This window comes from Schistocerca gregaria, unplaced genomic scaffold (genome assembly GCF_023897955.1).
Source record: "Schistocerca gregaria isolate iqSchGreg1 unplaced genomic scaffold, iqSchGreg1.2 ptg000256l, whole genome shotgun sequence".
Classification (NCBI taxonomy): domain Eukaryota; kingdom Metazoa; phylum Arthropoda; class Insecta; order Orthoptera; family Acrididae; genus Schistocerca; species Schistocerca gregaria.
The window spans coordinates 3,968,621-4,040,709 of record NW_026061762.1 but is presented as its reverse complement, the minus strand read 5'-3'; positions in this window follow the sequence as shown (position 1 = coordinate 4,040,709).

The following is a 72,089-nucleotide window of genomic DNA, read 5'->3' as shown; positions in this document are numbered from 1 at the left end:
ACTGAAGAAGCTTCTAAGTTGAAGCAATAGCCAGTAAGAAGTAGTACAATTGAAGTTTTAGTTGTCGATTATTCACTTTTTAGCCGGCTTTGTTGGCTTGGACATGACCTAGGACCATAAGATTTTGCATGGAAGGAGGACTAACAGCCGCGTTGCACGGGAGAATGTGAAAAGTGTTCATATGTAGTAAAAACCTGAGAAATCCGTCCGTTTTCGTCATTTGTTATCGAATCGACTTAAAGCCAGATCGTCACATTGGCCGCTTTTCTCTCTGAGACGGTTACATTTATCGTCTGCAAAGCTATGTCGCGTGCTGCGGTATGCGGAGACACTAAAAGCACCATAGTAGAACACAGAAGAAACTTCAAAGTTGAAGTAATAGCCAGTAAGAAGTAGTACAATTCAAGTTTTAGTTGTCGATTATTCACTTTTTAGCCGGCTTTGGTGGCTTAAACATGACCTAGGACCATAAGATTTTGCATGAAAGGAGGACTAGCAGACGCGTTGCACGGGAGAATGTGAAAAGTGTTCATATGTAGTAAAAACCTGAGAAATCCGTCCGTTTTCGTCATTTGTTATCGAATCGACTTTAAGCCACATAGTCACATTGGCCGCTCTACTCTCTGAAACGGTTACATTTATCGTCTGCAAAGCTATGTCGCGTGCTGCAGAATGCGGAAACACTAAAAGCACCATAGTAGAACACAGAAGAAGCTTCTAAGTTGAAGTAATAGCCAGTAAGAAGTAGTACAATTGAAGTTTTAGTTGTCGATTATTCACTTTTTAGCCGGCTTTGGTGGCTTGGACATGAGGTGGAACCATAAAATTTTGCATGAAAGGAAGACTAGCAGCCACGTTGCACCGGAGAATGTGAAAAGTGTTCATATGTAGTAAAAACCTGAGAAATTCGTCCGTTCTCGTCATTTGTTATCGAATCGTCTTAAACCTTATCGTCACATTGGCCGCATTTCTCTCTGAGACGGTTACATTTATCGTCTGCAAAGCTATGTCGCGTGCTGCGGGATGCGGAGACACTAAAAGCACCATAGTAGAACACTGAAGAAGCTTCTAAGTTGAAGCAATAGCCAGTAAGAAGTAGTACAATTCAAGTTTTAGTTGTCGATTATTCACTTTTTAGCCGGCTTTGGTGGCTTGGACATGACCTAGGACCATAAGATTTTGCATGAAAGGAGGACTAACAGCCGCGTTGCACGGGAGAATGTGAAAAGTGTTCATATGTAGTAAAAACCTGAGAAATCAGTCCGTTTTCGTCATTTGTTATCGAATCGTCTTAAAGCCAGATCGTCACATTGGCAGCATTTCTCTCTGAGACGGTTACATTTATCGTCTGCAAAGCTATGTCGCGTGCTGCGGGATGCGGAGACACTAAAAGCACCATAGTAGAACACTGAAGAAGCTTCTAAGTTGAAGCAATAGCCAGTAAGAAGTAGTACAATTGAAGTTTTAGTTGTCGATTATTCACTTTTTAGCCGGCTTTGGTGGCTTGGACATGACCTAGGACCATACGATTTTGCATGAAAGGAGGACTAACAGCCGCGTTGCACGGGAGAATGTGAAAAGTGTTCATATGTAGTAAAAACCTGAGAAATCCGTCCGTTTTCGTCATTTGTTATCGAATCGTCTTAAAGCCAGATCGTCACATTGGCCGCATTTCTCTCTGAGACGGTTACATTTATCGTCTGCGAAGCTATGTCGCGTGCTGCGGGATGCGGAGACACTAAAAGCACCATAGTAGAACACAGAAGAAGCTTCTAAATTGAAGTAATAGCCAGTAAGAAGTAATACAATTCAAGTTGTAGTTGTCGATTATTCACATTTTAGCCGGCTTTGGTGGCTTGGACATGACCTAGGACCTTAAGATTTTGCATGAAAGAAGGACTAGCAGCCGCGTTGCACGGGAGAATGTGAAAAGTGTTCATATGTAGTAAAAACCTGGGAAATCCGTCCGTTTTCGTCATTTGTTATCGAATCGACTTAAAGCCAGATCGTCACATTGGCCGCTCTTCTCTCTGAAACGGTTACATTTATCGTCTACAAAGCTATGTCGCGTGCTGCGTTATGCGGAAACACTAAAAGCACCATAGTAGAACACTGAAGATGCTTCTATGTTGAAGTAATAGCCAGTAAGAAGTAGTACAAATGAAGTTTTAGTTGTCGATTATTCACTTTTTAGCCGGCTTTGGTTGCTTGGACATGAGGTGGAACCATAAAATTTTGCATGAAAGGAAGACTAGCAGCCACGTTGCACCGGAGAATGCGAAAAGTGTTCATATGTAGTAAAAACCTGAGAAATCCGTCCGTTTTCGTCATTTGTTATCGAATCGTCTTAAAGCCAGATCGTCACATTGGCCGCATTTCTCTCTGAGACGGTTACATTTATCGTCTGCAAAGCTATGTCGCGTGCTGCGGGATGCGGAGACACTAAAAGCACCATAGTAGAACACTGAAGAAGCTTCTAAGTTGAAGCAATAGCCAGTAAGAAGTAGTACAATTGAAGTTTTAGTTGTCGATTATTCACTTTTTAGCCGGCTTTGGTGGCTTGGACATGACCTAGGACCATAAGATTTTGCATGAAAGGAGGACTAACAGCCGCGTTGCACGGGAGAATGTGAAAAGTGTTCATATGTAGTAAAAACCTGAGAAATCCGTCCGTTTTCGTCATTTGTTATCGAATCGACTTAAAGCCAGATCGTCACATTGGCCGCTTTTCTCTCTGAGACGGTTACATTTATCGTCTGCAAAGCTATGTCGCGTGCTGCGGTATGCGGAGACACTAAAAGCACCATAGTAGAACACAGAAGAAACTTCAAAGTTGAAGTAATAGCCAGTAAGAAGTAGTACAATTCAAGTTTTAGTTGTCGATTATTCACTTTTTAGCCGGCTTTGGTGGCTTGGACATGACCTAGGACCATAAGATTTTGCATGAAAGGAGGACTAGCAGACGCGTTGCACGGGAGAATGTGAAAAGTGTTCATATGTAGTAAAAACCTGAGAAATCCGTCCGTTTTCGTCATTTGTTATCGAATCGACTTTAAGCCACATAGTCACATTGGCCGCTCTACTCTCTGAAACGGTTACATTTATCGTCTGCAAAGCTATGTCGCGTGCTGCAGTATGCGGAAACACTAAAAGCACCATAGTAGAACACAGAAGAAGCTTCTAAGTTGAAGTAATAGCCAGTAAGAAGTAGTACAATTGAAGTTTTAGTTGTCGATTATTCACTTATTAGCCGGCTTTGGTGGCTTGGACATGAGGTGGAACCATAAAATTTTGCATGAAAGGAAGACTAGCAGCCACGTTGCACCGGAGAATGTGAAAAGTGTTCATATGTAGTAAAAACCTGAGAAATCCGTCCGTTTTCGTCATTTGTTATCGAATCGTCTTAAAGCCAGATCGTCACATTGGCCGCATTTCTCTCTGAGACGGTTACATTTATCGTCTGCAAAGCTATGTCGCGTGCTGCGGGATGCGGAGACGCTAAAAGCACCATAGTAGAACACTGAAGAAGCTTCTAAGTTGAAGCAATAGCCAGTAAGAAGTAGTACAATTGAAGTTTTAGTTGTCGATTATTCACTTTTTAGCCGGCTTTGGTGGCTTGGACATGACCTAGGACCATAAGATTTTGCATGAAAGGAGGACTAACAGCCGCGTTGCACGGGAGAATGTAAAAAGTGTTCATATGTAGTAAAAACCTGAGAAATCCGTCCGTTTTCGTCATTTGTTATCGAATCGACTTTAAGCCACATAGTCACATTGGCCGCTCTACTCTCTGAAACGGTTACATTTATCGTCTGCAAAGCTATGTCGCGTGCTGCAGTATGCGGAAACACTAAAAGCACCATAGTAGAACACAGAAGAAGCTTCTAAGTTGAAGTAATAGCCAGTAAGAAGTAGTACAATTGAAGTTTTAGTTGTCGATTATTCACTTTTTAGCCGGCTTTGGTGGCTTGGACATGAGGTGGAACCATAAAATTTTGCATGAAAGGAAGACTAGCAGCCACGTTGCAGCGGAGAATGTGAAAAGTGTTCATATGTAGTAAAAACCTGAGAAATCCGTCCGTTTTCGTCATTTGTTATCGAATCGTCTTAAAGCCAGATCGTCACATTGGCCGCATTTCTCTCTGAGACGGTTACATTTATCGTCTGCAAAGCTATGTCGCGTGCTGCGGGATGCGGAGACACTAAAAGCACCATAGTAGAACACTGAAGAAGCTTCTAAGTTGAAGCAATAGCCAGTAAGAAGTAGTACAATTGAAGTTTTAGTTGTCGATTATTCACTTTTTAGCCGGCTTTGTTGGCTTGGACATGACCTAGGACCATAAGATTTTGCATGGAAGGAGGACTAACAGCCGCGTTGCACGGGAGAATGTGAAAAGTGTTCATATGTAGTAAAAACCTGAGAAATCCGTCCGTTTTCGTCATTTGTTATCGAATCGACTTAAAGCCAGATCGTCACATTGGCCGCTTTTCTCTCTGAGACGGTTACATTTATCGTCTGCAAAGCTATGTCGCGTGCTGCGGTATGCGGAGACACTAAAAGCACCATAGTAGAACACAGAAGAAACTTCAAAGTTGAAGTAATAGCCAGTAAGAAGTAGTACAATTCAAGTTTTAGTTGTCGATTATTCACTTTTTAGCCGGCTTTGGTGGCTTAAGCATGACCTAGGGCCATAAGATTTTGCATGAAAGGAGGACTAGCAGACGCGTTGCACGGGAGAATGTGAAAAATGTTCATTTGTAGTAAAAACCTGAGAAATCCGTCCGTTTTCGTCATTTGTTATCGAATCGACTTTAAGCCACATAGTCACATTGGCCGCTCTACTCTCTGAAACGGTTACATTTATCGTCTGCAAAGCTATGTCGCGTGCTGCAGAATGCGGAAACACTAAAAGCACCATAGTAGAACACAGAAGAAGCTTCTAAGTTGAAGTAATAGCCAGTAAGAAGTAGTACAATTGAAGTTTTAGTTGTCGATTATTCACTTTTTAGCCGGCTTTGGTGGCTTGGACATGAGGTGGAACCATAAAATTTTGCATGAAAGGAAGACTAGCAGCCACGTTGCACCGGAGAATGTGAAAAGTGTTCATATGTAGTAAAAACCTGAGAAATCCGTCCGTTCTCGTCATTTGTTATCGAATCGTCTTAAACCTTATCGTCACATTGGCCGCATTTCTCTCTGAGACGGTTACATTTATCGTCTGCAAAGCTATGTCGCGTGCTGCGGGATGCGGAGACACTAAAAGCACCATAGTAGAACACTGAAGAAGCTTCTAAGTTGAAGCAATAGCCAGTAAGAAGTAGTACAATTGAAGTTTTAGTTGTCGATTATTCACTTTTTAGCCGGCTTTGGTGGCTTGGACATGACCTAGGACCATAAGATTTTGCATGAAAGGAGGACTAACAGCCGCGTTGCACGGGAGAATGTGAAAAGTGTTCATATGTAGTAAAAACCTGAGAAATCAGTCCGTTTTCGTCATTTGTTATCGAATCGTCTTAAAGCCAGATCGTCACATTGGCAGCATTTCTCTCTGAGACGGTTACATTTATCGTCTGCAAAGCTATGTCGCGTGCTGCGGGATGCGGAGACACTAAAAGCACCATAGTAGAACACTGAAGAAGCTTCTAAGTTGAAGCAATAGCCAGTAAGAAGTAGTACAATTGAAGTTTTAGTTGTCGATTATTCACTTTTTAGCCGGCTTTGGTGGCTTGGACATGACCTAGGACCATACGTTTTTGCATGAAAGGAGGACTAACAGCCGCGTTGCACGGGAGAATGTGAAAAGTGTTCATATGTAGTAAAAACCTGAGAAATCCGTCCGTTTTCGTCATTTGTTATCGAATCGTCTTAAAGCCAGATCGTCACATTGGCCGCATTTCTCTCTGAGACGGTTACATTTATCGTCTGCGAAGCTATGTCGCGTGCTGCGGGATGCGGAGACACTAAAAGCACCATAGTAGAACACAGAAGAAGCTTCTAAATTGAAGTAATAGCCAGTAAGAAGTAATACAATTCAAGTTGTAGTTGTCGATTATTCACATTTTAGCCGGCTTTGGTGGCTTGGACATGACCTAGGACCTTAAGATTTTGCATGAAAGAAGGACTAGCAGCCGCGTTGCACGGGAGAATGTGAAAAGTGTTCATATGTAGTAAAAACCTGGGAAATCCGTCCGTTTTCGTCATTTGTTATCGAATCGACTTAAAGCCAGATCGTCACATTGGCCGCTCTTCTCTCTGAAACGGTTACATTTATCGTCTACAAAGCTATGTCGCGTGCTGCGTTATGCGGAAACACTAAAAGCACCATAGTAGAACACTGAAGATGCTTCTATGTTGAAGTAATAGCCAGTAAGAAGTAGTACAAATGAAGTTTTAGTTGTCGATTATTCACTTTTTAGCCGGCTTTGGTTGCTTGGACATGAGGTGGAACCATAAAATTTTGCATGAAAGGAAGACTAGCAGCCACGTTGCACCGGAGAATGCGAAAAGTGTTCATATGTAGTAAAAACCTGAGAAATCCGTCCGTTTTCGTCATTTGTTATCGAATCGTCTTAAAGCCAGATCGTCACATTGGCTGCTTTTCTTTCTGAGACGGTTACATTTATCGTCTGCAAAGCTATGTCGCGTGCTGCGGGATGCGGAGACACTAAAAGCACCATAGTAGAACACTGAAGAAGCTTCTAAGTTGAAGCAATAGCCAGTAAGAAGTAGTACAATTGAAGTTTTAGTTGTCGATTATTCACTTTTTAGCCGGCTTTGGTGGCTTGGACATGACCTAGGACCATAAGATTATGCATGAAAGGAGGACTAACAGCCGCGTTGCACGGGAGAATGTGAAAAGTGTTCATATGTAGTAAAAACCTGAGAAATCCGTCCGTTTTCGTCATTTGTTATCGAATCGTCTTAAAGCCAGATCATCACATTGGCCGCTTTTCTCTCTGAGACGGTTACATTTATCGTCTGCAAAGCTATGTCGCGTGCTGCGGTATGCGGAGACACTAAAAGCACCATAGTAGAACACTGAAGAAGCTTCTAAGTTGAAGCAATAGCCAGTAAGAAGTAGTACAATTGAAGTTTTAGTTGTCGATTATTCACATTTTAGCCGGCTTTGGTGGCTTGGACATGACCTAGGTCCATACGATTTTGCATGAAAGGAGGACTAACAGCCGCGTTGCAGCGGAGAATGTGAAAAGTGTTCATATGTAGTAAAAACCTGAGAAATCCGTCCGTTTTCGTCATTTGTTATCGAATCGTCTTAAAGCCAGATCGTCACATTGGCCGCATTTCTCTCTGAGACGGTTACATTTATCGTCTGCAAAGCTATGTCGCGTGCTGCGGGATGCGGAGACACTAAAAGCACCATAGTAGAACACTGAAGAAGCTTCTAAGTTGAAGCAATAGCCAGTAAGAAGTAGTACAATTGAAGTTTTAGTTGTCGATTATTCACTTTTTAGCCGGCTTTGGTGGCTTGGACATGACCTAGGACCATAAGATTTTGCATGAAAGGAGGACTAACAGCCGCGTTGCACGGGAGAATGTGAAAAGTGTTCATATGTAGTAAAAACCTGAGAAATCCGTCCGTTTTCGTCATTTGTTATCGAATCGACTTAAAGCCAGATCGTCACATTGGCCGCTTTTCTCTCTGAGACGGTTACATTTATCGTCTGCAAAGCTATGTCGCGTGCTGCGGTATGCGGAGACACTAAAAGCACCATAGTAGAACACAGAAGAAACTTCAAAGTTGAAGTAATAGCCAGTAAGAAGTAGTACAATTCAAGTTTTAGTTGTCGATTATTCACTTTTTAGCCGGCTTTGGTGGCTTGGACATGACCTAGGACCATAAGATTTTGCATGAAAGGAGGACTAGCAGACGCGTTGCACGGGAGAATGTGAAAAGTGTTCATATGTAGTAAAAACCTGAGAAATCCGTCCGTTTTCGTCATTTGTTATCGAATCGACTTTAAGCCACATAGTCACATTGGCCGCTCTACTCTCTGAAACGGTTACATTTATCGTCTGCAAAGCTATGTCGCGTGCTGCAGTATGCGGAAACACTAAAAGCACCATAGTAGAACACAGAAGAAGCTTCTAAGTTGAAGTAATAGCCAGTAAGAAGTAGTACAATTGAAGTTTTAGTTGTCGATTATTCACTTTTTAGCCGGCTTTGGTGGCTTGGACATGAGGTAGAACCATAAAATTTTGCATGAAAGGAAGACTAGCAGCCACGTTGCAGCGGAGAATGTGAAAAGTGTTCATATGTAGTAAAAACCTGAGAAATCCGTCCGTTTTCGTCATTTGTTATCCAATCGTCTTAAAGCCAGATCGTCACATTGGCCGCATTTCTCTCTGAGACGGTTACATTTATCGTCTGCAAAGCTATGTCGCGTGCTGCGGGATGCGGAGACACTAAAAGCACCATAGTAGAACACTGAAGAAGCTTCTAAGTTGAAGCAATAGCCAGTAAGAAGTAGTACAATTGAAGTTTTAGTTGTCGATTATTCACTTTTTAGCCGGCTTTGGTGGCTTGGACATGACCTAGGACCATAAGATTTTGCATGAAAGGAGGACTAACAGCCGCGTTGCACGGGAGAATGTGAAAAGTGTTCATATGTAGTAAAAACCTGAGAAATCCGTCCGTTTTCGTCATTTGTTATCGAATCGTCTTAAAGCCAATTCATCACATTGGCCGCATTTCTCTCTGAGACGGTTACATTTATCGTCTGCAAAGCTAAGTCGCGTGCTGCGGGATGCGGAGACACTAAAAGCACCATAGTACAACACTGAAGAAGCTTCTAAGTTGAAGCAATAGCCAGTAAGAAGTAGTACAATTGAAGTTTTAGTTGTCGATTATTCACTTTTTAGCCGGCTTTGGTGGCTTGGACATGACCTAGGACCATACGATTTTGCATGAAAGGAGGACTAACAGCCGCGTTGCACGGGAGAATGTGAAAAGTGTTCATATGTATTAAAAACCTGAGAAATCCGTCCGTTTTCGTCATTTGTTATCGAATCGTCTTAAAGCCAGATCGTCACATTGGCCGCTTTTCTCTCTGAGACGGTTACATTTATCTTCTGCAAAGCTATGTCGCGTGCTGCGGTATGCGGAGACACTAAAAGCACCATAGTAGAACACTGAAGAAGCTTCTAAGTTGAAGCAATAGCCAGTAAGAAGTAGTACAATTGAAGTTTTAGTTGCCGATTATTCACTTTTTAGCCGGCTTTGTTGGCTTGGACATGACCTAGGACCTTAAGATTTTGCATGAAAGGAGGACTAACAGCCGCGTTGCACGGGAGAATGTGAAAAGTGTTCATATGTAGTAAAAACCTGAGAAATCCGTCCGTTTTCGTCATTTGTTATCGAATCGACTTAAAGCCACATAGTCACATTGGCCGCTCTACTCTCTGAAACGGTTACATTTATCGTCTGCAAAGCTATGTCGCGTGCTGCAGTATGCGGAAACACTAAAAGCACCATAGTAGAACACAGAAGAAGCTTCTAAGTTGAAGTAATAGCCAGTAAGAAGTAGTACAATTGAAGTTTTAGTTGTCGATTATTCACTTTTTAGCCGTCTTTGGTGGCTTGGACATGACCTGGGACCATAAGATTTTACATGAAAGGAGGACTGGCAGCCGCGTTGCACGGGAGAATGTGAAAAGTGTTCATATGTAGTAAAGACCTGATAAATCCGTCCGTTGTCGTCATTTGTTATCGAATCGACTTAAAGGCAGATCGTCACATTGGCCGCTTTTCACTCTGAGACGGTTACATTTATCGTCTGCAACGCTATGTCGCGTGCTGCGGTATGCGGAGACACTAAAAGCACCATAGTAGAACACAGAAGAAGCTTCTAAGTTGAAGTAATAGCCAGTAAGAAGTAATACAATTCAAGTTTTAGTTGTCGATTATTCACATTTTAGCCGGCTTTGGTGGCTTGGACATGACCTAGGACCATAAGATTTTGCGTGAAAGGAGGACTAACAGCCGCGTTGCACGGGAGAATGTGAAAAGTGTTCATATGTAGTAAAAACCTGAGAAATCCGTCCGTTTTCGTCATTTGTTATCGAATCGACTTAAAGCTAGATCGTCACATTGGCCGCTTTTCTCTCTGAGACGGTTACATTTATCGTCTCCAAAGCTATGTCGCGTGCTGCGGTATGCGGAGACACTAAAAGCACCTTAGTAGAACACTGAAGAAGCTTCTAAGTTGAAGCAATAGCCAGTAAGAAGTAGTACAATTGAAGTTTTAGTTGTCGATTATTCACTTTTTAGCCGGCTTTGGTGGCTTGGACATGAGGTGGATCCATAAAATTTTGCATGAAAGGAAGACTAGCAGCCACGTTGCAGCGGAGAATGTGAAAAGTTTTCATATGTAGTAAAAACCTGAGAAATCCGTCCGTTTTCGTCATTTGTTATCCAATCGTCTTAAAGCCAGATCGTCACATTGGCCGCATTTCTCTCTGAGACGGTTACATTTATCGTCAGCAAAGCTATGTCGCGTGCTGCGGGATGCGGAGACACTAAAAGCACCATAGTAGAACACTGAAGAAGCTTCTAAGTTGAAGCAGTAGCCAGTAAGAAGTAGTACAATTGAAGTTTTAGTTGTCGATTATTCACTTTTTAGCCGGCTTTGGTGGCTTGGACATGACCTAGGACCATACGATTTTGCATGAAAGGAGGACTAACAGCCGCGTTGCACGGGAGAATGTGAAAAGTGTTCATATGTATTAAAAACCTGAGAAATCCGTCCGTTTTCGTCATTTGTTATCGAATCGTCTTAAAGCCAGATCGTCACATTGGCCGCTTTTCTCTCTGAGACGGTTACATTTATCGTCTGCAAAGCTATGTCGCGTGCTGCGGTATGCGGAGACACTAAAAGCACCATAGTAGAACACTGAAGAAGCTTCTAAGTTGAAGCAATAGCCAGTAAGAAGTAGTACAATTGAAGTTTTAGTTGTCGATTATTCACTTTTTAGCCGGCTTTGTTGGCTTGGACATGACCTAGGAGCATACGATTTTGCATGAAAGGAGGACTAACAGCCGCGTTGCACGGGATAATGTGAAAAGTGTTCATATGTAGTAAAAACCTGAGAAATCCGTCCGTTTTCGTCATTTGTTATCGAATCGACTTAAAGCCACATAGTCACATTGGCCGCTCTACTCTCTGAAACGGTTACATTTATCGTCTGCAAAGCTATGTCGCGTGCTGCAGTATGCGGAAACACTAAAAGCACCATAGTACAACACAGAAGAAGTTTCTAAGTTGAAGTAATAGCCAGTAAGAAGTAGTACAATTGAAGTTTTAGTTGTAGATTATTCACTTTTTAGCCGTCTTTGGTGGCTTGGACATGACCTGGGACCATAAGATTTTACATTAAACGAGGACTGGCAGCCGCGTTGCACGGGAGAATGTGAAAAGTGTTCATATGTAGTAAAAACCTGATAAATCCGTCCGTTGTCGTCATTTGTTATCGAATCGACTTAAAAGCAGATCGTCACATTGGCCGCTTTTCACTCTGAGACGGTTACATTTATCGTCTGCAACGCTATGTCGCGTGCTGCGGTATGCGGAGACACTAAAAGCACCATAGTAGAACACAGAAGAAGCTTCTAAGTTGAAGTAATAGCCAGTAAGAAGTAATACAATTCAAGTTTTAGTTGTCGATTATTCACATTTTAGCCGGCTTTGGTGGCTTGGACATGACCTAGGACCTTAAGATTTTGCATGAAAATAGGACTAGCAGCCGCGTTGCACGGGAGAATGTGAAAAGTGTTCATATGTAGTAAAAACCTGAGAAATCCGTCCGTTTTCGTCATTTGTTATCGAATCGACTTAAAGCCAGATCGTCACATTGGCCGCTCTTCTCTCTGAAACGATTACATTTATCGTCTACAAAGCTATGTCGCGTGCTGCATTATGCGGAAACACTAAAAGCACCATAGTAGAACACTGAAGAAGATTCTATGTTGAAGTAATAGCCAGTAAGAAGTAGTACAATTGAAGTTTTATTTGTCGATTATTAACTTTTTAGCCGGCTTTGGTGGCTTGGACATGACCTAGGACCATAAGATTTTGCATGAAAGGAGGACTAGCAGACGCGTTGCACGGGAGAATGTGAAAAGTGTTCATATGTAGTAAAAACCTGAGAAATCCGTCCGTTTTTGTCATTTGTTATCGAATCGACTTTAAGCCACATAGTCACATTGGCCGCTCTACTCTCTGAAACGGTTACATTTATCGTCTGCAAAGCTATGTCGCGTGCTGCAGTATGCGGAAACACTAAAAGCACCATAGTAGAACACAGAAGAAGCTTCTAAGTTGAAGTAATAGCCAGTAAGAAGTAGTACAATTGAAGTTTTAGTTGTCGATTATTCACTTTGTAGCCGGCTTTGTTGGCTTGGACATGAGGTGGAACCATAAAATTTTGCATGAAAGGAAGACTAGCAGCCACGTTGCACCGGAGAATGTGAAAAGTGTTCATATGTAGTAAAAACCTGAGAAATCCGTCCGTTTTCGTCATTTGTTACCGAATCGACTTAAAGCCAGATCGTCAAATTGGCCGCTTTTCTCTCTGAGACGGTTACATTTATCGTCTGCAAAGCTATGTCGCGTGCTGCGGTATGCGGAGACACTAAAAGCACCATAGTAGAACACAGAAGAAGCTTCTAAGTTGAAGCAATAGCCAGTAAGAAGGAATACAATTCAAGTTTTAGTTGTCGATTATTCACATTTTAGCCGGCTTTGGTGGCTTGGACATGACCTAGGACCTTAAGATTTTGCATGAAAGGAGGACTAGCAGACGCGTTGCACGGGAGAATGTGAAAAGTGTTCATATGTAGTAAAAACCTGAGAAATCCGTCCGTTTTCGTCATTTGTTATCGAATCGACTTAAAGCCAGTTCGTCACATTGGCCGCTCTTCTCTCTGAAACGTTTACATTTATCGTCTATAAAGCTATGTCGCGTGCTGCGTTATGCGGAAACACTAAAAGCACCATACTAGAACACTGAAGAAGCTTCTATGTTGAAGTAATAGCCAGTAAGAAGTAGTACAAATGAAGTTTTAGTTGTCGATTATTCACTTTTTAGCCGGCTTTGGTGGCTTGAACATGAGGTGGAACCATAAAATTTTGCATGAAAGGAAGACTAGCAGCCACGTTGCACCGGAGAATGTGAAAAGTGTTCATATGTAGTAAAAACCTGAGAAATCCGTCCGTTTTCGTCATTTGTTATCGAATCGACTTAAAGCCAGATCGTCACATTGGCCACTTTTCTCTCTGAGACGGTTACATTTATCGTCTGCAAAGCTATGTCGCGTGCTGCGGTATGCGGAGACACTAAAAGCTCTATAGTAGAACACTGAAGAAGCTTCTAAGTTGAAGCAATAGCCAGTAAGAAGTCGTAAAATTGAAGTTTTAGTTGTCGATTATTCACTTTTTAGCCGGCTTTGTTGGCTTGGACATGACCTAGGACCATAAGATTTTGCATGAAAGGAGGACTAACAGCCGCGTTGCACGGGAGAATGTGAAAAGTGTTCATATGTGGTAAAAACCTGATAAATCCGTCCGTTTTCGTCATTTGTTATCGAATCGACTTAAAGGCAGATCGTCACATTGGCCGCTTTTCTCTCTGAGACGGTTACATTTATCGTCTGCAACGCTATGTCGCGTGCTGCGGTATGCGGAGACACTAAAAGCACCATAGTAGAACACTGAAGAAGCTTCTAAGTTGAAGCAATAGCCAGTAAGAAGTAGTACAATTGAAGTTTTAGTTGTCGATTATTCACTTTTTAGCCGGGTTTGGTGGCTTGGACATGACCTAGGACCATACGATTTTGCATGAAAGGAGGACTAGCAGCCGCGTTGCACGGGAGAATGTGAAAAGTGTTCATATGTAGTAAAAACCTGAGAAATCCGTCCGTTTTCGTCATTTGTTATCGAATCGACTTAAAGCCAGATCGTCACATTGGCCGCTCTTCTCTCTGAAACGGTTACATTTATCGTCTACAACGCTATGTCGCGTGCTGCGTTATGCGGAAACACTAAAAGCACCATAGTAGAACACTGAAGAAGCTTCTATGTTGTAGTAATAGCCAGTAAGAAGTAGTACAATTGAAGTTTTAGTTGTCGATTATTCACTTTTTAGCCGGCTTTGGTGGCTTGGACATGAGGTGGAACCATAAAATTTTGCATGATAGGAAGACTAGCAGCCACGTTGCACCGGAGAATGTGAAAAGTGTTCATATGTAGTAAAAACCTGAGAAATCCGTCCGTTTTCGTCATTTGTTATCGAATCGACTTAAAGCCACATAGTCACATTGGCCGCTCTACTCTCTGAAACGTTTACATTTATCGTCTGCAAAGCTATGTCGCGTGCTGCAGTATGCGGAGACACTAAAAGCACCATAGTAGAACACTGAAGAAGCTTCTAAGTTGAAGCAATAGCCAGTAAGAAGTAGTACAATTGAAGTTTTAGTTGTCGATTATTCACTTTTTAGCCGGCTTTGGTGGCTTGGACATGACCTAGGACCATAAGATTTTGCATGCAAGGAGGACTAACAGCCGCGTTGCACGGGAGAATGTGAAAAGTGTTCATATGTAGTAAAAACCTGAGAAATCCGTCCGTTTTCGTCATTTGTTATCGAATCGTCTTAAAGCCAGATCGTCACATTGGCCGCTTTTCTCTCTGAGACGGTTACATTTATCGTCTCCAAAGCTATGTCGCGTGCTGCGGTATGCGGAGACACTAAAAGCACCATAGTAGAACACTGAAGAAACTTCTAAGTTGAAGCAATAGCCAGTAAGAAGTAGTACAATTGAAGTTTTAGTTGTCGATTATTCACTTTTTAGCCGGCTTTGTTGGCTTGGACATGACCTAGGACCATAAGATTTTGCATGAAAGGAGGACTAACAGCCGCGTTGCACGGGAGAATGTGAAAAGTGTTCATATGTAGTAAAAACCTGAGAAATTCGTCCGTTTTCGTCATTTGTTATCGAATCGACTTAAAGCCAGATCGTCACATTGGCCGCTTTTCTCTCTGAGACGGTTACATTTATCGTCTGCAAAGCTATGTCGCGTGCTGCGGTATGCGGAGACACTAAAAGCACCATAGTAGAACACAGAAGAAACTTCAAAGTTGAAGTAATAGCCAGTAAGAAGTAGTACAATTCAAGTTTTAGTTGTCGATTATTCACTTTTTAGCCGGCTTTGGTTGCTTGGACATGAGGTGGAACCATAAAATTTTGCATGAAAGGAAGACTAGCAGCCACGTTGCACCGGAGAATGCGAAAAGTGTTCATATGTAGTAAAAACCTGAGAAATCCGTCCGTTTTCGTCATTTGTTATCGAATCGTCTTAAAGCGAGATCGCCACATTGGCTGCTTTTCTTTCTGAGACGGTTACATTTATCGTCTGCAAATCTATGTCGCGTGCTGCGGTATGCGGAGACACTAAAAGCACCATAGTAGAACACTGAAGAAGCTTCTAAGTTGAAGCAGTAGCCAGTAAGAAGTAGTACAATTGAAGTTTTAGTTGTCGATTATTCACTTTTTAGCCGGCTATGGTGGCTTGGACATGACCTAGGACCATACGATTTTGCATGAAAGGAGGACTAACAGCCGCGTTGCACGGGAGAATGTGAAAAGTGTTCATATGTATTAAAAACCTGAGAAATCCGTCCGTTTTCGTCATTTGTTATCGAATCGTCTTAAAGCCAATTCGTCACATTGGCCGCTTTTCTCTCTGAGACGGTTACATTTATCGTCTGCAAAGCTATGTCGCGTGCTGCGGTATGCGGAGACACTAAAAGAACCATAGTAGAACACAGAAGAAACTTCAAAGTTGAAGTAATAGCCAGTAAGAAGTAGTAGAATTCAAGTTTTAGTTGTCGATTATTCACGTTTTAGCCGGCTTTGGTGGCTTGGACATGACCTAGGACCATAAGATTTTGCATGAAAGGAGGACTAGCAGACGCGTTGCACGGGAGAATGTGAAAAGTGTTCATATGTAGTAAAAACCTGAGAAATCCGTCCGTTTTCGTCATTTGTTATCGAATCGACTTTAAGCCACATAGTCACATTGGCCGCTCTACTCTCTGAAACGGTTACATTTATCGTCTGCAAAGCTATGTCGCGTGCTGCAGTATGCGGAAACACTAAAAGCACCATAGTAGAACACAGAAGAAGCTTCTAAGTTGAAGTAATAGCCAGTAAGAAGTAGTACAATTGAAGTTTTAGTTGTCGATTATTCACTTTTTAGCCGGCTTTGGTGGCTTGGACATGAGGTGGAACCATAAAATTTTGCATGAAAGGAAGACTAGCAGCCACGTTGCAGCGGAGAATGTGAAAAGTGTTCATATGTAGTAAAAACCTGAGAAATCCGTCCGTTTTCGTCATTTGTTATCCAATCGTCTTAAAGCCAGATCGTCACATTGGCCGCATTTCTCTCTGAGACGGTTACATTTATCGTCTGCAAAGCTATGTCGCGTGCTGCGGGATGTGGAGACACTAAAAGCACCATAGTAGAACACTGAAGAAGCTTCTAAGTTGAAGCAATAGCCAGTAAGAAGTAGTACAATTGAAGTTTTAGTTGTCGATTATTCACTTTTTAGCCGGCTTTGGTGGCTTGGACATGACCTAGGACCATAAGATTTTGCATGAAAGGAGGACTAACAGCCGCGTTGCACGGGAGAATGTGAAAAGTGTTCATATGTAGTAAAATCCTGAGAAATCCGTCCGTTTTCGTCATTTGTTATCGAATCGACTTAAAGCCACATAGTCACATTGGCCGCTCTACTCTCTGAAACGGTTACATTTATCGTCTGCAAAGCTATGTCGCGTGCTGCAGTATGCGGAAACACTAAAAGCACCATAGTAGAACACAGAAGAAGCTTCTAAGTTGAAGTAATAGCCACTAAGAAGTAGTACAATTCAAGTTTTAGTTGTCGATTATTCACTTTTTAGCCGGCTTTGGTGGCTTGGACATGACCTGGGACCATACGATTTTACATGAAAGGAGGACTGGCAGCCGCGTTGCACGGGAGAATGTGAAAAGTGTTCATATGTAGTAAAAACCTGATAAATCCGTCCGTTGTCGTCATTTGTTATCGAATCGACTTAAAGGCAGATCGTCACATTGGCCGCTTTTCACTCTGAGACGGTTACATTTATCGTCTGCAACGCTATGTCGCGTGCTGCGGTATGCGGAGACACTAAAAGCACCATAGTAGAACACAGAAGAAGCTTCTAAGTTGAAGTAATAGCCAGTAAGAAGTAATACAATTCAAGTTTTAGTTGTCGATTATTCACATTTTAGCCGGCTTTGGTGGCTTGGACATGACCTAGGACCTTAAGATTTTGCATGAAAATAGGACTAGCAGCCGCGTTGCACGGGAGTACGTGAAAAGTGTTCATATGTAGTAAAAACCTGAGAAATCCGTCCGTTTTCGTCATTTGTTATCGAATCGACTTAAAGCCAGATCGTCACATTGGCCGCTCTTCTCTCTGAAACGGTTACATTTATCGTCTACAAAGCTATGTCGCGTGCTGCATTATGCGGAAACACTAAAAGCACCATAGTAGAACACTGAAGAAGCTTCTATGTTGAAGTAATAGCCAGTAAGAAGTAGTGCAATTGAAGTTTTAGTTGTCGATTATTCACTTTTTAGCCGGCTTTGGTGGCTTGGACATGACCTAGGACCATAAGATTTTGCATGAAAGGAGGACTAGCAGACGCGTTGCACGGGAGAATGTGAAAAGTGTTCATATGTAGTAAAAACCTGAGAAATCCGTCCGTTTTCGTCATTTGTTATCGAATCGACTTTAAGCCACATAGTCACATTGGCCGCTCTACTCTCTGAAACGGTTACATTTATCGTCTGCAAAGCTATGTCGCGTGCTGCAGTATGCGGAAACACTAAAAGCACCATAGTAGAACACAGAAGAAGCTTCTAAGTTGAAGTAATAGCTAGTAAGAAGTAGTACAATTGAAGTTTTAGGTGTCGATTATTCACTTTTGAGCCGGCTTTGGTGGCTTGGACATGAGGTGGAACCATAATATTTTACATGAAAGGAGGACTGGCAGCCGCGTTGCACGGGAGAGTGTGAAAAGTGTTCATATGTAGTAAAAACCTGATAAATCCGTCCGTTGTCGTCATTTGTTATCGAATCGACTTAAAGGCAGATCGTCACATTGGCCGCTTTTCACTCTGAGACGGTTACATTTATCGTCTGCAACGCTATGTCGCGTGCTGCGGTATGCGGAGACACTAAAAGCACCATAGTAGAACACAGAAGAAGCTTCTAAGTTGAAGTAATAGCCAGTAAGAAGTAATACAATTCAAGTTTTAGTTGTCGATTATTCACATTTTAGCCGGCTTTGGTGGCTTGGACATGACCTAGGACCTTAAGATTTTGCATGAAAATAGGACTAGCAGCCGCGTTGCACGGGAGTATGTGAAAAGTGTTCATATGTAGTAAAAACCTGAGAAATCCGTCCGTTTTCGTCATTTGTTATCGAATCGACTTAAAGCCAGATCGTCACATTGGCCGCTCTTCTCTCTGAAACGGTTACATTTATCGTCTACAAAGCTATGTCGCGTGCTGCATTATGCGGAAACACTAAAAGCACCATAGTAGAACACTGAAGAAGCTTCTATGTTGAAGTAATAGCCAGTAAGAAGTAGTGCAATTGAAGTTTTAGTTGTCGATTATTCACTTTTTAGCCGGCTTTGGTGGCTTGGACATGACCTAGGACCATAAGATTTTGCATGAAAGGAGGACTAGCAGACGCGTTGCACGGGAGAATGTGAAAAGTGTTCATATGTAGTAAAAACCTGAGAAATCCGTCCGTTTTCGTCATTTGTTATCGAATCGACTTTAAGCCACATAGTCACATTGGCCGCTCTACTCTCTGAAACGGTTACATTTATCGTCTGCAAAGCTATGTCGCGTGCTGCAGTATGCGGAAACACTAAAAGCACCATAGTAGAACACAGAAGAAGCTTCTAAGTTGAAGTAATAGCCAGTAAGAAGTAATACAATTCAAGTTTTAGTTGTCGATTATTCACATTTTAGCCGGCTTTGGTGGCTTGGACATGACCTAGGACCTTAAGATTTTGCATGAAAATAGGACTAGCAGCCGCGTTGCACGGGAGTATGTGAAAAGTGTTCATATGTAGTAAAAACCTGAGAAATCCGTCCGTTTTCGTCATTTGTTATCGAATCGACTTAAAGCCAGATCGTCACATTGGCCGCTCTTCTCTCTGAAACGGTTACATTTATCGTCTACAAAGCTATGTCGCGTGCTGCATTATGCGGAAACACTAAAAGCACCATAGTAGAACACTGAAGAAGCTTCTATGTTGAAGTAATAGCCAGTAAGAAGTAGTGCAATTGAAGTTTTAGTTGTCGATTATTCACTTTTTAGCCGGCTTTGGTGGCTTGGACATGACCTAGGACCTTAAGATTTTGCATGAAAATAGGACTAGCAGCCGCGTTGCACGGGAGTATGTGAAAAGTGTTCATATGTAGTAAAAACCTGAGAAATGCGTCCGTTTTCGTCATTTGTTATCGAATCGACTTAAAGCCAGATCGTCACATTGGCCGCTCTTCTCTCTGAAACGGTTACATTTATCGTCTACAAAGCTATGTCGCGTGCTGCATTATGCGGAAACACTAAAAGCACCATAGTAGAACACTGAAGAAGCTTCTATGTTGAAGTAATAGCCAGTAAGAAGTAGTGCAATTGAAGTTTTAGTTGTCGATTATTCACTTTTTAGCCGTCTTTGGTGGCTTGGACATGACCTAGGACCATAAGATTTTGCATGAAAGGAGGACTAGCAGACGCGTTGCACGGGAGAATGTGAAAAGTGTTCATATGTAGTAAAAACCTGAGAAATCCGTCCGTTTTCGTCATTTGTTATCGAATCGACTTTAAGCCACATAGTCACATTGGCCGCTCTACTCTCTGAAACGGTTACATTTATCGTCTGCAAAGCTATGTCGCGTGCTGCAGTATGCGGAAACACTAAAAGCACCATAGTAGAACACAGAAGAAGCTTCTAAGTTGAAGTAATAGCTAGTAGGAAGTAGTACAATTGAAGTTTTAGGTGTCGATTATTCACTTTTGAGCCGGCTTTGGTGGCTTGGACATGAGGTGGAACCATAATATTTTACATGAAAGGAGGACTGGCAGCCGCGTTGCACGGGAGAATGTGAAAAGTGTTCATATGTAGTAAAAACCTGATAAATGCGTCCGTTGTCGTCATTTGTTATCGAATCGACTTAAAGGCAGATCGTCACATTGGCCGCTTTTCACTCTGAGACGGTTACATTTATCGTCTGCAACGCTATGTCGCGTGCTGCGGTATGCGGAGACACTAAAAGCACCATAGTAGAACACAGAAGAAGCTTCTAAGTTGAAGTAATAGCCAGTAAGAAGTAATACAATTCAAGTTTTAGTTGTCGATTATTCACATTTTAGCCGGCTTTGGTGGCTTGGACATGACCTAGGACCTTAAGATTTTGCATGAAAATAGGACTAGCAGCCGCGTTGCACGGGCGTATGTGAAAAGTGTTCATATGTAGTAAAAACCTGAGAAATCCGTCCGTTTTCGTCATTTGTTATCGAATCGACTTAAAGCCAGATCGTCACATTGGCCGCTCTTCTCTCTGAAACGGTTACATTTATCGTCTACAAAGCTATGTCGCGTGCTGCATTATGCGGAAACACTAAAAGCACCATAGTAGAACACTGAAGAAGCTTCTATGTTGAAGTAATAGCCAGTAAGAAGTAGTGCAATTGAAGTTTTAGTTGTCGATTATTCACTTTTTAGCCGGCTTTGGTGGCTTGGACATGACCTAGGACCATAAGATTTTGCATGAAAGGAGGACTAGCAGACGCGTTGCACGGGAGAATGTGAAAAGTGTTCATATGTAGTAAAAACCTGAGAAATCCGTCCGTTTTCGTCATTTGTTATCGAATCGACTTTAAGCCACATAGTCACATTGGCCGCTCTAATCTCTGAAACGGTTACATTTATCGTCTGCAAAGCTATGTCGCGTGCTGCAGTATGCGGAAACACTAAAAGCACCATAGTAGAACACAGAAGAAGCTTCTAAGTTGAAGTAATAGCCAGTAAGAAGTAGTACAATTGAAGTTTTAGTTGTCGATTATTCACTTTTGAGCCGGCTTTGGTGGCTTGGACATGAGGTGGAACCATAATATTTTGCATGAAAGGAAGACTAGCAGTCACGTTGCACCGGAGAATGTGAAAAGTGTTCATATGTAGTAAAAACCTGAGGAATCCGTCCGTTTTCGTCATTTGTTACCGAATCGACTTAAAGCCAGATCGTCAAATTGGCCGCTTTTCTCTCTGAGACGGTTACATTTATCGTCTGCAAAGCTATGTCGCGTGCTGCGGTATGCGGAGACACTAAAAGCACCATAGTAGAACACAGAAGAAGCTTCTAAGTTGAAGCAATAGCCAGTAAGAAGTAGTACAATTGAAGTTTTAGTTGTCGATTATTCACTTTTTAGCCGGCTTTGGTGGCTTGGACATGAGGTGGAACCATAAAATTTTGCATGAAAGGAAGACTAGCAGCCACGTTGCACCGGAGAATGTGAAAAGTGTTCATATGTAGTAAAAACCTGAGAAATCCGTCCGTTTTCGTCATTTGTTATCGAATCGACTTAAAGGCAGATCGTCACATTGGCCGCTTTTCTCTCTGAGACGGTTACATTTATCGTCTGAAACGCTATGTCGCGTGCTGCGGTATGCGGAGACACTAAAAGCACCATAGTAGAACACAGAAGAAGCTTCTAAGTTGAAGTAATAGCCAGTAAGAAGTAATACAATTCAAGTTTTAGTTGTCGATTATTCACATTTTAGCCGGCTTTGGTGGCTTGGACATGACCTAGGACCTTAAGATTTTGCATGAAAGGAGGACTAGCAGCCGCGTTGCACGGGAGAATGTGAAAAGTGTGCATATGTAGTAAAAACCTGAGAAATGCGTCCGTTTTCGTCATTTGTTATCAAATCGACTTAAAGCCAGATCGTCACATTGGCCGCTCTTCTCTCTGAAACGTTTACATTTATCGTCTATAAAGCTATGTCGCGTGCTGCGTTATGCGGAAACACTAAAAGCACCATACTAGAACACTGAAGAAGCTTCTATGTTGAAGTAATAGCCAGTAAGAAGTAGTACAATTGAAGTTTTAGGTGTCGATTATTCACTTTTGAGCCGGCTTTGGTGGCTTGGACATGAGGTGGAACCATAATATTTTACATGAAAGGAGGACTGGCAGCCGCGTTGCACGGGAGAGTGTGAAAAGTGTTCATATGTAGTAAAAACCTGATAAATCCGTCCGTTGTCGTCATTTGTTATCGAATCGACTTAAAGGCAGATCGTCACATTGGCCGCTTTTCACTCTGAGACGGTTACATTTATCGTCTGCAACGCTATGTCGCGTGCTGCGGTATGCGGAGACACTAAAAGCACCATAGTAGAACACAGAAGAAGCTTCTAAGTTGAAGTAATAGCCAGTAAGAAGTAATACAATTCAAGTTTTAGTTGTCGATTATTCACATTTTAGCCGGCTTTGGTGGCTTGGACATGACCTAGGACCTTAAGATTTTGCATGAAAATAGGACTAGCAGCCGCGTTGCACGGGAGTATGTGAAAAGTGTTCATATGTAGTAAAAACCTGAGAAATCCGTCCGTTTTCGTCATTTGTTATCGAATCGACTTAAAGCCAGATCGTCACATTGGCCGCTCTTCTCTCTGAAACGGTTACATTTATCGTCTACAAAGCTATGTCGCGTGCTGCATTATGCGGAAACACTAAAAGCACCATAGTAGAACACTGAAGAAGCTTCTATGTTGAAGTAATAGCCAGTAAGAAGTAGTGCAATTGAAGTTTTAGTTGTCGATTATTCAATTTTTAGCCGGCTTTGGTGGCGTGGACATGACCTAGGACCATAAGATTTTGCATGAAAGGAGGACTAGCAGACGCGTTGCACGGGAGAATGTGAAAAGTGTTCATATGTAGTAAAAACCTGAGAAATCCGTCCGTTTTCGTCATTTGTTATCGAATCGACTTTAAGCCACATAGTCACATTGGCCGCTCTACTCTCTGAAACGGTTACATTTATCGTCTGCAAAGCTATGTCGCGTGCTGCAGTATGCGGAAACACTAAAAGCACCATAGTAGAACACAGAAGAAGCTTCTAAGTTGAAGTAATAGCCAGTAAGAAGTAATACAATTCAAGTTTTAGTTGTCGATTATTCACATTTTAGCCGGCTTTGGTGGCTTGGACATGACCTAGGACCTTAAGATTTTGCATGAAAATAGGACTAGCAGCCGCGTTGCACGGGAGTATGTGAAAAGTGTTCATATGTAGTAAAAACCTGAGAAATCCGTCCGTTTTCGTCATTTGTTATCGAATCGACTTAAAGCCAGATCGTCACATTGGCCGCTCTTCTCTCTGAAACGGTTACATTTATCGTCTACAAAGCTATGTCGCGTGCTGCATTATGCGGAAACACTAAAAGCACCATAGTAGAACACTGAAGAAGCTTCTATGTTGAAGTAATAGCCAGTAAGAAGTAGTGCAATTGAAGTTTTAGTTGTCGATTATTCACTTTTTAGCCGGCTTTGGTGGCTTGGACATGACCTAGGACCTTAAGATTTTGCATGAAAATAGGACTAGCAGCCGCGTTGCACGGGAGTATGTGAAAAGTGTTCATATGTAGTAAAAACCTGAGAAATGCGTCCGTTTTCGTCATTTGTTATCGAATCGACTTAAAGCCAGATCGTCACATTGGCCGCTCTTCTCTCTGAAACGGTTACATTTATCGTCTACAAAGCTATGTCGCGTGCTGCATTATGCGGAAACACTAAAAGCACCATAGTAGAACACTGAAGAAGCTTCTATGTTGAAGTAATAGCCAGTAAGAAGTAGTGCAATTGAAGTTTTAGTTGTCGATTATTCACTTTTTAGCCGTCTTTGGTGGCTTGGACATGACCTAGGACCATAAGATTTTGCATGAAAGGAGGACTAGCAGACGCGTTGCACGGGAGAATGTGAAAAGTGTTCATATGTAGTAAAAACCTGAGAAATCCGTCCGTTTTCGTCATTTGTTATCGAATCGACTTTAAGCCACATAGTCACATTGGCCGCTCTACTCTCTGAAACGGTTACATTTATCGTCTGCAAAGCTATGTCGCGTGCTGCAGTATGCGGAAACACTAAAAGCACCATAGTAGAACACAGAAGAAGCTTCTAAGTTGAAGTAATAGCTAGTAAGAAGTAGTACAATTGAAGTTTTAGGTGTCGATTATTCACTTTTGAGCCGGCTTTGGTGGCTTGGACATGAGGTGGAACCATAATATTTTACATGAAAGGAGGACTGGCAGCCGCGTTGCACGGGAGAATGTGAAAAGTGTTCATATGTAGTAAAAACCTGATAAATCCGTCCGTTGTCGTCATTTGTTATCGAATCGACTTAAAGGCAGATCGTCACATTGGCCGCTTTTCACTCTGAGACGGTTACATTTATCGTCTGCAACGCTATGTCGCGTGCTGCGGTACGCGGAGACACTAAAAGCACCATAGTAGAACACAGAAGAAGCTTCTAAGTTGAAGTAATAGCCAGTAAGAAGTAATACAATTCAAGTTTTAGTTGTCGATTATTCACATTTTAGCCGGCTTTGGTGGCTTGGACATGACCTAGGACCTTAAGATTTTGCATGAAAATAGGACTAGCAGCCGCGTTGCACGGGCGTATGTGAAAAGTGTTCATATGTAGTAAAAACCTGAGAAATCCGTCCGTTTTCGTCATTTGTTATCGAATCGACTTAAAGCCAGATCGTCACATTGGCCGCTCTTCTCTCTGAAACGGTTACATTTATCGTCTACAAAGCTATGTCGCGTGCTGCATTATGCGGAAACACTAAAAGCACCATAGTAGAACACTGAAGAAGCTTCTATGTTGAAGTAATAGCCAGTAAGAAGTAGTGCAATTGAAGTTTTAGTTGTCGATTATTCACTTTTTAGCCGGCTTTGGTGGCTTGGACATGACCTAGGACCATAAGATTTTGCATGAAAGGAGGACTAGCAGACGCGTTGCACGGGAGAATGTGAAAAGTGTTCATATGTAGTAAAAACCTGAGAAATCCGTCCGTTTTCGTCATTTGTTATCGAATCGACTTTAAGCCACATAGTCACATTGGCCGCTCTACTCTCTGAAACGGTTACATTTATCGTCTGCAAAGCTATGTCGCGTGCTGCAGTATGCGGAAACACTAAAAGCACCATAGTAGAACACAGAAGAAGCTTCTAAGTTGAAGTAATAGCCAGTAAGAAGTAGTACAATTGAAGTTTTAGTTGTCGATTATTCACTTTTGAGCCGGCTTTGGTGGCTTGGACATGAGGTGGAACCATAATATTTTGCATGAAAGGAAGACTAGCAGTCACGTTGCACCGGAGAATGTGAAAAGTGTTCATATGTAGTAAAAACCTGAGGAATCCGTCCGTTTTCGTCATTTGTTACCGAATCGACTTAAAGCCAGATCGTCAAATTGGCCGCTTTTCTCTCTGAGACGGTTACATTTATCGTCTGCAAAGCTATGTCGCGTGCTGCGGTATGCGGAGACACTAAAAGCACCATAGTAGAACACAGAAGAAGCTTCTAAGTTGAAGCAATAGCCAGTAAGAAGTAGTACAATTGAAGTTTTAGTTGTCGATTATTCACTTTTTAGCCGGCTTTGGTGGCTTGGACATGAGGTGGAACCATAAAATTTTGCATGAAAGGAAGACTAGCAGCCACGTTGCACCGGAGAATGTGAAAAGTGTTCATATGTAGTAAAAACCTGAGAAATCCGTCCGTTTTCGTCATTTGTTATCGAATCGACTTAAAGGCAGATCGTCACATTGGCCGCTTTTCTCTCTGAGACGGTTACATTTATCGTCTGAAACGCTATGTCGCGTGCTGCGGTATGCGGAGACACTAAAAGCACCATAGTAGAACACAGAAGAAGCTTCTAAGTTGAAGTAATAGCCAGTAAGAAGTAATACAATTCAAGTTTTAGTTGTCGATTATTCACATTTTAGCCGGCTTTGGTGGCTTGGACATGACCTAGGACCTTAAGATTTTGCATGAAAGGAGGACTAGCAGCCGCGTTGCACGGGAGAATGTGAAAAGTGTGCATATGTAGTAAAAACCTGAGAAATGCGTCCGTTTTCGTCATTTGTTATCGAATCGACTTAAAGCCAGATCGTCACATTGGCCGCTCTTCTCTCTGAAACGTTTACATTTATCGTCTATAAAGCTATGTCGCGTGCTGCGTTATGCGGAAACACTAAAAGCACCATACTAGAACACTGAAGAAGCTTCTATGTTGAAGTAATAGCCAGTAAGAAGTAGTACAAATGAAGTTTTAGTTGTCGATTATTCACTTTTTAGCCGGCATTGGTTGCTTGGACATGAGGTGGAACCATAAAATTTTGCATGAAAGGAAGACTAGCAGCCACGTTGCACCGGAGAATGTGAAAAGTGTTCATATGTAGTAAAAACCTGAGAAATCCGTCCGTTTTTGTCATTTGTTATCGAATCGTCTTAAAGCCAGATCGTCACATTGGCCACTTTTCTCTCTGAGACGGTTACATTTATCGTCTGCAAAGCTATGTCGCGTGCTGCGGTATGCGGAGACACTAAAAGCTCTATAGTACAACACTGAAGAAGCTTCTAAGTTGAAGCAATAGCCAGTAAGAAGTCGTAAAATTGAAGTTTTAGTTGACGATTATTCACTTTTTAGCCGGCTTTGTTGGCTTGGACATGACCTAGGACCATAAGATTTTGCATGAAAGGAGGACTAACAGCCGCGTTGCACGGGAGAATGTGAAAAGTGTTCATATGTGGTAAAAACCTGATAAATCCGTCCGTTTTCGTCATTTGTTATCGAATCGACTTAAAGGCAGATCGTCACATTGGCCGCTTTTCTCTCTGAGACGGTTACATTTATCGTCTGCAACGCTATGTCGCGTGCTGCGGTATGCGGAGACACTAAAAGCACCATAGTAGAACACAGAAGAAGCTTCTAAGTTGAAGTAATAGCCAGTAAGAAGTAATACAATTCAAGTTTTAGTTGTCGATTATTCACATTTTAGCCGGCTTTGGTGGCTTGGACATGACCTAGGACCTTAAGATTTGGCATGAAAGGAGGACTAGCAGCCGCGTTGCACGGGAGAATGTGAAAAGTGTTCATATGTAGTAAAAACCTGAGAAATCCGTCCGTTTTCGTCATTTGTTATCGAATCGACTTAAAGCCAGATCGTCACATTGGCCGCTCTTCTCTCTGAAACGGTTACATTTATCGTCTACAACGCTATGTCGCGTGCTGCGTTATGCGGAAACACTAAAAGCACCATAGTAGAACACTGAAGAAGCTTCTATGTTGAAGTAATAGCCAGTAAGAAGTAGTACAATTGAAGTTTTAGTTGTCGATTATTCACTTTTTAGCCGGCTTTGGTGGCTTGGACATGAGGTGGAACCATAAAATTTTGCATGAAAGGAAGACTAGCAGACACGTTGCACCGGAGAATGTGAAAAGTGTTCATATGTAGTAAAAACCTGAGAAACCCGTCCGCTTTCGTCATTTGTTAACGAATCGACTTAAAGCCTGATCGTCAAATTGGCCGCTCTACTCTCTGAAACGTTTACATTTATCGTCTGCAACGCTATGTCGCGTGCTGCGATATGCGGAGACACTAAAAGCACCATAGTAGAACACAGAAGAAGCTTCTAAGTTGAAGTAATAGCCAGTAAGATGTAATACAATTCAAGTTTTAGTTGTCGATTATTCACATTTTAGCCGGCTTTGGTGGCTTGGACATGACCTAGGACCTTAAGATATTGCATGAAAGGAGGACTAGCAGCCGCGTTGCACGGGAGAATGTGAAAAGTGTTCATATGTAGTAAAAACCTGAGAAATCCGTCCGTTTTCGTCATTTGTTATCGAATCGACTTAAAGCCAGATCGTCACATTGGCCGCTCTTCTCTCTGAAACGTTTACATTTATCGTCTATAAAGCTATGTCGCGTGCTGCGTTATGCGGAAACACTAAAAGCATCATACTAGAACACTGAAGAAGCTTCTATGTTGAAGTAATAGCCAGTAAGAAGTAGTACAAATGAAGTTTTAGTTGTCGATTATTCACTTTTTAGCCGGCATTGGTTGCTTGGACATGAGGTGGAACCATAAAATTTTGCATGAAAGGAAGACTAGCAGCCACGTTGCACCGGAGAATGTGAAAAGTGTTCATATGTAGTAAAAACCTGAGAAATCCGTCCGTTTTCGTCATTTGTTATCGAATCGTCTTAAAGCCAGATCGTCACATTGGCCACTTTTCTCTCTGAGACGGTTACATTTATCGTCTGCAAAGCTATGTCGCGTGCTGCGGTATGCGGAGACACTAAAAGCTCTATAGTAGAACACTGAAGAAGCTTCTAAGTAGAAGCAATAGCCAGTAAGAAGTCGTAAAATTGAAGTTTTAGTTGACGATTATTCACTTTTTAGCTGGCTTTGTTGGCTTGGACATGACCTAGGACCATAAGATTTTGCATGAAAGGAGGACTAAAAGCCGTGTTGCACGGGAGAATGTGAAAAGTGTTCATATGTGGTAAAAACCTGATAAATCCGTCCGTTTTCGTCATTTGTTATCGAATCGACTTAAAGCTAGATCGTCACATTGGCCGCTTTTCTCTCTGAGACGGTTACATTTATCGTCTGCAACGCTATGTCGCGTGCTGCGGTATGCGGAGACACTAAAAGCACCATAGTAGAACACAGAAGAAGCTTCTAAGTTGAAGTAATAGCCAGTAAGAAGTAATACAATTCAAGTTTTAGTTGTCGATTATTCACATTTTAGTCGGCTTTGGTGGCTTCGACATGACCTAGGACCTTAAGATTTTGCATGAAAGGAGGACTAGCAGCCGCGTTGCACGGGAGAATGTGAAAAGTGTTCATATGTAGTAAAAACCTGAGAAATCCGTCCGTTTTCGTCATTTGTTATCGAATCGACTTAAAGCCAGATCGTCACATTGGCCGCTCTTCTCTCTGAAACGGTTACATTTATCGTCTACAACGCTATGTCGCGTGCTGCGTTATGCGGAAACACTAAAAGCACCATAGTAGAACACTGAAGAAGCTTCTATGTTGAAGTAATAGCCAGTAAGAAGTAGTACAATTGAAGTTTTAGTTGTCGATTATTCACTTTTTAGCCGGCTTTGGTGGCTTGGACATGAGGTGGAACCATAAAATTTTGCATGAAAGGAAGACTAGCAGCCACGTTGCACCGGAGAATGTGAAAAGTGTTCATATGTAGTAAGAACCTGAGAAATCCGTCCGTTCTCGTCATTTGTTATCGAATCGACTTAAAGGCACATAGTCACATTGGCCGCTCTACTCTCTGAAACGTTTACATTTATCGTCTGCAAAGCTATGTCGCGTGCTGCAGTATGCGGAGACACTAAAAGCACCATAGTAGAACACTGAAGAAGCTTCTAAGTTGAAGCAATAGCCAGTAAGAAGTAGTACAATTGAAGTTTTAGTTGTCGATTATTCACTTTTTAGCCGGCTTTGGTGGCTTGGACATGACCTAGGACCATAAGATTTTGCATGCAAGGAGGACTAACAGCCGCGTTGCACGGGAGAATGTGAAAAGTGTTCATATGTAGTAAAAACCTGAGAAATCCGTCCGTTTTCGTCATTTGTTATCGAATCGTCTTAAAGCCAGATCGTCACATTGGCCGCTTTTCTCTCTGAGACGGTTACATTTATCGTCTGCAAAGCTATGTCGCGTGCTGCGGGATGCGGAGACACTAAAAGCACCATAGTAGAACACTGAAGAAGCTTCTAAGTTGAAGTAATAGCCAGTAAGAAGTAGTACAATTGAAGTTTTAGTTGTCGATTATTCACTTTTGAGCCGGCTTTGGTGGCTTGGACATGAGGTGGAACCATAAAATTTTGCATGAAAGGAAGACTAGCAGCCACGTTGCACCGGAGAATGTGAAAAGTGTTCATATGTAGTAAAAACCTGAGGAATCCGTCCGTTTTCGTCATTTGTTACCGAATCGACTTAAAGCCAGATCGTCAAATTGGCCGCTTTTCTCTCTGAGACGGTTACATTTATCGTCTGCAAAGCTATGTCGCGTGCTGCGGTATGCGGAGACACTAAAAGCACCATAGTAGAACACAGAAGAAGCTTCTAAGTTGAAGCAATAGCCAGTAAGAAGTAGTACAATTGAAGTTTTAGTTGTCGATTATTCACTTTTTAGCCGGCTTTGGTGGCTTGGACATGAGGTGGAACCATAAAATTTTGCATGAAAGGAAGACTAGCAGCCACGTTGCACCGGAGAATGTGAAAAGTGTTCATATGTAGTAAAAACCTGAGAAATCCGTCCGTTTTCGTCATTTGTTATCGAATCGACTTGAAGGCAGATCGTCACATTGGCCGCTTTTCTCTCTGAGACGGTTACATTTATCGTCTGCAACGCTATGTCGCGTGCTGCGGTATGCGGAGACACTAAAAGCACCATAGTAGAACACAGAAGAAGCTTCTAAGTTGAAGTTATAGCCAGTAAGAAGTAATACAATTCAAGTTTTAGTTGTCGATTATTCACATTTTAGCCGGCTTTGGTGGCTTGGACATGACCTAGGACCTTAAGATTTTGCATGAAAGGAGGACTAGCAGCCGCGTTGCACGGGAGAATGTGAAAAGTGTGCATATGTAGTAAAAACCTGAGAAATGCGTCCGTTTTCGTCATTTGTTATCGAATCGACTTAAAGCCAGATCGTCACATTGGCCGCTCTTCTCTCTAAAACGTTTACATTTATCGTCTATAAAGCTATGTCGCGTGCTGCGTTATGCGGAAACACTAAAAGCACCATACTAGAACACTGAAGAAGCTTCTATGTTGAAGTAATAGCCAGTAAGAAGTAGTACAAATGAAGTTTTAGTTGTCGATTATTCACTTTTTAGCCGGCATTGGTTGCTTGGACATGAGGTGGAACCATAAAATTTTGCATGAAAGGAAGACTAGCAGCCACGTTGCACCGGAGAATGTGAAAAGTGTTCATATGTAGTAAAAACCTGAGAAATCCGTCCGTTTTTGTCATTTGTTATCGAATCGTCTTAAAGCCAGATCGTCACATTGGCCACTTTTCTCTCTGAGACGGTTACATTTATCGTCTGCAAAGCTATGTCGCGTGCTGCGGTATGCGGAGACACTAAAAGCTCTATAGTAGAACACTGAAGAAGCTTCTAAGTTGAAGCAATAGCCAGTAAGAAGTCGTAAAATTGAAGTTTTAGTTGACGATTATTCACTTTTTAGCCGGCTTTGTTGGCTTGGACATGACCTAGGACCATAAGATTTTGCATGAAAGGAGGACTAACAGCCGCGTTGCACGGGAGAATGTGAAAAGTGTTCATATGTGGTAAAAACCTGATAAATCCGTCCGTTTTCGTCATTTGTTATCGAATCGACTTAAAGGCAGATCGTCACATTGGCCGCTTTTCTCTCTGAGACGGTTACATTTATCGTCTGCAACGCTATGTCGCGTGCTGCGGTATGCGGAGACACTAAAAGCACCATAGTAGAACACAGAAGAAGCTTCTAAGTTGAAGTAATAGCCAGTAAGAAGTAATACAATTCAAGTTTTAGTTGTCGATTATTCACATTTTAGCCGGCTTTGGTGGCTTGGACATGACCTAGGACCTTAAGATTTTGCATGAAAGGAGGACTAGCAGCCGCTTTGCACGGGAGAATGTGAAAAGTGTTCATATGTAGTAAAAACCTGAGAAATCCGTCCGTTTTCGTCATTTGTTATCGAATCGACTTAAAGCCAGATCGTCACATTGGCCGCTCTTCTCTCTGAAACGGTTACATTTATCGTCTACAACGCTATGTCGCGTGCTGCGTTATGCGGAAACACTAAAAGCACCATAGTAGAACACTGAAGAAGCTTCTATGTTGAAGTAATAGCCAGTAAGAAGTAGTACAATTGAAGTTTTAGTTGTCGATTATTCACTTTTTAGCCGGCTTTGGTGGCTTGGACATGAGGTGGAACCATAAAATTTTGCATGAAAGGAAGACTAGCAGCCACGTTGCACCGGAGAATGTGAAAAGTGTTCATATGTAGTAAAAACCTGAGAAATCCGTCCGTTCTCGTCATTTGTTATCGAATCGACTTAAAGGCACATAGTCACATTGGCCGCTCTACTCTCTGAAACGTTTACATTTATCGTCTGCAAAGCTATGTCGCGTGCTGCAGTATGCGGAGACACTAAAAGCACCATAGTAGAACACTGAAGAAGCTTCTAAGTTGAAGCAATAGCCAGTAAGAAGTAGTACAATTGAAGTTTTAGTTGTCGATTATTCACTTTTTAGCCGGCTTTGGTGGCTTGGACATGACCTAGGACCATAAGATTTTGCATGCAAGGAGGACTAACAGCCGCGTTGCACGGGAGAATGTGAAAAGTGTTCATATGTAGTAAAAACCTGAGAAATCCGTCCGTTTTCGTCATTTGTTATCGAATCGTCTTAAAGCCAGATCGTCACATTGGCCGCTTTTCTCTCTGAGACGGTTACATTTATCGTCTGCAAAGCTATGTCGCGTGCTGCGGGATGCGGAGACACTAAAAGCACCATAGTAGAACACTGAAGAAGCTTCTAAGTTGAAGTAATAGCCAGTAAGAAGTAGTACAATTGAAGTTTTAATTGTCGATTATTCACTTTTGAGCCGGCTTTGGTGGCTTGGACATGAGGTGGAACCATAAAATTTTGCATGAAAGGAAGACTAGCAGCCACGTTGCACCGGAGAATGTGAAAAGTGTTCATATGTAGTAAAAACCTGAGGAATCCGTCCGTTTTCGTCATTTGTTACCGAATCGACTTAAAGCCAGATCGTCAAATTGGCCGCTTTTCTCTCTGAGACGGTTACATTTATCGTCTGCAAAGCTATGTCGCGTGCTGCGGTATGCGGAGACACTAAAAGCACCATAGTAGAACACAGAAGAAGCTTCTAAGTTGAAGCAATAGCCAGTAAGAAGTAGTACAATTGAAGTTTTAGTTGTCGATTATTCACTTTTTAGCCGGCTTTGGTGGCTTGGACATGAGGTGGAACCATAAAATTTTGCATGAAAGGAAGACTAGCAGCCACGTTGCACCGGAGAATGTGAAAAGTGTTCATATGTAGTAAAAACCTGAGAAATCCGTCCGTTTTCGTCATTTGTTATCGAATCGACTTGAAGGCAGATCGTCACATTGGCCGCTTTTCTCTCTGAGACGGTTACATTTATCGTCTGCAACGCTATGTCGCGTGCTGCGGTATGCGGAGACACTAAAAGCACCATAGTAGAACACAGAAGAAGCTTCTAAGTTGAAGTTATAGCCAGTAAGAAGTAATACAATTCAAGTTTTAGTTGTCGATTATTCACATTTTAGCCGGCTTTGGTGGCTTGGACATGACCTAGGACCTTAAGATTTTGCATGAAAGGAGGACTAGCAGCCGCGTTGCACGGGAGAATGTGAAAAGTGTGCATATGTAGTAAAAACCTGAGAAATGCGTCCGTTTTCGTCATTTGTTATCGAATCGACTTAAAGCCAGATCGTCACATTGGCCGCTCTTCTCTCTGAAACGTTTACATTTATCGTCTATAAAGCTATGTCGCGTGCTGCGTTATGCGGAAACACTAAAAGCACCATACTAGAACACTGAAGAAGCTTCTATGTTGAAGTAATAGCCAGTAAGAAGTAGTACAAATGAAGTTTTAGTTGTCGATTATTCACTTTTTAGCCGGCATTGGTTGCTTGGACATAAGGTGGAACCATAAAATTTTGCATGAAAGGAAGACTAGCAGCCACGTTGCACCGGAGAATGTGAAAAGTGTTCATATGTAGTAAAAACCTGAGAAATCCGTCCGTTTTTGTCATTTGTTATCGAATCGTCTTAAAGCCAGATCGTCACATTGGCCACTTTTCTCTCTGAGACGGTTACATTTATCGTCTGCAAAGCTATGTCGCGTGCTGCGGTATGCGGAGACACTAAAAGCTCTATAGTAGAACACTGAAGAAGCTTCTAAGTTGAAGCAATAGCCAGTAAGAAGTCGTAAAATTGAAGTTTTAGTTGACGATTATTCACTTTTTAGCCGGCTTTGTTGGCTTGGACATGACCTAGGACCATAAGATTTTGCATGAAAGGAGGACTAACAGCCGCGTTGCACGGGAGAATGTGAAAAGTGTTCATATGTGGTAAAAACCTGATAAATCCGTCCGTTTTCGTCATTTGTTATCGAATCGACTTAAAGGCAGATCGTCACATTGGCCGCTTTTCTCTCTGAGACGGTTACATTTATCGTCTGCAACGCTATGTCGCGTGCTGCGGTATGCGGAGACACTAAAAGCACCATAGTAGAACACAGAAGAAGCTTCTAAGTTGAAGTAATAGCCAGTAAGAAGTAATACAATTCAAGTTTTAGTTGTCGATTATTCACATTTTAGCCGGCTTTGGTGGCTTGGACATGACCTAGGACCTTAAGATTTTGCATGAAAGGAGGACTAGCAGCCGCTTTGCACGGGAGAATGTGAAAAGTGTTCATATGTAGTAAAAACCTGAGAAATCCGTCCGTTTTCGTCATTTGTTATCGAATCGACTTAAAGCCAGATCGTCACATTGGCCGCTCTTCTCTCTGAAACGGTTACATTTATCGTCTACAACGCTATGTCGCGTGCTGCGTTATGCGGAAACACTAAAAGCACCATAGTAGAACACTGAAGAAGCTTCTATGTTGAAGTAATAGCCAGTAAGAAGTAGTACAATTGAAGTTTTAGTTGTCGATTATTCACTTTTTAGCCGGCTTTGGTGGCTTGACATGAGGTGGAACCATAAAATTTTGCATGAAAGGAAGACTAGCAGACACGTTGCACCGGAGAATGTGAAAAGTGTTCATATGTAGTAAAAACCTGAGAAACCCGTCCGCTTTCGTCATTTGTTAACGAATCGACTTAAAGCCTGATCGTCAAATTGGCCGCTCTACTCTCTGAAACGTTTACATTTATCGTCTGCAACGCTATGTCGCGTGCTGCGATATGCGGAGACACTAAAAGCACCATAGTAGAACACAGAAGAAGCTTCTAAGTTGAAGTAATAGCCAGTAAGAAGTAATACAATTCAAGTTTTAGTTGTCGATTATTCACATTTTAGCCGGCTTTGGTGGCTTGGACATGACCTAGGACCTTAAGATTTTGCATGAAAGGAGGACTAGCAGCCGCGTTGCACGGGAGAATGTGAAAAGTGTTCATATGTAGTAAAAACCTGAGAAATCCGTCCGTTTTCGTCATTTGTTATCGAATCGACTTAAAGCCAGATCGTCACATTGGCCGCTCTTCTCTCTGAAACGTTTACATTTATCGTCTATAAAGCTATGTCGCGTGCTGCGTTATGCGGAAACACTAAAAGCATCATACTAGAACACTGAAGAAGCTTCTATGTTGAAGTAATAGCCAGTAAGAAGTAGTACAAATGAAGTTTTAGTTGTCGATTATTCACTTTTTAGCCGGCATTGGTTGCTTGGACATGAGGTGGAACCATAAAATTTTGCATGATAGGAAGACTAGCAGCCACGTTGCACCGGAGAATGTGAAAAGTGTTCATATGTAGTAAAAACCTGAGAAATCCGTCCGTTTTCGTCATTTGTTATCGAATCGTCTTAAAGCCAGATCGTCACATTGGCCACTTTTCTCTCTGAGACGGTTACATTTATCGTCTGCAAAGCTACGTCGCGTGCTGCGGTATGCGGAGACACTAGAAGCTCTATAGTAGAACACTGAAGAAGCTTCTAAGTTGAAGCAATAGCCAGTAAGAAGTCGTAAAATTGAAGTTTTAGTTGACGATTATTCACTTTTTAGCCGGCTTTGGTGGCTTGGACATGACCTAGGACCATAAGATTTTGCATGCAAGGAGGACTAACAGCCGCGTTGCACGGGAGAATGTGAAAAGTGTTCATATGTAGTAAAAACCTGAGAAATCCGTCCGTTTTCGTCATTTGTTATCGAATCGTCTTAAAGCCAGATCGTCACATTGGCCGTTTTTCTCTCTGAGACGGTTACATTTATCGTCTGCAAAGCTATGTCGCGTGCTGCGGTATGCGGAGACACTAAGAGCACCATAGTAGAACACTGAAGAAGCTTCTAAGTTGAAGCAATAGCCAGTAAGAAGTAGTACAATTGAAGTTTTAGTTGTCGATTATTCACTTTTTAGCCGGCTATGTTGGCTTGGACATGACCTAGGACCATAAGATTTTGCATGAAAGGAGGACTAACAGCCACGTTGCACGGGAGAATGTGAAAAGTGTTCATATGTAGTAAAAACCTGAGAAATACGTCCGTTTTCGTCATTTGTTATCGAATCGACTTAAAGCCAGATCGTCACATTGGCCGCTTTTCTCTCTGAGACGGTTACATTTATCGTCTGCAAAGCTATGTCGCGTGCTGCGGTATGCGGAGACACTAAAAGCACCATAGTAGAACACAGAAGAAACTTCAAAGTTGAAGTAATAGCCAGTAAGAAGTAGTGCAATTCAAGTTTTAGTTGTCGATTATTCACTTTTTAGCCGGCTTTGGTGGCTTGGACATGACCTAGGACCATAAGATTTTGCATGAAAGGAGGACTAGCAGACTCGTAGCACGGGAGAATGTGAAAAGTGTTGATATGTAGTAAAATCCTGAGAAATCCGTCCGTTTTCGTCATTTGTTATCGAATCGACTTAAAGCCACATAGTCACATTGGCCGCTCTACTCTCTGAAACGGTTACATTTATCGTCAGCAAAGCAATGTCGCGTGCTGCAGTATGCGGAAACACTAAAAGCACCATAGTAGAACACAGAAGAAGCTTCTAAGTTGTAGTAATAGCCAGTAAGAAGGAATACAATTCAAGTTTTAGTTGTCGATTATTCACATTTTAGCCGGCTTTGGTGGCTTGGACATGACCAAGGACCTTAGGATTTTGCATGAAACGAGGACTAGCAGCCGCGTTGCACGGGAGAATGTGAAAAGTGTTCATATGTAGTAAAAACCTGATAAATCCGTCCGTTTTCGTCATTTGTTATCGAATCGACTTAAAGCCAGATCGTCACATTGGTCGCTCTTCTCTCTGAAACGGTTACATTTATCGTCTACAAAGCTATGTCGCGTGCTGCATTATGCGGAAACACTAAAAGCACCATAGTAGAACACTGAAGAAGCTTCTATGTTGAAGTAATAGCCAGTAAGAAGTAGTACAATTGAAGTTTTAGTTGTCGATTATTCACTTTTTAGCCGGCTTTGGTGGCTTGGACATGAGGTGGAACCATAAAATTTTGCATGAAAGGAAGACTAACAGCCGCGTTGCACGGGAGAATGTGAAAAGTGTTCATATGTAGTAAAAACCTGAGAAATCCGTCCGTTTTCGTCATTTGTTATCGAATCGTCTTAAAGCCAGATCGTCACATTGGCCGCTTTTCTCTCTGAGACGGTTACATTTATCGTCTGCAAAACTATGTCGCGTGCTGCGGTATGCGGAGACACTAAAAGCACCATAGTAGAACACTGAAGAAGCTTCTAAGTTGAAGCAGTAGCCAGTAAGAAGTAGTACAATTGAAGTTTTAGTTGTCGATTATTCACTTTTTAGCCGGCTTTGGTGGCTTGGACATGACCTAGGACCATACGATTTTTCATGAAAGGAGGACTAACAGCCGCGTTGCACGGGAGAATGTGAAAAGTGTTCATATGTAGTAAAAACCTGAGAAATGCGTCCGTTTTCGTCATTTGTTATCGAATCGACTTAAAGCCACATAGTCACATTGGCCGCTTTTCTCTCTGAGACGGTTACATTTATCGTCTGCAAAGCTATGTCGCGTGCTGCAGTATGCGGAAACACTAAAAGCACCATAGTAGAACACAGAAGAAGCTTCTAAGTTGAAGTAATAGCCAGTAAGAAGTAGTACAATTGAAGTTTTAGTTGTCGATTATTCACTTTTTAGCCGTCTTTGGTGGCTTGGACATGACCTGGGACCATATGATTTTACATGAAAGGAGGACTGGCAGCCGCGTTGCACGGGAGAATGTGAAAAGTGTTCATATGTAGTAAAAACCTGATAAATCCGTCCGTTTTCGTCATTTGTTATCGAATCGACTTAAAGGCAGATCGTCACATTGGCCGCTTTTCACTCTGAGACGGTTACTTTTATCGTCTGCAACGCTGTGTCGCGTGCTGCGGTATGCGGAGACACTAAAAGCACCATAGTAGAACACAGAAGAAGCTTCTAAGTTGAAGTAATAGCCAGTAAGAAGTAATACAATTCAAGTTTTAGTTGTCGATTATTCACATTTTAGCCGGCTTTGGTGGCTTGGACATGACCTAGGACCATAAGATTTTGCATGAAAGGAGGACTAACAGCCGCGTTGCACGGGAGAATGTGAAAAGTGTTCATATGTAGTAAAAACCTGAGAAATCCGTCCGTTTTCGTCATTTGTTATCGAATCGACTTAAAGCCAGATCGTCACATTGGCCGCTTTTCTCTCTGAGACGGTTACATTTATCGTCTCCAAAGCTATGTCGCGTGCTGCGGTATGCGGAGACACTAAAAGCACCTTAGTAGAACACTGAAGAAGCTTCTAAGTTGAAGCAATAGCCAGTAAGAAGTAGTACAATTGAAGTTTTAGTTGTCGATTATTCACTTTTTAGCCGGCTTTGGTGGCTTGGACATGAGGTGGAACCATAAAATTTTGCATGAAAGGAAGACTAGCAGCCACGTTGCAGCGGAGAATGTGAAAAGTGTTCATATGTAGTAAAAACCTGAGAAATCCGTCCGTTTTCGTCATTTGTTATCCAATCGTCTTAAAGCCAGATCGTCACATTGGCCGCATTTCTCTCTGAGACGGTTACATTTATCGTCTGCAAAGCTATGTCGCGTGCTGCGGGATGCGGAGACACTAAAAGCACCATAGTAGAACACTGAAGAAGCTTCTAAGTTGAAGCAATAGCCAGTAAGAAGTAGTACAATTGAAGTTTTAGTTGTCGATTATTCACTTTTTAGCCGGCTTTGGTGGCTTGGACATGACCTAGGACCATAAGATTTTGCATGAAAGGAGGACTAAAAGCTGCGTTGCACGGGAGAATGTGAAAAGTGTTCATATGTAGTAAAAACCTGAGAAATCCGTCCGTTTTCGTCATTTGTTATCGAATCGTCTTAAAGCCAGATCGTCACATTGGCCGCATTTCTCTCTGAGACGGTTACATTTATCGTCTGCAAAGCTATGTCGCGTGCTGCGGTATGCGGAGACACTAAACGCACCATAGTAGAACACTGAGGAAGCTTCTAAGTTGAAGCAATAGCCAGTAAGAAGTAGTACAATTGAAGTTTTAGTTGTCGATTATTCACTTTTTAGCCGGCTTTGTTGGCTTGGACATGACCTAGGACCATAATATTTTGCATGAAAGGTGGACTAACAGCCGCGTTGCACGGGAGAATGTGAAAAGTGTTCATATGTAGTAAAAACCTGAGAAATCCGTCCGTTTTCGTCATTTGTTATCGAATCGACTTAAAGCCACATAGTCACATTGGCCGCTCTACTCTCTGAAACGGTTACATTTATCGTCTGCAAAGCTATGTCGCGTGCTGCTGTATGCGGAAACACTAAAAGCACCATAGTAGAACACAGAAGAAGCTTCCAAGTTGAAGTAATAGCCAGTAAGAAGTAGTACAATTGAAGTTTTAGTTGTCGATTATTCACTTTTTAGCCGTCTTTGGTGGCTTGGACATGACCTGCGACCATAAGATTTTACATGAAAGGAGGACTGGCAGCCGCGTTGCACGGGAGAATGTGAAAAGTGTTCATATGTAGTAAAAACCTGATAAATCCGTCCGTTGTCGTCATTTGTTATCGAATCGACTTAAAGGCAGATCGTCACATAGGCCGCTTTTCACTCTGAGACGGTTACATTTATCGTCTGCAACGCTATGTCGCGTGCTGCGGTATGCGGAGACACTAAAAGCACCATAGTAGAACACAGAAGAAGCTTCTAAGTTGAAGTAATAGCCAGTAAGAAGTAATACAATTCAAGTTTTAGTTGTCCATTATTCACATTTTAGCCGGCTTTGGTGGCTTGGACATGACCTAGGACCTTAAGATTTTGCATGAAAGGAGGACTAGCAGCCGCGTTGCACGGGAGAATGTGAAAAGTGTTCATATGTAGTAAAAACCTGAGAAATCCGTCCGTTTTCGTCATTTGTTATCGAATCGACTTAAAGCCAGATCGTCACATTGGCCGCTCTTCTCTCTGAAACGGTTACATTTATCGTCTACAAAGCTATGTCGCGTGCTGCATTATGCGGAAACACTAAAAGCACCATAGTAGAACACTGAAGAAGCTTCTATGTTGAAGTAATAGCCAGTAAGAAGTAGTACAATTGAAGTTTTAGTTGTCGATTATTCACTTTTTAGCCGGCTTTGGTGGCTTGGACATGACCTAGGACCATAAGATTTTGCATGAAAGGAGGACTAGCAGACGCGTTGCACGGGAGAATGTGAAAAGTGTTCATATGTAGTAAAAACCTGAGAAATCCGTCCGTTTTCGTCATTTGTTATCGAATCGACTTTAAGCCACATAGTCACATTGGCCGCTCTACTCTCTGAAACGGTTACATTTATCGTCTGCAAAGCTATGTCGCGTGCTGCAGTATGCGGAAACACTAAAAGCACCATAGTAGAACACAGAAGAAGCATCTAAGTTGAAGTAATAGCCAGTAAGAAGTAGTACAATTGAAGTTTTAGTTGTCGATTATTCACTTTTTAGCCGGCTTTGGTGGCTTGGACATGAGGTGGAACCATAAAATTTTGCATGAAAGGAAGACTACCAGCCACGTTGCACCGGAGAATGTGAAAAGTGTTCATATGTAGTAAAAACCTGAGGAATCCGTCCGTTTTCGTCATTTGTTACCGAATCGACTTAAAGCCAGATCGTCAAATTGGCCGCTTTTCTCTCTGAGACGGTTACATTTATCGTCTGCAAAGCTATGTCGCGTGCTGCGGTATGCGGAGACACTAAAAGCACCATAGTAGAACACAGAAGAAGCTTCTAAGTTGAAGCAATAGCCAGTAAGAAGTAGTACAATTCAAGTTTTAGTTGTCGATTATTCACTTTTTAGCCGGCTTTGGTGGCTTGGACATGAGGTGGACCAAAAAAAATTTTGCATGAAAGGAAGACTAGCAGCCACGTTGCACCGGAGAATGTGAAAAGTGTTCATATGTAGTAAAAACCTGAGAAATCCGTCCGTTTTCGTCATTTGTTGTCGAATCGACTTAAAGGCAGATCGTCACATTGGCCGCTTTTCTCTCTGAGACGGTTACATTTATCGTCTGCAACGCTATGTCGCGTGCTGCGGTATGCGGAGACACTAAAAGCACCATAGTAGAACACAGAAGAAGCTTCTAAGTTGAAGTAATAGCCAGTAAGAAGTAATACAATTCAAGTTTTAGTTGTCGATTATTCACATTTTAGCCGGCTTTGGTGGCTTGGACATGACCTAGGACCCTAAGATTTTGTATGAAAGGAGGACTAGCAGCCGCGTTGCACGGGAGAATGTGAAAAGTGTTCTTATGTAGTAAAAACCTGAGAAATCCGTCCGTTTTCGTCATCTGTTATCGAATCGACTTAAAGCCAGATCGTCACATTGGCCGCTCTTCTCTCTGAAACGTTTACATTTATCGTCTATAAAGCTATGTCGCGTGCTGCGTTATGCGGAAACACTAAAAGCACCATACTAGAACACTGAAGAAGCTTCTATGTTGAAGTAATAGCCAGTAAGAAGTAGTACAAATGAAGTTTTAGTTGTCGATTATTCACTTTTTAGCCGGCATTGGTTGCTTGGACATGAGGTGGAACCATAAAATTTTGCATGAAAGGAAGACTAGCAGCCACGTTGCACCGGAGAATGTGAAAAGTGTTCATATGTAGTAAAAACCTGAGAAATCCGTCCGTTTTCGTCATTTGTTATCGTATCGTCTTAAAGCCAGATCGTCACATTGGCCACTTTTCTCTCTGAGACGGTTACATTTATCGTCTGCAAAGCTATGTCGCGTGCTGCGGTATGCGGAGACATTAAAAGCTCTATAGTAGAACACTGAAGAAGCTTCTAAGTTGAAGCAATAGCCAGTAAGAAGTCGTAAAATTGAAGTTTTAGTTGACGATTATTCACTTTTTAGCCGGCTTTGTTGGCTTGGACATGACCTAGGACCATAAGATTTTGGATGAAAGGAGGACTAACAGCCGCGTTGCACGGGAGAATGTGAAAAGTGTTCATATGTGGTAAAAACCTTATAAATCCGTCCGTTTTCGTCATTTGTTATCGAATCGACTTAAAGGCAGATCGTCACATTGGCCGCTTTTCTCTCTGAGACGGTTACATTTATCGTCTGCAACGCTATGTCGCGTGCTGCGGTATGCGGAGACACTAAAAGCACCATAGTAGAACACAGAAGAAGCTTCTAAGTTGAAGTAATAGCCAGTAAGAAGTAATACAATTCTAGTTTTAGTTGTCGATTATTCACATTTTAGCCGGGTTTGGTGGCTTGGACATGACCTAGGACCTTAAGATTTTGCATGAAAGGAGGACTAGCAGCCGCGTTGCACGGGAGAATGTGAAAAGTGTTCATATGTAGTAAAAACCTGAGAAATCCGTCCGTTTTCGTCATTTGTTATCGAATCGACTTAAAGCCAGATCGTCACATTGGCCGCTCTTCTCTCTGAAACGGTTACATTTATCGTCTACAACGCTATGTCGCGTGCTGCGTTATGCGGAAACACTAAAAGCACCATAGTAGAACACTGAAGAAGCTTCTATGTTGAAGTAATAGCCAGTAAGAAGTAGTACAATTGAAGTTTTAGTTGTCGATTATTCACTTTTTAGCCGGCTTTGGTGGCTTGGACATGAGGTGGAACCATAAAATTATGCATGAAAGGAAGACTAGCAGCCACGTTGCACCGGAGATTGTGAAATGTGTTCATATGTAGTAAAAACCTGAGAAATCCGTCCGTTTTCGTCATTTGTTATCGAATCGACTTAGAGCCACATAATCACATTGGCCGCTCTACTCTCTGAAACGTTTACATTTATCGTCTGCAAAGCTATGTCGCGTGCTGCAGTATGCGGAGACACTAAAAGCACCATAGTAGAACACTGAAGAAGCTTCTAAGTTGAAGCAATAGCCAGTAAGAAGTAGTACAATTGAAGTTTTAGTTGTCGATTATTCACTTTTTAGCCGGCTTTGGTGGCTTGGACATGACCTAGGACCATAAGATTTTGCATGCAAGGAGGACTAACAGCCGCGTTGCACGGGAGAATGTGAAAAGTGTTCATATGTAGTAAAAACCTGAGAAATCCGTCCGTTTTCGTCATTTGTTATCGAATCGGCTTAAAGCCAGATCGTCACATTGGCCGCTTTTCTCTCTGAGACGGTTACATTTATCGTCTGCAAAGCTATGTCGCGTGCTGCGGTATGCGGAGACACTAAAAGCACCATAGTAGAACACTGAAGAAGCTTCTAAGTTGAAGCAGTAGCCAGTAAGAAGTAGTACAATTGAAGTTTTAGTTGTCGATTATTCACTTTTTAGCCGGCTTTGGTGGCTTGGACATGACCTAGGACCATACGATTTTTCATGAAAGGAGGACTAACAGCCGCGTTGCACGGGAGAATGTGAAAAGTGTTCATATGTATTAAAAACCGGAGAAATCCGTCCGTTTTCGTCATTTGTTATCGAATCGTCTTAAAGCCAGATCATCACATTGGCCGCTTTTCTCTCTGAGACGGTTACATTTATCGTCTGCAAAGCTATGTCGCGTGCTGCGGTATGCGGAGACATTAAAAGCACCATAGTAGAACACTGAAGAAGCTTCTAAGTTGAAGCAATAGCCAGTAAGAAGTAGTACAATTGAAGTTTTAGTTGTCGATTATTCACTTTTTAGCCGGCTATGTTGGCTTGGACATGACCTAGGACCATAAGATTTTGCATGAAAGGAGGACTAACAGCCACGTTGCACGGGAGAATGTGAAAAGTGTTCATATGTAGTAAAAACCTGAGAAATCCGTCCGTTTTCGTCATTTGTTATCGAATCGACTTAAAGCCACATAGTCACATTGGCCGCTCTACTCTCTGAAACGGTTACATTTATCGTCTGCAAAGCAATGTCGCGTGCTGCAGTATGCGGAAACACTAAAAGCACCATAGTAGAACACAGAAGAAGCTTCTAAGTTGAAGTAATAGCCAGTAAGAAGTAGTACAATTGAAGTTTTAGTTGTCGATTATTCACTTTTTAGCCGTCTTTGGTGGCTTGGACATGATCTGGGACCATAAGATTTTACATGAAAGGAGGACTGGCAGCCGCGTTGCACGGGAGAATGTGAAAAGTGTTCATATGTAGTAAAAACCTGATAAATCCGTCCGTTTTCGTCATTTGTTATCGAATCGACTTAAAGGCATTTCGTCACATTGGCCGCTTTTCACTCTGAGACGGTTACATTTATCGTCTGCAACGCTATGTCGCGTGCTGCGGTATGCGGAGACACTAAAAGCACCATAGTAGAACACAGAAGAAGCTTCTAAGTTGAAGTAATAGCCAGTAAGAAGGAATACAATTCAAGTTTTAGTTGTCGATTATTCACATTTTAGCCGGCTTTGGTGGCTTGGACATGACCTAGCACCTTAAGATTTTGCATGAAACGAGGACTAGCAGCCGCGTTGCACGGGAGAATGTGAAAAGTGTTCATATGTAGTAAAAACCTGAGAAATCCGTCCGTTTTTGTCATTTGTTAGCGAATCGACTTAAAGCCAGATCGTCACATTGGTCGCTCTTCTCTCTGAAACGGTTACATTTATCGTCTACAAAGCTATGTCGCGTGCTGCATTATGCGGAAACACTTAAAGCACCATAGTAGAACACTGAAGAAGCTTCTATGTTGAAGTAATAGCCAGTAAGAAGTAGTACAATTGAAGTTTTAGTTGTCGATTATTCACTTTTTAGCCGGCTTTGGTGGCTTGGACATGAGGTGGAACCATAAAATTTTGCATGAAAGGAAGACTAGCAGCCACGTTGCACCGGAGAATGTGAAAAGTGTTCATATGTAGTAAAAACCTGAGAAATCCGTCCGTTTTCGTCATTTGTTATCGAATCGTCTTAAAGCCAGATCGTCACATTGGCTGCTTTTCTCTCTGAGACGGTTACTTTTATCGTCCGCAAATCTATGTCGCGTGCTCCGGTATGCGGAGACACTAAAAGCACCATAGTAGAACACTGAAGAAGCTTCTAAGTTATAGCAATAGCCAGTAAGAAGTAGTACTATTGAAGTTTTAGTTGTCGATTATTCACTTTTTAGCCGGCTTTGGTGGCTTGGACATGACCTAGGACCATAAGATTTTGCATGAAAGGAGGACTAACAGCCGCGTTGCACGGGAGAATGTGAAAAGTGTTCATATGTAGTAAAAACCTGAGAAATCCGTCCGTTTTCGTCATTTGTTATCGAATCGTCTTAAAGCCAGATCGTCACATTAGCCGCTTTTCACTCTGAGACGGTTACATTTATCGTCTGCAAAGCTATGTCGCGTGCTGCGGTATGCGGAGACACTAAAAGCACCATAGTAGAACACTGAAGAAGCTTCTAAGTTGAAGCAATAGCCAGTAAGAAGTAGTAAAATTGAAGTTTTAGTTGTCGATTATTCACTTTTTAGCCGGCTTTGGTGGCTTGGACATGACCTAGGACCATAAGATTTTGCATGAAAGGAGGACTAACAGCCGCGTTGCACGGGAGAATGTGAAAAGTGTTCATATGTATTAAAAACCTGAGAAATCCGTCCGTTTTCGTCATTTGTTATCGAATCGTCTTAAAGCCAGATCGTCACATTGGCCACTTTCCTCTGAGACGGTTACATTTATCGTCTGCAAAGCTATGTCGCGTGCTGCGGTATGCGGAGACACTAAAAGCTCCATAGTAGAACACTGAAGAATCTTCTAAGTTGAAGCAATAGCCAGTAAGAAGTAGTAAAATTGAAGTTTTAGTTGACGATTATTCACTTTTTAGCCGGCATTGTTGGCTTGGACATGACCTAGGACCATAAGATTTTGCATGAAAGGAGGACTAGCGTCCGCGTTGCACGGGAGAAAGTGAAAAGTGTTCATATGTAGTAAAAACCTGAGAAATCCGTCCGTTTTCGTCATTTGTTATCGAATCGGCTTAAAGCCAGATCGTCACATTGGCCGCTTTTCTCTCTGAGACGGTTACATTTATCGTCTGCAAAGCTATGTCGCGTGCTGCGGTATGCGGAGACACTAAAAGCACCATAGTAGATCACAGAAGAAGCTTCTAAGTTGAAGTAATAGCCAGTAAGAAGTAGTGCAATTCAAGTTTTAGTTATCGATTATTCACTTTTTAGCCGGCTTTGGTGGCTTGGACATGACCTAGGACCTTAAGATTTTGCATGAAAGGAGGACTAGCAGCCGCGTAACACGGGAGAATGTGAAAAGTGTTCATATGTAGTAAAAACCTGAGATATCCGTCTGTTTTCGTCATTTGTTATCGAATCGACTTAAGGCCAGATCGTCACATTGGCCGCTCTTCTCTCTGAAACGGTTACACTTATCGTCTGCAAAGCTATGTCGCGTGCTGCGGTATGCCGAAACACTAAAAGCACCATAGTAGAACACAGAAGAAGCTTCTAAGTTGAAGTAATAGCCAGTAAGAAATAGTACAATTCAAGTTTTAGTTGTCGATTATTCACATTTTAGCCGGCTTTGGTAGCTTGGACATGACCTAGGACCTTAAGATTTTGCATGAAAGGAGGACTAGCAAACGCGTTGCACGGGAGAATGTGAAAAGTGTTCATATGTAGTAAAAACCTGAGAAATCCGTCCGTTTTCGTCATTTGTCATCGAATCGACTTAAAGCCAGAGCGTCACCTTGGCCGCTCTACTCTCTGAAACGGTTACATTTATCGTCTGCAAAGCTATGTCGCGTACTGCAGTATGCGGAAACACTAAAAGCACCATAGTAGACCACAGAGGAAGCTTATAAATTGAAGTAATAGAGAGTAAGAAGTAGTACAATTCAAGTTTTAGTTGTCGAATATTCACTTTTTGCCGGCTTTGGTGGCTATGACATGACCTAGGACCATAAGATTTTGCATGAAAGGAGGACTAGCGTCCGCGTTGCACGGGAGAAAGTGAAAAGTGTTCATATGTAGTAAAAACCTGAGAAATCCGTCCGTTTTCGTCATTTGTTATCGAATCGACTTAAAGCCAGATCGTCACATTGGCCGCTTTTCTCTCTGAGACGGTTACATTTATCGTCTGCAAAGCTATGTCGCGTGCTGCGGTATGCGGAGACACTAAAAGCACCATATTAGAGCACAGAAGAAGCTTCTAAGTTGAAGTAATAGCCAGTAAGAAGTAGTGCAATTCAAGTTTTAGTTATCGATTATTCCCTTTTTAGCCGGCTTTGGTGGCTTGGACATGACCTAGGACCTTAAGATTTTGCATGAAAGGAGGACTAGCAGCCGCGTTGCACGGGAGAATGTGAAAAGTGTTCATATGTAGTAAAAACCTGAGATATCCGTCTGTTTTCGTCATTTGTTATCGAATCGACTTAAGGCCAGATCGTCACATTGGCCCCTCTTCTCTCTGAAACGGTTACATTTATCGTCTGCAAAGCTATGTCGCGTGCTGCGATAAGCGGAAACACTAAAAGCACCATAGTAGAACACAGAAAAAGCTTCTAAGTTGAAGTAATAGCCAGTAAGAAGTAGTACAATTCAAGTTTTAGTTGTCGATTATTCACTTTTTAGCCGGCTTTGGTGGCTATGACATGACCTAGGACCATAAGATTTTGCATGAAAGGAGGACTAACAGCCGCGTTGCACGGGAGAATGTGAAAAGTGTTCATATGTAGTAAAAACCTGAGAAATCCGTCCGTTTTCGTCATTCGTTATCGAATCGACTAAAAAGCCAGATCGTCACATTGGCCGCTTTTCTCTCTGAGACGGTTACATTTGTCGTCTGCAAATCTATGTCGCGTGCTGCGGTATGCGGAGACACTAAAAGCACCATAGTAGAACACTGAAGAAGCTTCTAAGTTGAAGCAATAGCCAGTAAGAAGTAGTAAAATTGAAGTTTTAGTTGTCGATTATTCACATTTTAGCCGGCATTGGTAGCTTGGACATGACCTAGGACCTTAAGATTTTGCATGAAAGGAGGACTAGCAGACGCGTTGCACGGGAGAATGTGAAAAGTGTTCATATGTAGTAAAAACCTGAGAAATCCGTCCGTTTTCGTCATTTGTCGTCGAATCGACTTAAAGCCAGAGCGTCACATTGGCCGCTCTACTCTCTGAAACGGTTTCATTTATCGTCTGCAAAGCTATGTCGCGTGCTGCAGTATACAGAAACACAAAAAGAACCATAGTAGAACACAGAAGAAGCTTCTAAGTTGAAGTAATAGCCAGTAAGAAGTAGTACAATTCATGTTTTAGTTGTCGATTATTCACTTTTTAGCCGGCTTTGGTGGCTATGACATGACCTAGGACCTTAAGATTTTGCATGAAAGGAGGACTAGCAAACGTGTTGCACGGGAGAATGTGAAAAGTGTTCATATGTAGTAAAAACCTGAGAAATCCGTCCGTTTTCGTCATTTGTCATCGAATCGACTTAAAGCCAGAGCGTCACCTTGGCCGCTCTACTCTCTGAAACGGTTACATTTATCGTCTGCAAAGCTATGTCGCGTGCTGCAGTATGCAGAAACACAAAAAGAACCATAGTAGAACACAGAAGAAGCTTCTAAGTTGAAGTAATAGCCAGTAAGAAGTAGTACAATTCATGTTTTAGTTGTCGATTATTCACTTTTTAGCCGGCTTTGGTGGCTATGACATGACCTAGGACCATAAGATTTTGCATGAAAGGAGGACTAACAGCCGCGTTGCATGGGAGAATGTGAAAATTGTTCATATATAGTAAAAACCTAAAAAATCCGTCCGTTTTCGTCATTTGTTTTCGAATCGACTTAAAGCCAGATCGTCACATTGGCCGCTCTCCTCTCTGAAACGGTTACATTTATCGTCTGCAAAGCTATGTCGCGTACTGCAGTATGCGGAAACACTAAAAGCACCATAGTAGAACACAGAGGAAGCTTCTAAATTGAAGTAATAGAGAGTAAGAAGTAGTACAATTCAAGTTTTAGTTGTTGATTATTCACTTTTTGCCGGCTTTGGTGGCTATGACATGACCTAGGACCATAAGATTTTGCATGAAAGGAGGACTAGCGTCCGCGTTGCACGGGAGAAAGTGAAAAGTGTTCATATGTAGTAAAAACCTGAGAAATCCGTCCGTTTTCGTCATTTGTTATCGAATCGACTTAAAGCCAGATCGTCACATTGGCCGCTTTTCTCTCTGAGACGGTTACATTTATCGTCTGCAAAGCTATGTCGCGTGCTGCGGTATGCGGAGACACTAAAAGCACCATAGTAGAGCACAGAAGAAGCTTCTAAGTTGAAGTAATAGCCAGTAAGAAGTAGTGCAATTCAAGTTTTAGTTATCGATTATTCACTTTTTAGCCGGCTTTGGTGCCTTGGACATGACCTAGGACCTTAAGATTTTGCATGAAAGGAGGACTAGCAGCCGCGTTGCACGGGAGAATGTGAAAAGTGTTCATATGTAGTAAAAACCTGAGATATCCGTCTGTTTTCGTCATTTGTTATCGAATCGACTTAAGGCCAGATCGACACATTGGCCCCTCTTCTCTCTGAAACGGTTACATTTATCGTCTGCAAAGCTATGTCGCGTGCTGCGATATGCGGAAACACTAAAAGCACCATAGTAGAACACAGAAGAAGCTTCTAAGTTGAAGTAATAGCCAGTAAGAAGTAGTACAATTCAAGTTTTAGTTGTCGATTATTCTCTTTTTAGCTGGCTTTGGTGGCTATGACATGACCTAGGGCCATAAGATTTTGCATGAAAGGAGGACTAACAGCCGCGTTGCACGGGAGAATGTGAAAAGTGTTCATATGTAGTAAAAACCTGAGAAATCCGTCCGTTTTCGTCATTTGTTATCGAATCGACTTAAAGCCAGATCGTCACATTGGCCGCTTTTCTCTCTGAGACGGTTACATTTATCGTCTGCAAATCTATGTCGCTTGCTGCGGTATGCGGAGACACTAAAAGCACCATAGTAGAACACTGAAGAAGCTTCTAAGTTGAAGCAATAGCCAGTAAGAAGTAGTAAAATTGAAGTTTTAGTTGTCGATTATTCACATTTTAGCCGGCATTGGTAGCTTGGACATGACCTAGGACCTTAAGATTTTGCATGAAAGGAGGACTAGCAGCCGCGTTGCACGGGAGAATGTGAAAAGTGTTCATATGTAGTAAAAACCTGAGAAATCCGTCCGTTTTCGTCATTTGTCGTCGAATCGACTTAAAGCCAGATCGTCACATTGGCCGCTCTACTCTCTGAAACGGTTACATTTATCGTCTGCAAACCTATGTCGCGTGCTGCAGTATGCAGAAACACAAAAAGAACCATAGTAGAACACAGAAGAAGCTTCTAAGTTGAAGTAATAGACAGTAAGAAGTAGTACAATTCATGTTTTAGTTGTCGATTATTCACTTTTTAGCCGGCTTTGGTGGCTATGACATGACCTAGGACCATAAGATTTTGCATGAAAGGAGGACTAACAGCCGCGTTGCACGGGAGAATGTGAAAAGTGTTCATATGTAGTAAAAACCTGAGAAATCCGTCCGTTTTCGTCATTTGTTTTCGAATCGACTTAAAGCCAGATCGTCACATTGGCCGCTCTCCTCTCTGAAACGGTTACATTTATCGTCTGCAAAGCTATGTCGCGTGCTGCGGTATGCGGTGACACTAAAAGCACCATAGTAGAACACAGAAGAAGCTTCTAAGTTGAAGTAATAGCCAGTAAGAAGTAGTGCAATTCAAGTTTTAACTATCGATTATTCACTTTTTAGCCGGCTATGGTGGCTTGGACATGACCTAGGACCTTAAGATTTTGCATGAAAGGAGGACTAGCAGCCGCGTTGCACGGGAGAATGTGAAAAGTGTTCATATGTAGTAAAAACATGGGAAATCCGTCCGTTTTCGTCATTTGTTATCGAATCGACTTAAAGCCAGATCCTCACATTGGCTGCTTTTCTTTCTGAGACTATTACATTTATCGTCTGCAAAGCTATGTCGATTGCTGCGGTCTGCGGAGACACTAAAAGCACCATAGGAGAACACAGAAGAAGCATCTAAGTTGAAGTAATAGCCAGTAAGAAGTAGTACAATTGAAGTTTTAGTTGTTGATTATTCACTTCTTAGCCGTCTTTGGTGGCTTGGACATGACCTGGGACCTTACGATTTTGCATGAAAGGAGGACTAGCAGCCGCGTTGCATGGGAGAATGTGAAAAGTGTTCGTGTGTAGTAAAAACCTGAGAAATCCGTCCGTTTTCGTCATTTGTTATCGAATCGACTTAAAGCCAGATCGTCACATTTGCCGCCTTTCTCTCTGAGAAGGTTACATTTATTGTCTGCAAAGCTATGTCGCGTGCTGCGGTATGCGGAGACACTAAAAGCACCATAGAAGAACACAGAAGTAGCTTCTAAGTTGAAGTAATAGCCAGTAAGAAGTAGTACAATTCAAGTTTCAGTTGTCGATTATTCACTTTTTAGCCGGCTTTGGTGGCTTGCACATCACCTAGGACGTTAAGATTTTGCATGGAAGGAGGACTGGCAGCCGCGTTGCACGGGAGAATGTGAAAAGAGTTCATATGTGGTAAAAACCTGATAAATCCGTCCGTTTTCGTTATTTGTTATCGAAACGACTTAAAGGCAGATCGTCGCATTTGCCGCTCTTCTCTCTGAAACGGTTACATTGATCGTCTACAAAGCTATGTCGCGTGCTGCGTTATGCGGAAACACTAAAAGCACTATAGTAGAACACAGAAGAAGCTTCTATGTTGAAGTAATAGCCAGTAAGAAGTAGTACAATTGAAGTTGTAGTTGTCGATTATTCACTTTTTAGCCAGCTTTGGTGGCTTGGACATGAGGTGGAACCATAAGATTTTGCATGAAAAGAAGACTAGCAGCAGCGTTGCACGGGAGAATGTGAAAAGTGTTCATATGTAGTAAAAACCTGAGAAATCCGTCCGTTTTCGTCATTTGTTATCGAATCGGCTTAAAGCCAGAGCGTCACATTGGCCGCTTTTCTCTCTGAGACGGTTACATTTATCGTCTGCAAAGCTATGTCGCGTGCTGCGGTATGCGCAGACACTAAAAGCACCATAGTAGAACGCAGAAGAAGCTTCTAAGTTGAAGTAATAGCCAGTAAGAAGTAGTGCAATTCAAGTTTTAGTTATCGATTATTCACTTTTTAGCCGGCTTGGTGGCTTTTACATGACCTAGGACCGTAAGATTTTGCATGAAAGGAGGTCTAGTAGCCGCGTTGCATGGGAGAATGTGAAAAGTGTTCATATGTAGTAAAAACCTGAGAAATCCGTCCGTTTTAGTCATTTGTTATCGAATCGACTTAAAGCCAGATCGTCACATTGGCCGCTTTTCTCTCTGAGACGGTTACATTTATCGTCTGCAAAGCTATGTCGCGTGCTGCGGTATGCGGAGACACTAAAAGCACCATAGTAGAACACTGAAGAAGCTCCTAAGTTGAAGCAATAGCCAGTAAGAAGTAGTACAATTCAAGTTTTAGTTGTCGATTATTCACATTTTAGCCGGCTATGGTGGCTTGGACATGACCTAGGACCTTAAGAATTTGCATGAAAGGAGTAGTTTCAGCCGCGTTGCACGGGAGAATGTGAAATGTGTTCATATGTAGTAAAAACCTGAGAAATCCGTCCGTTTTAGTCATTTGTTATCGAATCGACTTAAATCCAGATCGTTATATTGGCCGCATTTCTCTCTGAGACGGTTACATTTATCGTCTGCAAAGCTATGTCGCGTGCTGCGGTATGCGGAGACACTAAAAGCACAATAGTAGAACACAGAAGAAGCTTTATGTTGAAGTAATAGATAGTAAGAAGTAGTACAATTCAAGTTTTAGTTGTCGATTATTCACTTTTTAGCCGGCTTTGGTGGCTTGGACATGACCTAGGACCTTAAGATTTTGCATGAAAGGAGGACTAGCAGCCGCGTTGCACGGGAGAATGTGAAAAGTGTTCATATGTAGTAAAAACCTGAGAAATCCGTCCGTTTTCGTCATTTGTTATCGAATCGAATTAAAGCCAGATCGTCACATTGGCCGCTCTACTCTCTGAAACGGTTACATTTATCGTCTGCAAAGCTGTGTCGCGTGCTGCGGTATGCGGAAAAACTAAAAGCACCATAGTAGAATACAGAAGAAGCTTCTATGTTGAAGTAATAGCCAGTTAGAAGTAGTACAATTGAAGTTTTATTTGTCGATTATCACTTTTTAGCCGGCTTTAGTGGCTGGGACATGACCTAGGACCATAAGATTTTGCATGAAAGGAGGACTAACAGCCGCGTTGCACGGGAGAATGTGAAAAGTGTTCATAAGTAGTAAAAACCTGAGAAATCCGTCCGTTTTCGTGATTTGTTATCGAATCGACTTAAAGCCAGATCGTCACATTGGCCGCTTTTCTCTCTGAGACGGTTACATTTATCGTCTGCAAAGCTATGTCGCGTGCTGCGGTATGCGGAGACACTAAAAGCACCATAGTAGAACACTGAAGAAGCTTCTAAGTTGAAGCAATAGCCAGTAAGAAGTAGTACAATTCAAGTTTTAGTTGTCGATTATTCACTTTTTAGCCGGCTTTGGTGGCTTGGACATCACCTAGAACGTAAGATTTAGCATGAAAGGAGAACTAGCAGCCGCGTTGCACGGGAGAATGTGAAAAGTGTTCATATGTAGTAAAAACCTAAGATATCCGTCCGTTTTCGTCATTTGTTATCGAATCGACTTAAGGCCAGATCGTCACATTGGCCGCTCTTCTCTCTGAAACGGTTACACTTATCGTCTGCAAAGCTATGTCGGGTGCTGCGGTATGCCGAAACACTAAAAGGACCATAGTAGAACACAGAAGAAGCTTCTAAGTTGAAGTAATAGCCAGTAAGAAGTAGTACAATTCAAGTTTTAGTTGTCTATTATTCACATTTTAGCCGGCTATGGTGGCTTGGACATGACCTAGGACCTTAAGAATTTGCATGAAAGGAGTAGTTTCAGCCGCGTTGCACGGGAGAATGTGAAATGTGTTCATATGTAGTAAAAACCTGAGAAATCCGTCCGTTTTCGTCATTTGTTATCGAATCGAGTTAAAGCCAGATCGTCACAGTGGCCGCTCTTCTCTCTGAAACGGTTACATTTATCGTCTACAAAGCTATGTCGCGTGCTGCGGTATGCGGAAACACTAAAAGCACCATGTTAGAACACAGAAGAAGCTTCTAAGTTGAAGTAATAGCCAGTAAGAAATAGTAAAATTCAAGTTTTAGTTGTCGATAAATCACTTTTTAGCCGGCTTTGGTGGCTTGGACATTACCTAGGACGTTAAGATTATGCATGAAAGGAGGACTGGCAGCCGCGTTGCACGGGATGATGTGAATAGTGTTCATATGTGGTAAAAACCTGATAAATGCGTCCGTTTTCGTCATTTGTTATCGAATCGACTTAAAGCCAGATCGTCACATTGGCCGCTTTTCTCTCTGAGACGGTTACATTTATCGTCTTTAACGCTATGTCGCGTACTGCGGTATGCGGAGACAATAAAAGCACCATAGTAGAACACAGAACATGCTTCTAAGTTGAAGCAATAGCCAGTAAGAAGTAGTACAATTTAAGTTTTAGGTATTGATTATTCACTTTTTAGCCGGCTTTGGTGGCTTGGACATGACCTAGGACCTTAAGATTTTGCATGAAAGGAGGACTAGCAGCCGCGCTGCACGGGAGAATGTGAAAAGTGTTCATATGTAGTAAAAACCTGAGAAATCCGTCCGTTTTCGTCATTTGTTATCGAATCGACTTAAAGCCAGATCGTCACATTGGCCGCTCTTCTCTCTGAAACGGTTACATTTATCGTCTACAAAGCTATGTCGCGTGCTGCGGTATGCCGAAACACTAAAAACACTATAGTTGAACACAGAAGAAGCTCCTAAGTTGAAGTAATAGCCAGTAAGAAATAGTACAATTCAAGTTTTAGTTGTCGATTATCACATTTTATCCGGCTTTGGTGGCTTGGACATGACCTAGGACCTTAAGATTTTGCATGAAAGGAGGGCTAGCAGCCGCGTTGCATGGGAGAATGTGAAAAGTGTTCATATGTAGTAAAAACCTGAGAAATCCGTCCGTTTTCGTCATTTGTTATCGAATCGACTTAAAGCCAGATCGTCACATTGGCCGCTTTTCTCTCTGAGACGGTTACATTTATCGTCTGCAAAGCTATGTCCTGTGCTGCGGTATGCGGAGACACTAAAAGCACCATAGTAGAACACTGAAGAAGCTTCTAAGTTGAAGCAATAGCCAGTAAGAAGTAGTACAATTCAAGTTTTAGTTGTCGATTTTTCACTTTTTAGCCGGCTTTGGTGGCTTGGACATCACCTAGGACGTTAAGATTTAGCATGAAAGGAGAACTAGCAGCCGCGTTGCACGGGAGAATGTGAAAAGTGTTCATATGTAGTAAAAACCTGAGAAATCCGTCCGTTTTCGTCATTTGTTATCGAATCGACTTAAGGCCAGATCGTCACATTGGCCGCTCTTCTCTCTGAAACGGTTACACTTATCGTCTGCAAAGCTATGTCGGGTGCTGCGGTATGCCGAAACACTAAAAGCACCATAGTAGAACACAGAAGAAGCTTCTAAGTTGAAGTAATAGCCAGTAAGAAGTAGTACAATTCTAGTTTTAGTTGTCTATTATTCACATTTTAGCCGGCTTTGGTGGCTTGGACATAACCTAGGACCTTAAGAATTTGCATGAAAGGAGTAGTTTCAGCCGCGTTGCACGGGAGAATGTGAAATGTGTTCATATGTAGTAAAAACCTGAGAAATCCGTCCGTTTTCGTCATTTGTTATCGAATCGAGTTAAAGCCAGATCGTCACAGTGGCCGCTCTTCTCTCTGAAACGGTTATATTTATCGTCTACAAAGCTATGTCGCGTGCTGCGGTATGCGGAAACACTAAAAGCACCATAGTAGAACACAGAAGAAGCATCTATGTTGACGTAACAGCCAGTAAGAAGTAGTACTATTCAAGTTTTAGTTGTCGATTATTCACTTTTTAGCCGGCTTTGGTGGCTTGGACATGAGGTGGAACCTTAAGATGTTGCATCAAAGGAGAACTAGCAGCCGCGTAGCACGGGAGAATGTGAAAAGTGTTCATATGTAGTAAAAACCTGAGAAATCCGTCCGTTTTCGTCATTTGTTATCGAATCGACTTAAAGCCAGATCGTCACATTGGCCGCCTTTCTCTCTGAGAAGGTTACATTTATTGTCTGCAAAGCTATGTCGCGTGCTGCGGTATGCGGAGACACTAAAAGCACCATAGAAGAACACAGAAGATGCTTCTAAGTTGAAGTAATAGCCAGTAAGAAGTAGTAAAATTCAAGTTTTAGTTGTCGACTATTCACTTTTTAGCCGGCTTTGGTGGCTTGGACATCACATAGGACGTTAAGATTATGCATGAAAGGAGGACTGGCAGCCGCGTTGCACGGGAGGATGTGAATAGTGTTCATATGTGGTAAAAACCTGATAAATGCGACCGTTTTCGTCATTTGTTATCGAATCGACTTAAAGCCAGATCGTCACATTGGCCGCTTTTGTCTCTGAGACGCTTACATTTATCGTCTTTAACGCTATGTCGCGTGCTGCGGTATGCGGAGACAATAAAAGCACCATAGTAGAACACAGAACATGCTTCTAAGTCGAAGCAATAGCCAGTAAGAGGTAGTAAAATTTAAGTTTTAGGTATTGATTATTCACTTTTTAGCCGGCTTTGGTGGCTTGGACATGACCTAGGTCCATAAGATTTTGCATGAAAGGAAGACTAGAAGCCGCGTTGCTTGGGGGAATGTGAAAAGTGTTCATATGTAGTAAAAACCTGAGAAATCCGTCCGGTTTCGTCTTTGTTGTTAAATCGACTTAAAGCCAGATCGTCACATTGGTCGCTCTTCTCTCTGAGACGGTTACATCTATCGTCTGCAAAGCTATGTCGCGTGCTGCGGTATCCGGAGACACTAAAAGCACGATAGTAGAACACAGAAGATGCTTCTAAGTTGAAGTAAAAGCCAGTAAGAAGTAGTTCACTTCAAGTTTTAGTTGTCGATTATTCACTTTTTAGCCGGCTTTGGTGGCTTGGACATGACCTAGGGCCTTAAGATTTTGCATGAAAGGAGGACTAGCAGCCGCGCTGCACGGGAGAATGTGAAAAGTGTTCATATGTAGTAAAAACCTGAGAAATCCGTAGGTTTTCGTCATTTGTTATCGAATCGACAAAGCCAGATCGTCACATTGGCCGCTCTTCTCTCTGAAACGGTTACATTTATCGTCTACAAAGCTATGTCGCGTGCTGCGGTATGCCGAAACACTAAAAGCACCATAGTAGAACACAGAAGAAGCTTCTAAGGTGAAGTAATAGCCAGTAAGAAATAGTACAATTCAAGTTTTAGTTGTCGATTATCACGTTATAGCCAGCTTTGGTGGCTTGGACATGACCTAGGACCTTAAGATTTTGCATGAAAGGAGGACTAGCAGCCGCGTTGCATGGAGAATGTGAAAAGTGTTCATATGTAGTAAAAACCTGAGAAATCCGTCCGTTTTCGTCATTTGTTATCGAATCGACTTAAAGCCAGATCGTCACATTGGCAGATTTTCTCTCTGAGACGGTTACATTTATCGTCTGCAAAGCTACGTCGCGTGCTGCGGTGTGCGGAGACACTAAAAGCACCATAGTAGAACACAGAAGAAGCTTCTAAGTTGAAGTAATAGCCAGTAAGAATTAGTACAATTCAAGTTTTAGTTGTCGATTATTCACTTTTTAGCCGGCTTTGGTGGCTTGGACATGACCTAGGACCTTACGATTTTGCATGAAAGGAGGAATAGCAACCGCGTTGCACGGTAAAATGTGAAATGTGTTCATATGTAGTAAAAACCTGAGAAATCCGTCCGTTTTCGTCATTTGATATCGAATCGACTTAATGCCAGATCGTCACATTGGCCGCTTTTCTCTCTGAGAAGGTTACATATACTGTCTGCAAAGCTATGTCGCGTGCTGCGGTATGCGGAGACACTAAAAGCGCCATAGTAGAACACAGAAGAAGCTTCTAAGTTGAAATAATAGCCAGTAAGAAGCAGTACAATTCAAGTTTTAGTTGTCTATTATTCACATTTTAGCCGGATTTGGTGGTTTGGACATGACCTAGGACATTAAGAATTTGCATGACAGGAGTAGTTTCAGCCGCGTTGCACGGGAGAATGTGAAATGTGTTCATATGTAGTAAAAACCTGAGAAATCCGTCCGTTTTCGTCATTTGTTATCGAATCGACTTAAAGCCAGATCGTCACATTTTCCGCTCTTCTCTCTGAACCGATTACATTTATCGTCTACAAAGCTATGTCGCGTGCTGCGGTATGCGGAAACACTAAAAGCACCATAGTAGAACACAGAAGAAGCTTCTATGTTGACGTAACAGCCAGTAAGAAGTAGTACAATTGAAGTTTTGGTTACCGATTATTCACTTTTTAGGCGGCTTTGCTGGCTTGGACATGACCTAGGACCTTACGATTTTGCATGAAAGGAGGACTAGCAGCCGCGTTGCATGGGAGAATGTGAAAAGGGTTCATATGTAGTAATAACCTGAGAAATCCGTCCGTTTTCGTCATTTGTTATCGAATCGACATAAAGCCAGATCGACACATTGGCCGCTTTTCTGTCTGAGAAGGTTACATTTATCGTCTGCAAAGCTATGTCGCGTGCTGCGGTGTGCGGAGACACTAAAAGCACCATAGTAGAACACAGAAGAAGCTTCTAAGTTGAAGTAATAGCCAGTAAGAAGTAGTACAATTCAAGTTTTAGTTGTCGATTATTCACTTTTTATCTGGCTTTGGTGGCTTGGACATGACCTAGGACCTTAAGATTTTGCATGAAAGGAGGACTAGCAACCGCTTTGCACGGCAGAATGTGAAAAGGGATCATATGTAGTAAAAACCTGAGAAATCCGTCCGTTTTCGTCATTTGTTATCGAATCGACTTAAAGTCAGATCGTCACATTGGCCGCTCTTCTCTCTGAAACGGTCACATTTATCGTCTACAAAGCTATGTCGCGTGCTGCAGTATGCGGAAACACTAAAAGCACCATGGTAGAACACAGAAGAAGCTTTTATGTTGAAGTAACAGCCAGTAAGAAGTAGTACAAATGAAGTTTTGGATGTCGATTATTCACTTTTTAGCCGGCTTTGGTGGCTTGGACATGACCTAGGACCTTAAGATTTTGCATGAAAGGAGGACTAGCAGCCACGTTGCATGTGAGAATGTGAAAAGTGTTCATATGTAGTAAAAACCTGAGAAATCCGTCCGTTTTCGTCATTTGTTATCGAATCGACTTAAAGCCAGATCGTCACATTGGCCGCTTTTCTCTCTGAGACGGTTACATTTATCGCCTGCAAAGCTATGTCGCGTGCTGCGGTATGCGGAGACACTAAAAGCACCATAGTAGAACACAGAAGAAGGTTCTAAGTTGAAGTAATAGCCAGTAAGAAGTAGCACTCTTCAAGTTTTAGTTGTCGATTATTCACTTTTTAGCCGGCTTTGGTGGCTTGGACATGAGGTGGAACCTTAAGATTTTGCATCAAAGGAGGACTAGCAGCCGCGTTGCACGGGAGAATGTGAAAAGTGTTCATATGTAGTAAAAACATAAGAAATCTGTCCGTTTTCGTCATTTGTTATCGAATCGACTTAAAGCCAGATCGTCACATTGGCCGCTTTTCTCTCTGAGACGGTCACATTTATCGTCTGCAAAGCTATGTCACGTGCTGCGGTATGCGGAGACACTAAAAGCACCATAGAAGAACACAGAAGATGCTTCTAAGTTGAAGTAATAGCCAGTAAGAAGTAGTACAATTCAAGTTTTAGTTGTCGATTATTCACTTTTTAACCGGCTTTGGTGGCTTGGACATCACCTAGGACGTTAAGATTATGCATGAAATGAGGACTGGCAGCCGCGTTGCACGGGAGAATGTGAAAAGTGTTCATATGTGGTAAAAACCTGAGAAATGCGTCCATTTTCATCATTTGTTATCGAATCGACTTAAAGAAAGATCGTCACATTGGCCGCTTTTCTCTCTGAGACGGTTACATTTATCGTCTTTAACGCTATGTCGCGTGCTGCGGTATGCGGAGACACTAAAAGCACCATAGTAGAACACAGAAGAAGCTTCGAAGTTGAAGTAATAGTCAGTAAGAAGTAGTACAATTCAATTTTTAGTTATTGATTATTCACTTTTTAGCCGGCTTTGGTGGCTTGGACATGAGGTGGAACCTTAAGATTTTGCATGAAAGGAGGACTAGCAGCCGCGTTGCACGGGAGAATGTGAAAAGTGTTCATATGTAGTAAAAACCTGAGAAATCCGTCCGTTTTCGTCATTTGTTATCGAATCGACTTAAAGCCAGATCGTCACATTGGCCGCTTTTCTCTCTGAGACGGTCACATTTATCGTGTGCAAAGCTATGTCGCGTGCTGCGGTATGCGGAGACACTAAAAGCACGATAGTAGAACACAGAAGAAGCTTCTAAGTTGAAGTAAAAGCCAGTAAGAAGTAGTACAATTCAAGTTTTAGTTGTCGATTGTTCACTTTTTAGACGGCTTTGGTGGCTATGACATGACCTAGGATCATAAGATTTTGCATGAAAGGAGGACTAGCAGCCGCGTTGCACGGTAGAATGTGAAAAGTGTTCATATGTAGTACAAACCTGAGAAATCCGTCTGTTTTCATCATTTGTTATCGAATCGACTTAAAGCCAGATCGTCACATTGGCCGCTCTTCTCTCTGAAATGGTACATTTATCGTCTACAAAGCTATGTCGCGTGCTGCGGTATGCGGAAACACTAAAAGCACCATAGGAGAACACAGAAGAAGCTTCTAAGTTGAAGTAATAGCCAGTAAGAAGTAGTACAATTGAAGTTTTAAGTTGTCAATTATTCACTTTTTAGCCGCCTTTGTTGGCTTGAACATGCCCTAGGACCTTAAGATTTTGCATGAAAGGAGGACTAGCAGCAGCGTTCCAGGGGAGAATGTGAAAAGTGTTCATATGTAGTAAAAACCTGAGAAATCCGTCCGTTTTCGTCATTTGTTATCGAATCGACTTAAAGCCAGATCGTCACATTGGCCGCTTTTCTCTCTGAAACGGTTACATTTATCGTCTGCAAAGCTATGTCGCGTGCTGCGGTATGCGGAGACACTAAAGGCACCATAGTAGAACACAGATGAAGCTTCTAAGTTGAAGTAATAGCCAGTAAGAAGTAGTACAATTCAAGTTTTAGTTGTCGATTATTCACTCTTTATCCGGCTTTGGTGGCTTGGACATGACCTAGGACCTTAAGATTTTGCATGAAAGGAGGACTAGCAGCCGCGTTGCACGGGAGAATGTGAAGAGTGTTCATATGTAGTAAAAACCTGAGATATCCGCCCGTTTTCGTCATTTGTAATCGAATCGACTTAAAGTGAGATCCTCACATTGGCCCCCTTTTCTCTCTGAGACGGTTACATTTGTTGTCTGCAAAGCTATGTCGCGTGCTGCGGTATGCGGAGACACTAAAAGCACCATAGTAGAACACAGAAGAAGCTTCTAAGTTGAAGTAATAGCCAGTAATAAGTAGTACTATTCAAGTTTTAGTTGTCGATTATTCACTCTTTAGCCGGCTTTGGTGGCTTGGACATGACCTAGGACCTTAAGATTTTGCATGAAAGGAGGACTAGCAGCCGCGTTGCATGGGAGAATGTGAAAAAGGTACATATGTAGTAAAAACCTGAGAAATCCGTCCGTTTTCGTCATTTGTTATCGAATCGACTTAAAGCCAGATCGTCACATTGGCCGCTTTTCTCTCTGAGACGGTTACATTTATCGTCTGCAAAGCTACGTCGCGTGCTGCGGTGTGCGGAGACACTAAAAGCACCATAGTAGAACACAGAAGAAGCTTCTAAGTTGAAGTAATAGCCAGTAAGAAGTAGTACAATTCAAGTTTTTAGTTGTCGATTATTCACTTTTTAGTCGGCTTTGGTGGCTTGGACATCACCTAGGACGTTAAGATTATGCATGAAAGGAGGACTAGCAGCTGCGTTGCACGGGAGAATGTGAAAAGTGTTCATATGTAGTAAAAACCTGAGAAATGCGTCCGTTTTCGTCATTTGTTATCGAATCGACTTAAAGCCAGATCGTCACATTGGCCGCTATTCTCTCTGAGACGGTTACATTTATCGTCTTTAACGCTATGTCACGTGCTGCGGTATACGGAGACACTAAAAGCACCATAGTAGAACACAGGAGAAGCTTCTAAGTTGAAGTAATAGCCAGTAAGAAGTAGTACAATTCAAGTTTTAGTTATTGATTAGTAACTTTTTAGCCGGCTTTGGTGGCTTGGACATGACCTAGGACATTAAGATTTTGCATGAAGGGAAGACTAGCAGCCGCGTTGCTTGGGAGAATGTGAAAAGTGTTCATATGTAGTAAAAACCTGAGAAATCCGTCCGGTTTCGTCTTTGTTATTGAATCGACTTAAAGCCAGATCGTCACATGGTAGCTCTTCTCTCTGAGACGGTTACATTTATCGTCTGCAAAGCTATGTCGCGTGCTGCGGTATGCGGAGACACTAAAAGCACGATAGTAGAACACAGAAGAAGCTTCTAAGTTGAAGTAAAAGCGAGTAAGAAGTAGTACAATTCAAGTTTTAGTTGTCGATTATTCACTCTTTAGCCGGCTTTGGTGGCTTGGACATGACCTAGGACCTTAAGATTTTGCATGAAAGGAGGACTAGCAGCTGCGTTGCACGGGAGAATGTGAAAAGTGTTCATATGTAGTAAAAACCTGAGAAATCCGTCGGTTTTCGTCATTTGTTATCGAATCGACTTAAAGCCAGATCGTCACATTGGCCGCTTTTCTCTCTGAGAAGGTTACATATCCTGTCTGCAAAGCTATGTCGCGTGCTGCGGTATGCGGAGATACTAAAAGCGCCATAGTAGAACACAGAAGAAGCTTCTAAGTTGAAGTAATAGCCAGTAAGAAGCAGTACAATTCAAGTTTTAGTTGTCTATTATTCACATTTTAGCCGGATTTGGTGGTTTGGACATGACCTAGGACATTAAAAATTTGCATGAAAGGAGTAGTTTCAGCCGCGTTGCACGGGAGAATGTGAAATGTGTTCATTTGTAGTAAAAACCTGAGAAATCCGTCCGTTTTCGTCATTAGTTATCGAATCGACTTAAAGCCAGATCGTCACATTGGCCGCTCTTCTCTCTGAAACGGTTACATTTATCGTCTACAAAGCTATGTCGCGTGCTGCGGTATGCGGAGATACTAAAAGCGCCATAGTAGAACACAGAAGAAGCTTCTAAGTTGAAGTAATAGCCAGTAAGAAGTAGTACAATTCAAGTTTTAGGTGTCGATTATTTACTCTTTAGCCGGCTTTGGTGGCTTGGACATGACCTAGGACCTTAAGATTTTGCATGAAAGGAGGACTAGCAGCCGCGTTGCATGGGAGAATGTGAAAAGTGTTCATATGTAGTAAAAACCTGAGAAATGCGTCCGTTTTCGTCATTTGTTATCGAATCGACTTAAAGCCAGATCGTCACATTGGCCGCTATTCTCTCTGAGACGGTTACATTTATCGTCTTTAACGCTATGTCACGTGCTGCGGTATACGGAGACACTAAAAGCACCATAGTAGAACACAGGAGAAACTTCTAAGTCGAAGTAATAGCCAGTAAGAAGTAGTACAATTCAAGTTTTAGTTATTGATTAGTAACTTTTTAGCCGGCTTTGGTGGCTTGGACATGACCTAGGACATTAAGATTTTGCATGAAGGGAAGACTAGCAGCCGCGTTGCACGGGAGAATGTGAAAAGTGTTCATATGTAGTAAAAACCTGAGAAATCCGTCCGGTTTCGTCTTTGTTATTGAATCGACTTAAAGCCAGATCGTCACATGGTAGCTCTTCTCTCTGAGACGGTTACATTTATCGTCTGCAAAGCTATGTCGCGTGCTGCGGTATGCGGAGACACTAAAAGCACGATAGTAGAACACAGAAGAAGCTTCTAAGTTGAAGTAAAAGCGAGTAAGAAGTAGTACAATTCAAGTTTTAGTTGTCGATTATTCACTCTTTAGCCGGCTTTGGTGGCTTGGACATGACCTAGGACCTTAAGATTTTGCATGAAAGGAGGACTAGCAGCTGCGTTGCACGGGAGAATGTGAAAAGTGTTCATATGTAGTAAAAACCTGAGAAATCCGTCCGTTTTCGTCATTTGTTATCGAATCGACTTAAAGCCAGATCGTCACATTGGCCGCTTTTCTCTCTGAGAAGGTTACATATCCTGTCTGCAAAGCTATGTCGCGTGCTGCGGTATGCGGAGATACTAAAAGCACAATAGTAGAACACAGAAGAAGCTTTATGTTGAAGTAATAGATAGTAAGAAGTAGTACAATTGAAGTTTTAGTTGTCGATTATTCACTTTTTAGCCGGCTTTGGTGGCTTGGACATGACCTAGGACCTTAAGATTTTGCATGAAAGGAGGACTAGCAGCCGCGTTGCACGGGAGAATGTGAAAAGTGTTCATATGTAGTAAAAACCTGAGAAATCCGTCCGTTTTCGTCATTTGTTATCGAATCGAATTAAAGCCAGATCGTCACATTGGCCGCTCTACTCTCTGAAACGGTTACATTTATCGTCTGCAAAGCTATGTCGCGTGCTGCGGTATGCGGAAAAACTAAAAGCACCATAGTAGAATACAGAAGAAGCTTCTATGTTGAAGTAATAGCCAGTTAGAAGTAGTACAATTGAAGTTTTATTTGTCGATTATCACTTTTTAGCCGGCTTTAGTGGCTGGGACATGACCTAGGACCATAAGATTTTGCATGAAAGGAGGACTAACAGCCGCGTTGCACGGGAGAATGTGAAAAGTGTTCATAAGTAGTAAAAACCTGAGAAATCCGTCCGTTTTCGTGATTTGTTATCGAATCGACTTAAAGCCAGATCGTCACATTGGCCGCTTTTCTCTCTGAGACGGTTACATTTATCGTCTGCAAAGCTATGTCGCGTGCTGCGGTATGCGGAGACACTAAAAGCACCATAGTAGAACACTGAAGAAGCTTCTAAGTTGAAGCAATAGCCAGTAAGAAGTAGTACAATTCAAGTTTTAGTTGTCGATTATTCACTTTTTAGCCGGCTTTGGTGGCTTGGACATCACCTAGAACGTAAGATTTAGCATGAAAGGAGAACTAGCAGCCGCGTTGCACGGGAGAATGTGAAAAGTGTTCATATGTAGTAAAAACCTAAGATATCCGTCCGTTTTCGTCATTTGTTATCGAATCGACTTAAGGCCAGATCGTCACATTGGCCGCTCTTCTCTCTGAAACGGTTACACTTATCGTCTGCAAAGCTATGTCGGGTGCTGCGGTATGCCGAAACACTAAAAGGACCATAGTAGAACACAGAAGAAGCTTCTAAGTTGAAGTAATAGCCAGTAAGAAGTAGTACAATTCAAGTTTTAGTTGTCTATTATTCACATTTTAGACGGCTATGGTGGCTTGGACATGACCTAGGACCTTAAGAATTTGCATGAAAGGAGTAGTTTCAGCCGCGTTGCACGGGAGAATGTGAAATGTGTTCATATGTAGTAAAAACCTGAGAAATCCGTCCGTTTTCGTCATTTGTTATCGAATCGAGTTAAAGCCAGATCGTCACAGTGGCCGCTCTTCTCTCTGAAACGGTTACATTTATCGTCTACAAAGCTATGTCGCGTGCTGCGGTATGCGGAAACACTAAAAGCACCATGTTAGAACACAGAAGAAGCTTCTAAGTTGAAGTAATAGCCAGTAAGAAATAGTAAAATTCAAGTTTTAGTTGTCGATAAATCACTTTTTAGCCGGCTTTGGTGGCTTGGACATGACCTAGGACCTTAAGATTTTGCATGAAAGGAGGACTAGCAGCCGCGTTGCATGGGAGAAAGTGAAAAGTGTTCATATGTAGTAAAAACCTGAGAAATCCGTCCGTTTTCGTCATTTGTTATCGAATCGACTTAAAGCCAGATCGTCACATTGGCCGCCTTTCTCTCTGAGAAGGTTACATTTATTGTCTGCAAGCTATGTCGCGTGCTGCGGTATGCGGAGACACTAAAAGCACCATAGAAGAACACAGAAGATGCTTCTAAGTTGAAGTAATAGCCAGTAAGAAGTAGTAAAATTCAAGTTTTAGTTGTCGACTATTCACTTTTTAGCCGGCTTTGGTGGCTTGGACATTACCTAGGACGTTAAGATTATGCATGAAAGGAGGACTGGCAGCCGCGTTGCACGGGAGGATGTGAATAGTGTTCATATGTGGTAAAAACCTGATAAATGCGTCCGTTTTCGTCATTTGTTATCGAATCGACTTAAAGCCAGATCGTCACATTGGCCGCTTTTCTCTCTGAGACGGTTACATTTATCGTCTTTAACGCTATGTCGCGTGCTGCGGTATGCGGAGACAATAAAAGCACCATAGTAGAACACAGAACATGCTTCTAAGTTGAAGCAATAGCCAGTAAGAAGTAGTACAATTTAAGTTTTAGGTATTGATTATTCACTTTTTAGCCGGCTTTGGTGGCTTGGACATGACCTAGGACCTTAAGATTTTGCATGAAAGGAGGACTAGCAGCCGCGCTGCACGGGAGAATGTGAAAAGTGTTCATATGTAGTAAAAACCTGAGAATTCCGTAGGTTTTCGTCATTTGTTATCGAATCGACTTAAAGCCAGATCGTCACATTGGCCGCTCTTCTCTCTGAAACGGTTACACTTATCGTCTGCAAAGCTATGTCGGGTGCTGCGGTATGCCGAAACACTAAAAGCACCATAGTAGAACACAGAAGAAGCTTCTAAGTTGAAGTAATAGCCAGTAAGAAGTAGTACAATTCTAGTTTTAGTTGTCTATTATTCACATTTTAGCCGGCTTTGGTGGCTTGGACATGACCTAGGACCTTAAGAATTTGCATGAAAGGAGTAGTTTCAGCCGCGTTGCACGGGAGAATGTGAAATGTGTTCATATGTAGTAAAAACCTGAGAAATCCGTCCGTTTTCGTCATTTGTTATCGAATCGAGTTAAAGCCAGATCGTCACAGTGGCCGCTCTTCTCTCTGAAACGGTTATATTTATCGTCTACAAAGCTATGTCGCGTGCTGCGGTATGCGGAAACACTAAAAGCACCATAGTAGAACACAGAAGAAGCATCTATGTTGACGTAACAGCCAGTAAGAAGTAGTACTATTCAAGTTTTAGTTGTCGATTATTCACTTTTTAGCCGGCTTTGGTGGCTTGGACATGAGGTGGAACCTTAAGATGTTGCATCAAAGGAGAACTAGCAGCCGCGTAGCACGGGAGAATGTGAAAAGTGTTCATATGTAGTAAAAACCTGAGAAATCCGTCCGTTTTCGTCATTTGTTATCGAATCGACTTAAAGCCAGATCGTCACATTGGCCGCCTTTCTCTCTGAGAAGGTTACATTTATTGTCTGCAAAGCTATGTCGCGTGCTGCGGTATGCGGAGACACTAAAAGCACCATAGAAGAACACAGAAGATGCTTCTAAGTTGAAGTAATAGCCAGTAAGAAGTAGTAAAATTCAAGTTTTAGTTGTCGACTATTCACTTTTTAGCCGGCTTTGGTGGCTTGGACATCACATAGGACGTTAAGATTATGCATGAAAGGAGGACTGGCAGCCGCGTTGCACGGGAGGATGTGAATAGTGTTCATATGTGGTAAAAACCTGATAAATGCGACCGTTTTCGTCATTTGTTATCGAATCGACTTAAAGCCAGATCGTCACATTGGCCGCTTTTGTCTCTGAGACGGTTACATTTATCGTCTTTAACGCTATGTCGCGTGCTGCGGTATGCGGAGACAATAAAAGCACCATAGTAGAACACAGAACATGCTTCTAAGTCGAAGCAATAGCCAGTAAGAGGTAGTAAAATTTAAGTTTTAGGTATTGATTATTCACTTTTTAGCCGGCTTTGGTGGCTTGGACATGACCTAGGTCCATAAGATTTTGCATGAAAGGAAGACTAGAAGCCGCGTTGCTTGGGGGAATGTGAAAAGTGTTCATATGTAGTAAAAACCTGAGAAATCCGTCCGGTTTCGTCTTTGTTGTTGAATCGACTTAAAGCCAGATCGTCACATTGGTCGCTTTTCTCTCTGAGAAGGTTACATATACTGTCTGGAAAGCTATGTCGCGTGCTGCGGTATGCGGAGACACTAAAAGCGCCATAGTAGAACACAGAAGAAGCTTCTAAGTTGAAGTAATAGCCAGTAAGAAGCAGTACAATTCAAGTTTTAGTTGTCTATTATTCACATTTTAGCCGGATTTGGTGGTTTGGACATGACCTAGGACATTAAGAATTTGCATGACAGGAGTAGTTTCAGCCGCGTTGCACGGGAGAATGTGAAATGTGTTCATATGTAGTAAAAACCTGAGAAATCCGTCCGTTTTCGTCATTTGTTATCGAATCGACTTAAAGCCAGATCGTCACATTTTCCGCTCTTCTCTCTGAACCGGTTACATTTATCGTCTACAAAGCTATGTCGCGTGCTGCGGTATGCGGAAACACTAAAAGCACCATAGTAGAACACAGAAGAAGCTTCTATGTTGACGTAACAGCCAGTAAGAAGTAGTACAATTGAAGTTTTGGTTACCGATTATTCACTTTTTAGGCGGCTTTGCTGGCTTGGACATGACCTAGGACCTTACGATTTTGCATGAAAGGAGGACTAGCAGCCGCGTTGCATGGGAGAATGTGAAAAGGGTTCATATGTAGTAATAACCTGAGAAATCCGTCCGTTTTCGTCATTTGTTATCGAATCGACATAAAGCCAGATCGACACATTGGCCGCTTTTCTGTCTGAGAAGGTTACATTTATCGTCTGCAAAGCTATGTCGCGTGCTGCGGTGTGCGGAGACACTAAAAGCACCATAGTAGAACACAGAAGAAGCTTCTAAGTTGAAGTAATAGCCAGTAAGAAGTAGTACAATTCAAGTTTTAGTTGTCGATTATTCACTTTTCATCTGGCTTTGGTGGCTTGGACATGACCTAGGACCTTAAGATTTTGCATGAAAGGAGGACTAGCAACCGCTTTGCACGGCAGAATGTGAAAAGGGATCATATGTAGTAAAAACCTGAGAAATCCGTCCGTTTTCTTCATTTGTTATCGAATCGACTTAAAGTCAGATCGTCACATTGGCCGCTCTTCTCTCTGAAACGGTCACATTTATCGTCTACAAAGCTATGTCGCGTGCTGCAGTATGCGGAAACACTAAAAGCACCATGGTAGAACACAGAAGAAGCTTTTATGTTGAAGTAACAGCCAGTAAGAAGTAGTACAAATGAAGTTTTGGATGTCGATTATTCACTTTTTAGCCGGCTTTGGTGGCTTGGACATGACCTAGGACCTTAAGATTTTGCATGAAAGGAGGACTAGCAGCCACGTTGCATGTGAGAATGTGAAAAGTGTTCATATGTAGTAAAAACCTGAGAAATCCGTCCGTTTTCGTCATTTGTTATCGAATCGACTTAAAGCCAGATCGTCACATTGGCCGCTTTTCTCTCTGAGACGGTTACATTTATCGCCTGCAAAGCTATGTCGCGTGCTGCGGTATGCGGAGACACTAAAAGCACCATAGAAGAACACAGAAGATGCTTCTAAGTTGAAGTAATAGCCAGTAAGAAGTAGTACAATTCAAGTTTTAGTTGTCGATTATTCACTTTTTAACCGGCTTTGGTGGCTTGGACATCACCTAGGACGTTAAGATTATGCATGAAATGAGGACTGGCAGCCGCGTTGCACGGGAGAATGTGAAAAGTGTTCATATGTGGTAAAAACCTGAGAAATGCGTCCATTTTCATCATTTGTTATCGAATCGACTTAAAGAAAGATCGTCACATTGGCCGCTTTTCTCTCTGAGACGGTTACATTTATCGTCTTTAACGCTATGTCGCGTGCTGCGGTATGCGGAGACACTAAAAGCACCATAGTAGAACACAGAAGAAGCTTCGAAGTTGAAGTAATAGTCAGTAAGAAGTAGTACAATTCAATTTTTAGTTATTGATTATTCACTTTTTAGCCGGCTTTGGTGGCTTGGACATGAGGTGGAACCTTAAGATTTTGCATGAAAGGAGGACTAGCAGCCGCGTTGCACGGGAGAATGTGAAAAGTGTTCATATGTAGTAAAAACCTGAGAAATCCGTCCGTTTTCGTCATTTGTTATCGAATCGACTTAAAGCCAGATCGTCACATTGGCCGCTTTTCTCTCTGAGACGGTCACATTTATCGTGTGCAAAGCTATGTCGCGTGCTGCGGTATGCGGAGACACTAAAAGCACGATAGTAGAACACAGAAGAAGCTTCTAAGTTGAAGTAAAAGCCAGTAAGAAGTAGTACAATTCAAGTTTTAGTTGTCGATTGTTCACTTTTTAGACGGCTTTGGTGGCTATGACATGACCTAGGATCATAAGATTTTGCATGAAAGGAGGACTAGCAGCCGCGTTGCACGGTAGAATGTGAAAAGTGTTCATATGTAGTACAAACCTGAGAAATCCGTCTGTTTTCATCATTTGTTATCGAATCGACTTAAAGCCAGATCGTCACATTGGCCGCTCTTCTCTCTGAAATGGTACATTTATCGTCTACAAAGCTATGTCGCGTGCTGCGGTATGCGGAAACACTAAAAGCACCATAGGAGAACACAGAAGAAGCTTCTAAGTTGAAGTAATAGCCAGTAAGAAGTAGTACAATTGAAGTTTTAAGTTGTCAATTATTCACTTTTTAGCCGCCTTTGTTGGCTTGAACATGCCCTAGGACCTTAAGATTTTGCATGAAAGGAGGACTAGCAGCAGCGTTCCAGGGGAGAATGTGAAAAGTGTTCATATGTAGTAAAAACCTGAGAAATCCGTCCGTTTTCGTCATTTGTTATCGAATCGACTTAAAGCCAGATCGTCACATTGGCCGCTTTTCTCTCTGAAACGGTTACATTTATCGTCTGCAAAGCTATGTCGCGTGCTGCGGTATGCGGAGACACTAAAGGCACCATAGTAGAACACAGATGAAGCTTCTAAGTTGAAGTAATAGCCAGTAAGAAGTAGTACAATTCAAGTTTTAGTTGTCGATTATTCACTCTTTATCCGGCTTTGGTGGCTTGGACATGACCTAGGACCTTAAGATTTTGCATGAAAGGAGGACTAGCAGCCGCGTTGCACGGGAGAATGTGAAGAGTGTTCATATGTAGTAAAAACCTGAGATATCCGCCCGTTTTCGTCATTTGTAATCGAATCGACTTAAAGTGAGATCCTCACATTGGCCCCCTTTTCTCTCTGAGACGGTTACATTTGTTGTCTGCAAAGCTATGTCGCGTGCTGCGGTATGCGGAGACACTAAAAGCACCATAGTAGAACACAGAAGAAGCTTCTAAGTTGAAGTAATAGCCAGTAATAAGTAGTACTATTCAAGTTTTAGTTGTCGATTATTCACTCTTTAGCCGGCTTTGGTGGCTTGGACATGACCTAGGACCTTAAGATTTTGCATGAAAGGAGGACTAGCAGCCGCGTTGCATGGGAGAATGTGAAAAAGGTACATATGTAGTAAAAACCTGAGAAATCCGTCCGTTTTCGTCATTTGTTATCGAATCGACTTAAAGCCAGATCGTCACATTGGCCGCTTTTCTCTCTGAGACGGTTACATTTATCGTCTGCAAAGC